Below are 72089 nucleotides of genomic sequence, written 5' to 3'. Positions count from 1 at the left end.
TAATTTTGTGAACTTTGTACCCGTTTATGTGAAACTGGACTTTATTTTGTGAAGTTTCGACCTGATTGAGTTTACATGTTCCTCTATTCTTTGAATATGAGGAAGGTGAGGTTAGTCGATATAATTGAATGAGGTTTTCTGAACTTCAATGGATATAGCTCTTCTCAATCCATCACTTGCCTAGAATATTTTTTCTTAAAAAGCAACATAGAAACATAGACAAATTAAAGTCCTCTAAGCCAAAGAGCAAAAGCATGGATCTCTCACAGTCTCCAAGGAAGCTCCTGTGGAAAAATGTTGCTAAAAACTTCAATTTCAGATTCATCTGCTACCTCTCCATCAACAACCGAGTCCTCAGCTCCTCGAACACGGTCCCTGGACTCGCCACATGCTCTAGGCATGATTAGTTTTCGAATTGATGGTTAAGATGGTGAGATAGACTGGATTTTACAGAGCTTAGGGCTTTCTGGACCTGAAGATTTAGAGATTCCAAAAGCAGACTATGAGCTTCTCAAGAATAGATCATCTCTTGGTATCATGCAAAGACCTAAGAAAGGTCATCTTGATCTCAATGTGCCTAAGGTTCACAAAGAAAAGGCTAAGAAGAGTAATAAGTTCATTGAACATGTACCGCACAGATTTGGAAATAGTGTTCGGACAATTATTGTCGTGGACCCTAATTCTAGTGTTCGTGACTGGAAGCAACATCGAACACCGCCTTTCCATATAAGCTCTTCAGTAACGGATGGTGCAGGTGCAGTTATCAGAGGTGATCGTCTGCCTTTTTTAACTGTCCCACCGCCTATGACTCTTCCTACACTTGATGATCATAATTATTCTACTTGGGACCTGTTAGAACGACTGACACCTGACAGTGATACGTCTCCTTCTCAGTGCCGTGCACATGTATCTGATGATGCAGAAACTGATAGTGAGAATTCTATTAGAGAGTTAGATAATGGTGTCAGGCTTGGAGGGACCGTTATAATGTCAGGGTCTTGTTCTTTCACAACTAGCAACGATGACGACACATCCAGTATAACAACATCTATTATCTCACCAAATGGCGGGGGCAAAATCAACATAACTCAGTGGGAAAAGGGTAAGCTCTTGGGGCAGGGATCATTTGGAACCGTATATGAAGGGATTTCTAGGTATGCAATGTTTCTCAAACTAATAATATTCCATCATAAACTGGTAGCTGATTTTAATTAAATGCTGCATACTGTTCCTTCCTCCCATTTGTACCCATAAAGCGATCTCTATTATTGATGTTCAACTAGGTATCCGTTAGCAATGGTAACATTTACACACTTATTGCAGACATCCAATCTCTAGTTGCTTCACTACTTTATGCACCATGTTATAAATCAATATGCGCTGCAGTTTCCAGGTTTTTCACTAGTCGTTATTATAGGAAATTTTATTGAATTTCTGGTTCTTTTTTAGTGAGAGATTCTTTTTTGCTATGAAAGAAGTTTCTCTGCTTGGACAAGGAAGTCAGGGAAAGTAGAGTATGTATCAACTAGAGCAGGTAAATTACGTTACGATTTTGGTCAAATAAGATTGTTTTCATTAGTAATAGCTATTGTTGGCTGTGAGGCTATTTGCTAGCCACTTTCTGGTGGTTGTTGCTATGTTACTACTGCTATCTAATTTATTTCTATATTCGTTCGCCTGTTTTCTCTTTCTTTTCAGAAGATTGAACTTCTGAGTTAGTTTGAACATGAAAATATAGTTCGATATCATGGTACCGAAAAGATGTCCTCCTTAACTTGTTTTTTACTCAATAATTTTCTATTTTGGAGAGTATACATAGTTATACCGTTCACGAGGAGTATGTGACTACATGCTGTAAACACAAATGATTTATTATTTCTTTAATTTTTACTTCTGCTTTGTACGGGCTGATTCAAAACTCTACATCTTTTTGGAGCTTGTGACGCAAGGTACCCTTGCGAGCCTTTACCAAAAGTATCATCTTCGTGATTCTCATGTTTCTGCTTACACAAGACAGATTCTTTTGGGACTGAAGTATCTTCATGATCGAAATATGGTCCACAGGTATGCAGTGAATCTGCTTTAGCTACATATTGTCTGTTTCTGTCACGACTGTAATACTACGATTTTATGAGTCTTTGGGTACTCTATCGAGTAGGGCTTACTCTGTCGAGTAAGTAGTTTTTGACACAAATCAGTAGTCTGCCTGTAGGGTACTCGATCGAGTAAGTTGGGTAATCGATCGAGTAGGGGGCACTCGATCGAGTAAGTGTGTTTTACGGGTTTGTTTTGACGGGTTTTGCTGAGAACGTGAGATTAATATAAAAGGCTTCCGTCATTTTCTTTAATCACTTTCCACCTTTCTAAACCTTTCAAAAGAAAAAGAAGTTACGTAGTTCTCTCTCGTCGCGTTGTTGGCAAATCCTAAGGGCTAGAGTCATCGGATCGTTGTGTTCTTTATGCCGTTGAGACCGTCGTATTGTGGGTAAGGTCCTAGTACAATTTTTATGTTGTTTCATTGATTTTAGTTGAAACCCTAATTGGGTAATTTGGGGGATTTGGGAGTATTGTGTTTATTAGATGTTGATTGTATGATTGTATGTTTGATAGGAGGTGATTGTGTTGAAGAACGATTTTGATTAGCTGCTAGACCGTCTGTGGTGGTTGCTTTTCAGATAGGGTTTCCCTACTCAGCATTAGTTACATGATGTGTGTGGTGATTGTCTTTGTAGTTAGTGATTGTTGATTGATTGACGGTTGTGATTTCATATTGTTGATTGATTCAGACGGTTGTTGATGTTGTATTGTGGTTCTTTGTTTATTTGTCTCGTGTTCTTTGGGGTGTGTCCTGGTCGAGTGGAGTCACTTGCATGGGAGTGGCTTCACGCCCTTGATTCGCCTTCTGTGGAACCCGCCACAGAAGGGATGTGCACATTAATGAACATGGGTTTATCGCTCGATGGAGATGAGCGGGGCTTAAGTGGGAACGACTGTGGTCCCCCACTGGCGGCGAGGAGTATCTGTTGCGATGGGTACTCTGGTAGGGCTACACACTTTAGTGTGTAGTCAGTTATGAGGTGACTGGAGATGGAGACTGGGATTGTGTGGGAGCTGTTTGTATGATTGTTTCAGTGTGGCTTTGATTGTGTAATTAGTACTGACCCCGTTTAAATGTTTTAGAAACTGTGATGATCCATTCGGGGATAGCTGGGTGAGTCATCACGTGGCATTTAGAAGTCTTCCACTATTTCAGACGATGTTTTATAGCTTTGATAGTTTTATCAGTAGACCGTCTGAGAACCTTGTATTTCAGTTTAACAGTTTTGGTGTTGAACATGTAATCACTTTGAACTATATTGTTATTTAAATTATGTTTCTTCATTGTCATTTGATTATCATTGCCTTGGGTAGCCGAGATGGTGACGTTCCCATACCTTAAGTGGTCCTGGTAAGGCACTTGGAGTATGGGGGTGTCACAAAGTGGTATCAGAGCGACGATCATGAAACCTGTAACTAATGAACCTAATGAATATAGGGAGTCAAATTAAAATAAACCCGTGGTAGAAGTTGTGGGAGCTAATGTAAAGGTTTGGGAGACGTCCTAAAGTCGCGAACTCGCCCTACAATTTTTGAACCGATCACCATGGGATATGAGTCGGGATCGCTATGTGTTTATCTTGTGAATTGTGTACCTATATAGTAATGTGTGGCTTGAATCAGTGGATGTATGTATGTGGAGAATGGGCAATGTGTAGAGAAAGATGATAATGAGGTGATGTTATACATTATTGATTGAAAGCATGATAGTTGTGTAGAAATTGTTTTACGATATGGCAATATAGAAATACGGAAAGAAAATTGTTTGGTTTGAATTATACATAGAGTTATATGTGTGTGTGTGTGTGTGTGTGTGTGTGTGTGTGTGTGTGTGTGTGTGTGTGTGTGTGTGTGTGTGTGTGTGTGTGTGTGTGTGTGTGTGTGTGTGTGTGTGTGTGTGTGTGTGTGTGTGTGTGTGTGTGTGTGTGTGTGTGTGTGTGTGTGTGTGTGTGTGTGTGTGTGTGTGTATATATATATATATATATGTTGTTGGTAGTGTTGTACGAGTTTATATAGCTGAAAGTTTGAGTAAGAGCATGAATAATTGGTGGAAAAAGATGAATAATTGTTGCATGATAATATGATTTCTGATAAAGCATGTTGTATGATGGAAGAGATTTTTATAATGTTGTTATGCTTGTAACTTGTGAATAGGAGACTCGATGTTATAAATTTGTGATTTTGTTTACGTAAAGTTATAGAATAAAAACATGTAGGTAATACATGCTTGGTAAGTTGAATGATTTATGTGCATAATGGATGTTGTTGCTTGGCTTTTGAAGATAGTAACATGTGGTTAGGGATGCTGGTTTTATGAGTATTGAGTTGTTTTGTTTACCTTGTTGTCGTTTAAGTTGTTTGGAAGTAAAAATCAAGTAGTTATGTTTTTCAATTATAGAGAGGTTGTCTTTAAACTGTTATAACTTAAGAAGTATAAACGATTTTAATGTGATTCCAGTTGGAGGTGATAGCTTGTTCTTTTACGATTCTAACGATAGGTCACACGCCCAAAACGACCAAGAAACGAGTGAGTTATGACAATTTTACAAAAACTGGACAGTGCTGAGAAATGCGTAGAGTACTCGATCGAGTGGCCCTCACTCGATCGAGTGCACCTCCTGTTACTCGATCGAGTAGCCTTTAATCGATCGAGTAGCCCTGGTAATTTGTTTTACGTGTCTCTGACCTTCACCTACTCGATCGAGTAAGTCTTTTACTCGATCGAGTGGCATGTACTCGATCTAGTAACCCCTGTTTTGGGTCATATGCTTATCTTTTGATTTCGTTGCATATTATGTTTAATTCAAAGGTATTATTTTGCTTCTTTATGCATTGTTTTACATGTATGTTGATCCTGATGCGTAAGTTACCCAATCTTATGGTGTAGTGAGTGGCACCTATGGCGAGTATGAGTTCGGTGGAGAGGACATGAGTTATATGTGGTTGTGATAGATAGAGGAAAAAGAAAAGGAAGATCGGTATGGCTTATTAAGGCATAGAGTATGTTTTGTGAGACGAGATGAGTGATATGATTGTGTGTTGAGTAATGTAAAATTAAGCGAAGGTGGGCAAGGGGTGATGTAAGTTTATGGAACGTGAGAATGAAAAGGTTGAAATGAGAGATGCAAATTGTACGTGGTAACTTTGGATGTTTCAGGATTATGAAGGGAGGTAGTTATGACTCCGTTGGTTAAGAATATATATAACGGAAAGGTCGTTATAGGTAAATAGAAAGATATGGTGTATAAAGAGCTTAGATTGAGTTATGCAGCGATGTGGGTTTGCAGATAACGAGTGAGTTTGGGAATTTGTATTATCAAGAGGTAAAACTAATGTATGATTTCCTTGGACAAGTAACGGTATGAAATGGTGATGGGTGATCAGTGTGAGTGATAACATGAGATGGTCTGGACTGATTGATGATAACTGTGAATGATAGCATGATAAGAGAGGATCCAGGGTCAGAAGGAGTGAGAAGATATCGATAAGAAATAATGGGATTTGAGTTTGGAGCAATGAGAAGGTAACCGGAGTACTAAAGAGTTAGGAAGAAGTAATAAGGAGTTGAATGGATAATTGATTTTGTCGAGTGTAAAAGAAAAGAATGAGGGGACTAAAACTAGGAAAATGTCCACCGAGGTTATGTGATATAAAAGTAAGGAATCGTCGAGATGTGTGATACTATCACGAGGATGCTAGTTAATGATTATATAGGAGTTTCAGGACAACATGATAATCATGCGTTTCGAGGAATTAAGGAAAGTAAAGGTTGGGTAAATTATTTGCATGATACGAGGTTTTGGTGAAGAGTTAGATGACGATACAATTACGAATAGTATTGGAAATGATGTTGAGGTAATTTTGTTGAGGGGTTTGATGTCGTGATTTAGGATGTTAGCCAAAGATAGGAAAGAAATCATAATGTTTAGAGATAGGTGTAGGAGGTTTGATGTTCGAACGGTGGTAGTGTTGAGGTGTTGTTGCTAGTGATTAAGAGTGATGATAGATAAGAAAGATGACAACTCTAAAGAGGTTGATTTTGTAGAGGCCGGATTAATATGTACGTTTGGGAGGGAGTATAAGATGTGGTTATATGAGGCGGGTGCTTGTAGATGAATATTAAGGGTATGGTTATAATTGGCATGAGGTGATGGTTATGCGAAAGAGGGAATATGTTATGAGGGGCATATAAGTTGAGCTCGGGCGACAGGTAACCTTTATCGAGTGGTAACTTACGTGATCAGGATTGACTTAGTTGGATGTCATTATGGGTCTAAGATGTATATAAATGTTGGTGTGAGGTTCTGACCTCACGAGAAGCGGTATTGTGTGATTGTTATAAAGTTGTTATCTGAATGCTCTGTAATATATGTTGGATACGGTAACTTAATGGAATGATGTTCAAAAGTGATAGTTTGGGTGATTTGGCATGACTGGTTATACTTGTATGTGTATTCATGATATATGTTTATTCCGTAAAAAGGTAGGGATGGTATTCATGAGATTCTTGTCTGTTTATTCCGTACAATATAGTGTGTTGTGATCTAGTAAAGCAGTCTTGAGTAAGTTTTATTGTTCGGAAAGTCATTCTGAGTCAGTGTTTATGGGAATTGTATGTAGTTGTGATGTCTATCGATGTGGTTGTTGTGCCTCGGGTGGTGATCCGGGCACGGTACTTAGTGTTGTGATGCGGGTATTTTCGCACTGCGGTGTGGCTGTTGGTGGTGGTGTTGCGATGCCGTCACCGGTTGTGGTGGAGTATGCGAGATGATTATGACACGAGTTCTCAAAAGTACATATCAGTTATACATAGATTGTTGTTTTGTTTGATGTTGCTTCCTGTGAGTTTCAGTTTGTATAGATAGACAGTTGTTTTGTTTATTGATGTTTCTTACCAGTTTCAGTTTGAGAATGAGGGTAGAGTATGATATAAAAGAGAGTTGTGTATGTTTTCGTTGTTGTCATGGTATCATAATATTCTGTTGATGGGACACAGTGGTGAGAGGTTGTTACAGTAATTTTGATCTTGTTTTAAGATGAGGCATCGGTAGACATAGTCGTGGTAAGCGATTTGTGGAACATGTGTTGTACTGATCTGAAAGCTGCAGGTGATTCATAATCTTTTGTTGAGATAATGAGTGTAGGGTGTTGGGATTTAGTTTCATGTAAAGCTTTGTATGAGTTTTGCGGTAATGAAAGAAAAGAACTTGAGGATCTAGTGTGAGTGTACGTAACAAGTCTGGATCGTGAGTTATGCTTTTGGCGATAGGAGTTTTATATAGTTTATATAGAGAGGTATGTCGTGTTGCGGTAATGTGGAAGAGTTGGAGTGTTGGTTATGATAAGGATTTTGTGGTACTGGTTAGATGAAGTGCAGAATGAATTGAGGTGTGAGAACTGTTTAAGTAAGAGAGCCTTAGAAATAGGAATGGTAATAGGTGTTGAGGTCTTAGGCGGTTATCCTTAGCTTGACGTGTGGTGGTGATGAAGATAATGTGAAGATATAGTTAAGGATCTAGTATTAGTGAGTTACGAGGATGTAACATTTATCTTAAGAGGAGTAGGATGCGACAAAGAGAGTTTAATGGTTGTATAGGTTGTAGTGGATTTGGAAGTTTGAGTCTTGATGTAGAATAAAAGATTGATTTGTATTGTGGTTGATTTTGTTAAAGGTCATGATCGTGCTTGTAGTGGTGTGATGTCTAGGAGTGCGAGAAAATTTTGATAGTGTTGACAGTTTGATGATGATGATTATGAGTTCGATAGTTTTGGCAGTTGGATGATGCTGTTTAGGAGTGTGAGTAAACTTCGAGGACGAAGTTCCATTTAAGGGTGGTAGAATGTAACATTCCGTTTGATGTCTATGAGTGTCTTAATATTGGATTTGCTAGTGGATGATATATTACGGAGCTAGCAGCGTTTGTGGACGGTAGTTGGTAGTGTATGGAGTTAGTGTCGAGAGAGATATAATGTAGTTGATACGATATCGTGAGACATGTTGTGGAGGTAGGTATAGTTGGTGGAGTTGGTGTTAAGAGTTCATGTGTTATAAGGTGAGGTTTTGTTTTGAGTTTTTAGTTGCGTTGTTCTGTGTTAATCGAGTAGGTAGGTTTGTTTTTATGTATGGGTTGAACTTCGGGGACGGAGTTCTTTTTAAGGAGGGAAGACTGTAATACTACGATTTTATGAGTCTTTGGGTACTCTATCGAGTAGGGCTTACTCTGTCGAGTAAGTAGTTTTTGACGCAAATCAGTAGCCTGCCTATAGGGTACTCGATCGAGTAGGGGGCACTCGATCGAGTAAGTCACTTACTCGATCGAGTAAGTGTGTTTTACGGGTTTGTTTTTACGGGTTTGGTTGAGAACGCGAGATTAATATAAAAGGATTCCGTCATTTTCTTTAATCACTTTCCACCTTTCTAAACCTTTCAAAAGAAAAAGAAGTTACGTAGTTCTCTCTCGTCGCGTTGTTGGCAAATCCTAAGGGTTAGAGTCATCGGATCGTTGTGTTCTTTATGCCGTTGAGACCGTCGTATTGTGGGTAAGGTCCTAGTACAATTTTTATGTTGTTTCATTGATTTTAGTTGAAACCCTAATTGGGTAATTTGGGGGTTTTGGGAGTATTGTGTTTATTAGATGTTGATTGTATGATTGTATGTTTGATAGGAGGTGATTGTGTTGAAGAACGATTTTGATTAGCTGCTAGACCGTCTGTGGTGGTTGCTTTCCAGGTAGGGTTTCCCTACTCGGTATTAGTTACATGATGTGTGTGGTGATTGTGATGTAGTTAGTGATTGTTGATTGATTCAGACGGTTATGATTTCATATTGTTGATTGATTCAGACGGTTGTTGATGTTGTATTGTGGTTGTTGTTTATCTGTTTGTGTTCTTCGGGGTGCGTCCCTGGCTGAGTGGAGTCACTTACAGGAGTGGCTTCACGCCCTTGATTCGCCTTCTGTGGAACCCGCCACAGAAGGGATGTGCACATTAATGAACATGGGTTTATCGTTCGATGGAGATGAGCGGGGCTTAGGTGGGAACGGTTGCGGTCCCCCACTGGCGGCGAGGAATATCTGTTGTGATGGGTACTCTGGCAGGGCTACACACTTTAGTGTGTAGTCAGTTATGAGGTGACTGGAGATGGAGACTGGGATTGTGTGTGAGTTGTTTGTATGATTGTTTCAGTATGGCTTTGATTGTGTAATTAGTACTGACCCCGTTTAAATGTTTTAAAAACTGTGGTGATCCATTCGGGGATGGTGAGCAGTTATTGAGCAGGTATGATCTGACGCGTATGGGATAGCTGGGATGAGTCATCACGTGGCATTTAGATGTCTTCCGCTGCGTCAGACGATATTTTATAGCTTTGATAGTTTTATCAGTACACCGTCTGAGAACCTTGTATTTCAGTTTAACAGTTTTGGTGTTGAACTTGTAATCACTTTAAACTATATTGTTATTTAAATTATGTTTCTTCATTGTCATTTGATTATCATTGCCTCGGGTAGCCGAGATGGTGAGGTTCTCATACTTTGAGTGGTCGTGGTAAGGCACTTGGTGTATGGGGGTGTCACAACGACTGCTAGCCATTTTTTTCTTATGCGCTGGGTTTGCTTTTCAGATTGTATAGACCAGTCGTCCTATTGTTCTCTGAATCTTTTTACCTCTTATAACTCATAATTTTCAGATCAACCAAAGGACAAATTATGTACAAAGAAGCCAAAAGAAGATGAACATCGAAGTGTACTTGAGAACCCTTTTTCAGATCATGTCCCTAATGATTCGTGGTTTACATGTCTCCACAGCTTTTAGAAGACCAATTTAGTTGGGATGAATACAACTCAGTAAAGGTGTTGGTCCATATTTGTGATTTTAGAAGACCAATTTAGTTGATAGGCGTGTCCAATGATACTTTATGTGGTGCAAGCAACTGATCCTTCTGATATGGATCTTGAGGTGTTCAATAGGAGAGTCCGTTGATTGAGCAGGCTAGTTGGGGATATATTTTTTATATCTCGTGCCATCTTTATAATGGGAAAAGGAGTGACATCTATAGCTTGTCTATTGCGGATACCATATGTAATGTTCCTTAAGTTGTATGAGTTTGACCTTCAAATCTTGTGCCCATATCTAGATTAATATTCACAGTCCTATTGTTGTCGATGTATTCAGTTTTCGAAATGACTTGCTTATTAATTCTTGTTGGTTTCCTTGAACTTCATCTTTAGTGTCTCCACTATGGTAGATATGGTAATCTAAATGGGTAGGTCTTGTATTTTGTGAAACATGTTTATGGAAATGTATTGTTCTGAAGTTTGTCGAATATAGTGTTTCTTGCTAAAGTTTGAATGTGGAGTAAAACTCAAATCTCTTTCAAGTTTCAATTGTTCTTTCCTTGTTCACTTGTATTTTTGATAATCTTGTGTTTTTGATATTCTTGTTGTCAGCCTTTGTTCAGTTGTCCCCACTACTACAGATACAGGCTATAACAATGGTTAAAAATCGTTGTTATATAAAAAAGCGGACGTTGTTAAAGCGTCCGTTGTAGTAGGTTTTAACAACGGTTGGTTTTTCTAAGAAACCCGTTGTGAAAACTATTAACAACGGTTTAAAGTAGAAAAAACCGTTGTGGAAAGGGTGACTAAATTTTGGTGGGAAAGTTATAACAACGGTTACAGTATAAAAAACCATTGTTATAACTAAAGACAACGGGTTTTTTTAAATAACCGTTGTTGTTTATTTAAAAAAAAATTAAATTAAATATTACTAGATGCATGCATAATTACGGCCCGTTATAATTCCGATGCATGCATTATTACTGACAATCCCTGCATATGAATGGACAATATATGGAATGAGAAGGGTTATAAGATTTGAAGTAGAGATATGATGGCACAACTTCCTAAACATATATTAATTAAAAAACAACTCAAAAGACACATTACTTAGTATAAATACATGCATTATCTCAACCACCATTCCATTATCTCACTATATATCTCCAAACCCTAACTGCTAAAACAAACTCCAAACCCTAAATCTTTCAAACAAACTCCAAACTTCATCAACAATGAATGATACCATCCGTAAGACTGTTACTATGACCGAGCACAACAGGAGTTTCATCCGCCGGTTGCTGGACATCGAGGAGAGGTTCAGGAGCTACTTAGATGAAACTCGATCCGCACTCAAGAACGCCAAAAAAAATGGCTTGACAGAGCAGCAGTTGTTGCAGCTATATGATGATATAGCAACTGCTGAACGAAACCTCCAAATAGCTAAGGAGAAGAGGATGGATATCATAGAAGAGAATGAGACTCTCTATGCATATCTAAGAATTGCATTTTTATCAATGTAATTCGTTTTTTAATTTATGTATTTATATATATATATATATATATATATATATATATATATATATATATATATATATATATATATATATATATATATTAAGTTTATCATGCATTCCTCTCTTGCTTCTTTTTTGTTTTATTTTATTTAATTTGTTTTACAAGCTAATAAACGCAGAAAAACAACAGTGACAAAACTAATTAAGCGAATAATACTTAGGGAAAGAACATAATGATCGATAAAAACACATGCAAATGAAATAATTATAGAAAGAAAATAATGACCGAGATGACAAAACCTAAATTAAATCATGTATATTTACCTGATAATTAGAGAAAGTAAGAGGTGATGAAACCAACAGTGATGGCGAGATGATAAAGCGACGATGAGAAAGAGAGAAAGAGACGATGAGAAAGTGTGCGTGTGTTTGTGTTTGTGTTTGTGTATGTTTATGTTTGTGTTAGGTTTGTGTTTTGTGGTTGTAGCTGATCTGTGTTTGTGTGGTTTATAGTATGGAAAGTATTGACAACGGTTGTTAAAAAAAAACCGTTGTCATTACAGAATATATTAACAATGGGGCCATAGTAAACCGTTGTTAAAAAGTATTAACAACGGGTTTATAAATAACCGTTGTAATTACTTTTCACTAACTTTGCGCCAATTTTGCGCCAAATTATTAACAACGGTTGTGCATGTTTGACCCTTTGTTAAAACCTATAACAACGGTTATGGAACCATAACCGTTGTAATTAATTTTAGTAAAATTCGCGCTATCCGTTCTACAACGTCTTATGGTGATTTTCGTGGATAAGCGTTGTTAAAGGGGCGTTGTAGTTGCCTGGATTTGTAGTAGTGTCCGAACTTCCATAGTTCCGTGTGAAGTTATCAAAATTGATTCAGTTGATCTACACATCTGCGGCTGGATTTGTCTTTACATTAATTGAATTTCCTCGCTGCTTAAGGCCACTAGGTGTAGATGAGTGAGTATCGGGAATGGGTTATTATTGCCGTTGTATGGTTGAATTTTATTCTTTAATTTGTACCTATTTGTTGTAACAATATCACTATTAGAGCATTGTTCTTCGCTTTGACTCCCTTGAGACTTCTCCCATTGTCAAAGGCTATGGCCATTGATATGTCTGTCATCCTTTAGCGGCTTTGCACTAACAGTTAAAATGATGGCCGCCTCTATTACGGTAGAAAATTGATTTATCTTATATTGGGCAGTATGGTTTCAGAGCAAATCTGCCTATTTCCAAAACTAATACTATAGGGGTTTTGTACGAGATGGAGCTCATCGGTATTATAAACCCAATGGCGCATAATAAAAAATGATGAGTACTATGAATTACTCCGTATATTGTTTGAGGTGATCATATATGTAAGACGGTTTGTCAATTTAAAATTGTTTTATGGGCACTGCAAAGTACTCCGTATATTGGTTGTGTTTCACAAATTAGGTGTAAGATTCACAAATTAGAAAAAGAAATTTCATATGAACGATTTCACACATTTAGCTCCAAGTTTCACAAAATCACCTTTTAGTTTCACAAATTAAAGTGTAGGATTCACAAAATAAGAAAAATAAATTTCATAAGTAAACGATTCTTGTTTCACAAAATAATCTTCTAGTCTCACAAATTAAGGTGTATGATTCACAAAATAAGAAATAAATAAGTAAACGATTTTTAGAGGTCCAAGTTTCACAAAATCACCTTCAAGTTTCACAAAATAAGGTATATGATTAACAAAATAAGAAAAAGAAATTTCATAAGAACGATTTCACACATTTAACTCCAGTTTCACAAAATCACCTTCTAGTTTCACAAAACAAGGTCTATGATTCACAAAATAAGAAAAAAAAAATTCATAAGAACGATTTCACACATTTAGCTCCAAGTTTCACAAAATCACCTTCTAGTTTCAAAAACTTGGAATTAAACGACTCCACATATTTTAAGTCCAAGTTTCACTAAATCAGGTCCAAGGTTCACAAATTAAGGGGTAGGATTCACGAATGAATTAAGAATTAAAAACATTGAACTAAATGATTCAACATTTTAAATCCAACTTTCACGAAATCACCATCCACTTTCACAAATTAAGCTGTATGATTCACAAATGAAGGTTTAGGATTCACAAACTTCGTAACTAAACAATTGGACAAATTTAAGTTCAACTAAATGCATCTCGATTTCATTCTATATTCACAACATTGAAAACAAATAAACGTCGTAAGTAAATGAGATTTCACACGCATTGAGGTCCAAATGGTGAAGTTCAAAGCCAAAATAAAACCAACATTTAACCAAATGCTTAAGTTTAAAACCTTAAATCAAACTAAACATAGATAAAACTTGTTCTTCTTCCATCTTCATCATGCTCACATCTACATCATTCTCTATACTCTTCTTCTTCGTCTTCTCCTGATGTATCTCCCTGTTAAGAGTTAAAACCTTAAATTAGATACTTTTTTTTTTCAAAAAGTTATAGTTTCTATTGATGACCAAGTTTCACAAAACAAGCTCTAAGATTCACTGAACAAGGTCTGAGATTCACAAAATAAGGTATGAGATTCACCAAATAAGAAAAAGGGCAAAAAAGTAACAGCAAAAAATTATACTATAATGTTCCTGAAATAAAAACTAAGCTGTAAAAAATCAAATATAGAATGCCCACATTCGCTAGCACATACAGAGTATTACCAAGGCTTTCGTAGTGAAATTATCAGCATCATCACAATATCATCTTCAAGAGTCAATCAACCAACTCTTATATTCACACAATTAGGTCTGAGATTCACAAATGAAGGAAGAGAGCAAAATAGGTGATTCACAAATCAAGTCTCAGAATATTATCTTTGAGTTACACAAATTAAGCCTTAAGATTCACAAAACAAGGTCTGAGAATCACAAATAAAGAAAAAAGAGCAAAATAGGTGATTGCTAACACTTATGATGACCAAGTTTTAGAAAATGATCTTACAGGTTCACAAAACAAGCTTTAGGATTCACAACACAAAGACTGAGATTCACAAAATAAGGCAAAGAACAAAATAGGTGATCGATTCCTAACACCTATAATGACCAACTTTTAGAAAATTATCTTACAGGTTCACAAAACAAGCTCTAGGATTCACAACACAAGGACTGTGATTCACAAAATCAGGAGATGAGCAAAACAAGTTATCTCTTATCACTTATAACCAAATTTCAGAATATTAGCTTCTAAGTTCACAAATCAAGCTGTAAGATTAACAGAATAGGGTCTGACATTCACAGAATAAGCTCTAATTACATGATTCACAAAAATGCCTTCAAGATTCACAACATCGAAACAAATAATCCGCAAAATTTCATAAATTAAAACTAAAACAGAAAACAATAATTAGAGCTTCAAAAAAAGAAATACTTGTTTCAATACATGTTTCATTATCTACTATCTCCATAGCTAGCTGCAAAATCGTCAAAAAAGTAGTATGAAATCGTTAGGCAAAGGAAAATCGCGCAATCTTGATCAAATTCGAACGTTTTATTTACAAAATCGCTTAATTTGATCAAATTCGAACCAAAATCTTCTAAAATTATCGCACAATATGAGTGAATTAACAAAATTCGAACATTATATCAAATCACTTTATGAGTGAATTAACAAAATTATATGAATATATATTCAAATTGTTGCAAACTAAAACAGAAAACAATCACTAATATCAAGCTCTTCGAGGGACTGCAATTGTTCCAAACCCCCATTGGCTGAGAACAGATATTCCCATGTTGTGTCTGATATAGAAAGGAAGAGAAGACTTTTGAATGGATGTAAACATACGACCTTCATGTACCATGTCGATTCGAGTTTCAGACGCCTCAACTGACCACAAAATTCTAACATAGCTGTGGAGCCATCATCCTCAACTATTTGTTCCACAGAGTTAGGACAATCCTGAACGATTAGTTCTTCCAGTTTGGCAGCTGAGAATATGTCCACAAACATCCTTCATTCTTCGATGATGATAATACGAATTTGGCATTAGCCATGGGTTTTACTTGGAGGCAAGACAAACTATGAAAGACGATCGATGGCAACTTAATTAATCAAATTTCATCAAAATTATGAGTGAATTAACAAAATTATATGAATATATATTCAAATTTCATCAAAATTATGAAATTACCTGCAAATTAATCGAATAAAGTCTTCTGAAATTGATCAAATCACATCCTTGTATGTTATTTTGATGAAATCTACGAACAAATTTGATCTTGCTGATTCGATTTTGGAAATCGCTGCAATCGTCTTCAATTTGATGGTGTTTTACGCGAGTTGTAGACAGAGTAAGAGAGAGAGAATAATTTGTTAACTTTGTATGTTTAGCTTAGATAGAGAAAATATTTGGGTAAAGTGAAAAGTTAGGAATGACCTCAAAATTTCAGCCCAAATTGAATAAGTCCGCCCCAACTTTGGAAATCTACAATCACTCAATCCGCCCCAAGTTTAATGGAGGTATTTGGTGAGGCCGGCCGCCTCGTCATAATTAAAGGCCTCACCGGATCCGGACCGTTACTACCTAACATAAAAAAAATACCTAAACCTAATAACTAACTATTAAACACCTTTTTCTAACCACTAACGCCTTGAATCACTTTCAACTACATTTTTTCCAGATTCCGATAAAAAACACCGAAACTTAGATTTGTTCATCCCAAAATACCTTTTTTTTTTTATTAGTGATCCCTACCTCATTCGGACCAAATTAACGACAATCCATCCCCCATTGTTGTATTCCATCATCTTCTTCTTCTTCTCTTTTTTCTTACTCCACTTCTTTTTACTATATTCTTGCTCGCATACTCTTCCCTCACCACTTTTCATTTACCCTGCTAATTTAGTTACTGCGTCTCCTTAATCCGTTCTATTTCTTCGTCGTAACTTTTATTCACTATAAAAAAAATGAAGCTAGAAGGGGATGTAAATTTTCCAGAATTTAGGAATGGAGAAGATTGCATGAAGAAAATGAAGAAAACATGAAGGACAGAGAGAAAGAGAAGAGATAAGAAAAACACATCAATATGTGACCAATGAAAGTCCTATTATTAATGCTCAACCAATACAGAATTCATCTTATCATACTAACGTAGTCTTCCTCACTTAGCCTAAAAATAAGCATGAATTGATCAGGCCAAAACAAAAACAAAAAAAAAAAAAAAAAAAAAAATCCTATACAAAAACAGTACGCATTCTTCAGTCTCCTGAACCATCTTTTATCCCTCCCCTGCAATGGCTTATGGATCTTGGCTGCAATTCTGACTCCAACTTCTTGAATGATCTTGCTTGCAATATACTCTGGTCTGAAGAAGATAATCTGAGAACTCCTCCCTTGATTATTTTGACACCAAATATGGTACACTGTTGAACTAATCAATGCAAACATAGCTCATCCGATAAACTTAGGAAGTTCTCAAATTCTTCATCCATCTGAAAGTATCAGTTCAAGGTACCTTCAACTACAGCAGCCTCTGCTGCTGGAATATTTCCAGAATTTTTCTGTTATATTCACAGTTGAAAAACAGATGCTCATTCTATTCCTCACTACTTTCACAAATACAGCAGGTAGAAGTATCACTAAGATCTATTATGTAAAGTTGTCAACAACCCAATATCTAATTGTGAGAGTCATCACTCGAAGCATAAAAAAAAATATAAATTATTGTTCCGGACTCCACATGTAAGAACTTGTACAGGTATACACATAAAATCAAGTTTAGCTATTATATATAACAAAGATATCAAAGAAAAGGATAAATAATTTGAAAAGGTATACATTTTCAGCTAAAAAACCAAGTCAGAATATTTGTTATGAAGGATAAATAACCGACTTTTAGCATATTTTTTTTCCTTAAAATAAGAAGTGGCTTTTACCCGAATCAAAATACTCGATCAATGAAATAGGAGAGTGATAGCACGATTCTTCCCTATATATTCAATATAATTTTATTTAATTCATTTCCTCGCCGTGGCTTTGTAGCTTTTATCAGCCTTAATTCTCCTATTCTCCTATGGCAAAAAGGTTATATTTGAGAGGTATTATAACAAATGAGTGATAACATATCATGTAAGAAGCATAGTTGACATAGTTTGGCGAAAACCACAATCACTTCTCTTTTTTTTTTTTTTTTTTTTTTGAAGGGATCACTTACTTCTCTTGATCAATAGATTGTTTACATTTGAGTAAAATACTCCTTACAAAAGAAAGAATTTAAGTGTAAACAATCTCTTGAGTGAGAGGGAGTTAATTTACCGGGATAAAAAAGTTGTACCTTTGTACCCCTAGCTCCTAACTGAAAGATGCTCTTCCAAGTATGACTTTGTTCACAAATACCTGTCATACGAAAAATAGAACTTAATGAGCCACCCGAGTAATCACACGTTTGTTCAAATATTAGTTTAACCTGAAAGACTGAACTTTAGATGAAGGATTTCAAAGAAGGAGAAATCAGAAGGTTCCGAAAACCCCAGTTCATTAGGCTCATCTCCTACCAGACAGAAATTGAATGATAAAATCAAACGTCAACTTATTTCACAATTCCGTTTCTACACTACTGGCAATGGAGAAAGACGTTGTAGGAAAAAAGGTAATCGTATGCGAACCAAACTAATGTGGGTTCATCCTTAACTGACTATCTTATTACTCCCTTTTTAAGGATGTGCGTAGTTTGATCATCACTTACTTAGCTGACATAGTCTTAAACATAGAAATTTTATTTCAGTTTTTTAGCTTATGACAATAGGAAGAGTGCAAAGAAAAAACAGGTTAATAGTATTTTTTGTACTAAAATCGAAATTAAAATTGATATGACAGAGAACAATACTATTTCTCAAATAATTGGGATGGAATGGAAAGAAATAGATAGGCTAATGGTATCGCCTCTAGCCTCCAGTATGACGACATAATTGAGTACAGGGAGGGTGAGGCAGACTACTGACTCTATGATGGCAATTTAAAAACTAATGGAACCGTTTGGGGAGTCTACCTGTTGTCGGTGCACTTGTGTAGTTCCATATTTCTTATGTTAGTAGTTGTACAATAAACATAGGGCGACCATCCCAACTTGATACTCTATGGTTGATACAGAGTACTTAACAACCTTGTTTTCAAGCAAGCAATTAAAACATTTCATACCTGTTGATCATCATATTTCATCCGACATAATGACTCCCTTGTGTGTCTGACTTTTTGACCAATTTTATGACATGTTTGACGCAAGTTGGTGAAAAATTCATAGTCTATGAAAAAACAAACTCCTTAGCTGACGTCTTCAATCAATAATTAAAACAACTATTTAAGACAAAGAAGAGGGAAGGGCAAAAATAACCTTGAAAAATGATTACTTCGTATTATTTATTACTATTATGGGAGGAAAAAAATAAGTACTGCAAATGTTAAAATTTTGACTGAGCAGGATAGCGATGACTCCAAATAAAATGCACAAATATGAAAAGTGGAAGAAAAGATATAACTAATCAGGTACACAATAATGGTTTAGCAAGCTAATGTGAGAGATGAAAAGACATGTAAATAAGTATTGAGACTATCAATGTGAGATACACTAAAACTGCCTAGAGACTATAATACATTGATCAAGGTTTTCCATGTTTGTTAAGGAGTCACATAATTGAGAGTAGCAACAACTATACAAACAATAAATAAAGTAACATATACAGAGTAACTAACTTACTTCTGTTTCATCCATCGGAGAACGTTATTCACGGCCAGCTAACTTTTCGAAAATACTTGCTCGTCTATTAGATAGCTATTTCTGTAAGGTGAAACAAAATGTAAGAAAATGACTATTATAGGATTGTGAAAATATCATTATCTATGAATGAGAAGTGGAGTATAGAAGAGGAATATGAAGGGAGCAAAGAATGACTAAGATAACAAAAAAATTAATTAGAATAATGTTATACTGCCTGTGCCCCAATCATTTATTTGCCTTTTTTATTCTTTATGAGGGGTATTTTAATGAAAGACAAACAAATGATTGAGACGGAGGAAGTATAATGTTTACTGCACGGGTCTGCTTCTCACTATCAAACTCACCACACTCCCACTCAAAACTCACTGCTCTTCGATCACTACCATCATTAATCTGGGTTCAAACAGACTATAATTTGAGGATTAAAAATCAATCAAAGATCCCCTAACTTTTCCGGCCAATAATTTCATAACAGTTAAAACTAAGGGTCTTTAAATTTCACCTTAAATCACAATCATACAAAACCTTATAGTACCAAAATCTAAACTATAGAAAACAACACTAAATAATGTTGCCATCGTGTCCTAGAGTTTGAAAGATCATCATGCTAGGGTTTCAAAATCAGGAGGAAAAATATTAGACTAAAATTAATCCCCAAATTAAATCACATCTTAAAAAAAAACTACGCATCACCTAAAAGGAATTAAGAAGAAATAAGGGAATTACCGGATAATTAACGGACGGTAACGAATTCGCCTTTAATGATAACAAAACAGAGGTAATCGAGAGAGTTGAAATCATCGACGACGTTAAAAACTCATGTTTCACCGGTGCCGTTACATAATCTGGCCGGAGATGAGTACCGCTGGTAAGTGAGAGCTATGATGCTCGGACTCTTCACTTGACCCTGAGGATCCGATGCACAGGATCCAGACACGGATCCGGACATGGATCCTTGACGGATCCTTCTATGAGAAATCAGTGTGAGAGTGTTTGTTTTTAACCTCTGTTTTGTACAGCAGCCCTATATCAAGAATGATCTTGACATGAATTTAATGCTCTAAAAAAGTCTTCGTTCATGTTAAACATGAAAACGCTACTTTTCCTTTCTTTTCTTTGACTTTTTTAACTAATAATCAATTTATTTTCATAAAAATAAAACATTAACCGAGTCCAAATTCAAATTAGGATCCTCGTATCCGAGTCCTTGTTTTTGAGATTTCAAGGATCGGACCCTCGGATCCATGTCCGTGTCAGATCTTCGTATCCGAGTCCGAGCATCACAGAATGAGAGGTTAAATGTTGGAGGTTGAGGAAGAGGAGTGCGAACAGGATAAAGTCAAGGACTCAAGGAAGAGAAATGAGGTATATTGCGGTAGTGGGTGGTTTTTTTTTGGATAAATTACAAATAACCACCTTATATTTGCGTATTTTTACAAATAACCACCATGTATTTCTGTTTTTATAAATAACCCCAGGCTTTTTATGTAAACTCCCCAATTACCACCGTATATTTGAACCGATACTCGTTTTTCATATTTTCCGACTCGTTAATGAAAAATTTACGTAAAATACCCATATTACCCCCCACTTACATACATTAACTAACTTTACCCAAATATAACATACCCCATATTCAATCAAGTGTTTCCCCAATTTCCCCAAATCAATTAATACTTTCAAACCCTAAATCCCCAAATTCCCCCAAATCAATTGACCCAATTTAATTGACCATGATTACCCCAACAGTTTTATTATTGCAACATGCAAATAAGAAGAAGTAAGAGGATTGCCATAAGATTAGGTCCCAAGAAATTGAATGTTAATAGTGCAAGGAAACATGAAAATAAAAGAGCTACTATTTGTTTATCTTCATCATCCAATATTGCTTCGAAGTCCAGTTCTGTAAATGGCGGACAAGAGATGCACATTGAAAAAAGCTCTCCAAAGCTAACTATGTTAATGATTGTGAAAATGGAGATAATGGTAAGAGTATAAGAGTTGAGGTCGTTCTTCCTTAACCCTCTCAATCCAATATGTTGAGGTAGTTAGGCCTTCGAGCAAAACTTCGAACAAATATATTAGCCCAAGAATGTAAACTGAATGAATTGGGGTAATTAACTAATTATGGTCGATTGAATTGGGGTATTTTGGAGATTTAGGGTTTAAAAGTATTAATTGATTTGGGGGAATATATTGGGGAAACACTTGATTGAATATGGGGTATGTTATATTTGGGGTAAAGTTAGTCAATGTAAGTAAGTGGGGGTAATATGGGTATTCCGTGTAAATTTTTCATTAATGAGTCGAAAAATATGAAAAACGAGTATCGGTTCAAATATAATGTAACACCCCGTAAATTTGGACCGTTATTATATTTTAAAAGTAATATTTTAAATCAACTTTAATTTAATATTAATTTATTTGAAATAATAATAATTCGATAAAATATAATTTTATTTTATTTTGAAGTAATATAATTATTTTTGATAGTTTGGAAATGTTTAAAAGTAATTTAAACTATATTTGAACCTTTTCTTTAATAAAAGATTATTTCGATGAAAAGTCGTAAACATGGGATTTTCTATTTCTTACGGTCGTTTGGTAAATGAGTTAGGATATAGGGCATAGGGGTACTTAATTTTCTAGTAAACTCGTGTTTAAAAACTTTAGCGTTTTCGAAAATCGCGTTTGACGAATAATTTGAATTTCCGTCAAAACGAATCAAAACCGAGTAAAAAAAAAAAATAGACCCTAACCCCCCATGAGCCATCCGGCCCTCCTCATTCTTCCTAGGGTTTCATTTTTTTTTTTTTTTTTGTTCCTCTTGATCTTTGTTCTTCCGAAAATCCACAAAAAAAAAAAATCAAATAAACTTACAATCGTAATTTCATCATAACTTCTTCGTTTCTAGTCCGATTTTCGCAAAATTTATATTTTCGGAATCCTCTCTTCAAGATCTACATCCTAGTATGTTTTAATTTTAGTTTTCATTATGTCGATTTAAGATGATTTTGGGCATAATTTCGGTTTTAGTAATTATTATTGTGTTTTTGTTGTTTTTAATAGGTGAAGATTATGAGGATGATATAGGGGACTCCTATATAGTAGAGGATGATGGGTAGCTACTGTTTTTAGGGTTTTCTCAAGGGTTATTTGCCTTTTTCTAGCTTAAGGTAACTATTCCGAGTTACTCTGAGCTGGGCCAATATGACCGAATTATGTGAATTGAGTCAAAATGAACCAAGACTCTGAGCTGGGCCAATATGACCGAATGAGTTTGGTCAAATTAGGTTTAAACCGGTCAGCCCTGATTTGACCAATGATCCGTCGCGGGACTTGGGTCGGGGATTTTTCTTTGCGGTAAGTTTAGATAACAGTGGATGACTTTGGTTGTAATTGGATGCTATATATTAATACCTTGATATTTACAATTCATATTTTGGAAACTTGGTACCTTGGCCATATTGGATTGTATTGTTAGAATGTCATTGGATTATATTCTTGTGTAGCCTTCCATATGCTAGCTTGTGATCATTTATATTTACAAGTTTGGACTTTTTGCCCTTTTTATTGTTAAGTTGGCTAAAGTATTCACTTGGGACGAGGTCTTAAGTGAGTATTTTCAGTTATTGTCATAGATAGGTCATTATAGTCTTTGACGAGTGTATGTTCACGGCTTAATAGCCTTTGTGTTCCTGGCTTGGTGGGTTTATATCCAAGCTGGGGCATGACCTTTCTGCCTATTTTGTGAGTAGATGGTCGGCTTAAGTACTAGCCAACCCTTTGGTGGACTCCTTAGGGTACTCATGTGGTTTTATCACGAGTCTTGGGTGCGGTGGTTTTATCCGCATTTCTCAGTCCTTGTGAGTCAGGATTAGGGTTAGGGTTGAGTCGTATCTTCGCCATGTTTTAAATGTAACCTCCGAGCTAAAATACTAGCTTCCCTACCTCGTGGTATAGACTCGAGTTACAAAGTGACTATCGATCGTACTAGGAACTTATGCCTGTCTCTAGATATATTGCCCTTTCTTGTTTGATGATTCTATGAATCATAGAAGGTGAGATGCAAGCCGGCTATGGTTGATAGAGTTTGGATTCCCGTGCGTTATTTGACTCACATGATAGTGTAGCTTGAGTTGGTCTAGTATTCACATGCTAGGACTATATGTTGTTTATATTGAATGTTTTTCATGAAAAGCTTGATTGTTTAGCCTTTATATGGGCTATGTATTATATTTGCTCATATTTATATGCTTTCATGTTATATTAACTTGACATTTCGTGGCTGGGAGGACTCGGAGTTACTCCCCACCGACCGTGGCTTTCGTGTTTGTATAAAATACGATTGATGTAGGTGATGCTTATATGGGGTACACGGACGAGCTAGCGAGCAAAGAAACCTTGGAACCTAGATTGGTTCCCATTTTGTAGTGACACGTATGTCACACTTTTTAGGGACACATGTCTCCCTCTGTACATTTGGTTTGTATCATTTTGTATTCCGCTATTTTTTTTAGCGGTGGTTATGTAAATAAGTTTGTTTAAACCTTGCATGTTTTGACACCTTCCAATTGGATATCTTTATAACAGGTTCAGGTTTTAAAAATTACAGGTTTTTACTATAATGAACCTATTACAAACATATCCATGCAGTTTTTATTTAGAAATTACGTGTTTAATTTTTCCGCGATTTTTGAGGGTGTCACAGTTGGTATCAAAACCTATTTGCTCCCGACGCACGTTTGTGCACCCTACTATAAATAACTTGACCTTAAAATAATAAACTTGAGAGACGGGTAGGATGGGTAGATTTAGGATCTTATGTTGTAGTCTCTTTGTGATTGCTATTTGTTAAGTAAGCCTTTATTAAATAAGCCAATGTCTTCTTTTGCAAGATGGCTCCTCCAAGAAAAGCTGTAGATAATGCAATCCTACAAGCTCTCACTCGATTCTTGAGAATCAACAAAATCACTGTTCTCGCTCCTCTTCCTTCCCCGCCTCCGTAAGGTGCCCCCGGCACTTATACTGGGTGGCAAATCAATTAACTCGAAACAATTCTAAGACGTATGGTGGTGAAGTAGATCCAGTGGCACTCACTGAATGGTTCCGTGAATTGGAGAAGAGTTTTGCCTTGTATGAAGTTCGTGAAGGAGACAAGGTGAAATTGGCTTCTCATTTTCTTGTGAAAGAAGCGGATAGATGGTGGTCTATGACTGGTCCTACTTCTATTCTTGAGCCTAGCTTTGGTTGGGATCGCTTTAAGGATCTAGTTGAAACTAGATTCTATCCAAAAGAGTCGAAACAACAAAGACTTAAAGAGTTCATGGAATGAAGCGAGTGGAAATCTTTCTGTTCAAGCCTTTACCGACAAATTCAATGAACTTTCTCACTATGCCACAAGACTTGTCAAAAATGAAGACGAAAAAGCTTTCTTTTATCTTGAAAAGCTTACTCCAAAGCTTAAGAGTATGATTCGTAGAGATTCTACATCCTTTGTCTCGATCTATGATGATGCCTTATGGGCTGAGAGTACTTTACGGGCTATCGATGAAGAGGCTCGTACTACTAGTACTTCTCTTGGCAAGAGGCCATTCTATCCTACTTCTAGGCCTTACGTTGTTCCTTCTAGGCCTTATGTTTCTCCTTCTACCCCTTCTTATCCTAACAAGAGAAGGTTTGTTCCGAGTGGTCAAGCAAATCAAGGTGCTCGTAATCTATCTCCTAGCAACAACAAAGGTCTTAAGGATCGTGTATGCTACCAATGTAGGAAGCCAAAGACATCCCGAGTCGGTTGCTTTGATAGGGATAGGCCTATTATATGTTTCTTCCGCAACAAGCCCGGACATAAGGCAAATGTACGTCCCGCGAAGAAGACTAATGTTGCTACTACACACCGCTATTCCCGAGAGACCGAGAGGTCGTATTTTCTTGATGAGCCGTCCGAGGCCGAGGCACACCGAGATATAGTCACCGGTACGTTCTTAATATTTGAAGTTCCTTATTTAGTTTTATTCGATACCGGTGCTTCTTTGTCATTTATATCGATGAAACTCTCCGACAAATTACCTCTTGAATCTTCACTGGTGAAAGCACGATATATCTTTACCTTTAGGTGACATCTTTTCTTGTTCTAATATCTATTCCAATGTTCCTATATCAATATCGGGATCTATTTTTCCGGCTAATCTCTTTCGATTCCCACTTGAAGAATTTGATGTTATTCTGGGCATGGATTGGTTATTTACTTATCATGCTCGATTCGAATGCCGAGATCAAAAGATTATTCTTAAAAGTCCTTTGGGTACTCGCGTATCTTATCAAGGAGTTAGAAAGCAAGCTAGTGTGAAATTAATCTCAGCCATGAAAATGGTGAATGCTTTGAAGAAGGGTCATCAAGCTTTTCTATGCGTAGTGACTACTTCTGATTCTTCTCTTCCTCCTTTGAAGGATGTTCCTATTGTTTGTGAATATCCAGATGTTTTTCCCGATGAATTAACGGAATTCCTCCGAAAGAGATGTTGAATTTTCCATTGATCTAGTTCCGGAATCGACCAATTGCTAAAGCTCCTTATCGTATGGCTCCTTCCGAATTGAAAGAGTTGAGAATCCAACTTGATGACTTGATTGAGAAAGGCTTTATTAGGCCTAGTGCTTCTCCTTGGGGTTCTCCCGTTCTCTTTGTAAAGAAAAAGGATGGATCTGCGACGCGATCAGACGATTATCGTGAACTTAATCGTGTGACGATCAAGAACAAATATCCTCTTCCACGAATTGATGATCTCTTTGACCAATTACGTGGTGCTTCTACTTTTTCCAAGATTGATCTTAGATCGGGTTATCATCAAATTCGATTCGTGAATCCGATATTCCTAAAACCGCCTTTAGCACGAGATATGGACATTTTGAATTTAAAGTAATGCCTTTCGGATTGACTAATGCTCCTGCTATCTTCATGGATCAAATGAATCGTACCTTTGGTGAGTACCTCGATAAATGTGTTGTGGTATTCATTGATGATATTTTAATTTTCTCAAAGAATGATAAAGATCATGCCAAAGACCTTCGTATCATCTTAGACATTCTACGTCGTCAAAAGTGGTTTGCTAAGTTCTCTAAATGTGAATTTTGGTTACATCAAGTAGCTTTTCTTGGACATGTCATATCCAAAGATGGTATTATGGTAGATCCTGCCAAAATTGAAGTCGTTGTTGATTGGAAGAGTCCGAAAAATGTGTCCGAGATTCAAGTTTCCTTGGTTTCGGGTTATTACCGTCGATTTGTGAAAGATTTTTCTAAGATAGCTAGACCGATGACTCAATTGTTGAAGAAAGAGTCTAAGTTTGTGTGGACCGATGAATGTGAGAATGCTTTCTTGGAATTGAAGACTAGGTTGACTCATCGCTCCGGTGTTGACCTTACCCGAGGATGGTGTGGACTATGATGTTTATTGTGATGCTTCAAAATATGGTTTAGGTTGTGTCTTAATGCAAAATCGAAAGGTTATTGCTTATGCCTCTCTCGACACCGAGAGTTCACGAGGTGAATTATCCGACTCATGATCTTGAGTTAGTCATGCGGTGGTGCATGCCTTGAAGACATGGAGACATTACCTTATTGGAGTTCATCACGAATTTATACCGACCATAAAAGTTTGAAGTGTATCTTTACCCAGAAAGAGTTGAATATGAGGCAAAGAAGATGGCTAGAGTTAGTGAATGATTATGATGCTGAGTTGATTTATCATGAAGGAAAAGCAAATGTGGTGGCCGATGCTTTGAGTAGGAAGACTTGTCACTCTTTGAACACTATCCATGAATTACCTCATGAATTTATCGTAGAATTTCAAAAGTTAGGGATAAGCCTTGTTGAGAAGGGTTTTGATCATCTTAGTGCTTTGAGTGCAGAACCTGATTTTTACCGTGAGATCCGTACTTGCCTACCTGAAGATGCTACTTTCAAGTCCATTCAAGCAAAAATCCAACTTGGGCAAGCTAAGGATTGTGTGGTGGATAATGATGGATACCTTCGTTACCATGGTAGGATGTATGTTCCGAATAATTGAGTTAAGAAAGAGGATCCTTGATGAGGCTCATCTTTCTCCTTATTCTATTCATCCTGGTGGTGACAAGATGTATAAAGACTTGAGATTACAGTTTTGGTAGCCTAGAATGAAGATTGATGTCCTAGATTATGTTAGCAAATGTCTTACCCGCGTAAAGTGAAAATTGAGCATCGAAGCTTGGGAGGTTTGCTACAACCTTTGGATGTTCCTCTTTGAAATGGGAGTCCATTGCCATGGACTTTGTGATGGCTTTACCTAGACCGCCTTGGTGGAAAGGATCTTTGTATGGGTGGTTGTAGATCGACCGATCAAATGTGCTAGATTTATACCTATCAAGGAGACATGGAATTTAAATGTTTTAGTTGGTGCCTACGTGAAAGAGATAGTACGCTACCATGGAGTTCCTAAAGATATAGTTTCGCATCGAGATCCTAGATTCTCGTTCTCGTTTCGGACCGCTTTACAAGAAGCCATGGGTAGTAAGCTACTAATGAGTACCGCTTTTCATGCCGCTAGACTGAAAGAACTATCCAGACATTAGAGGATCTTCTCCGAGCTTGTGCCTTAGATTTCCATACTTCTTGGGAGAAATGTTTACCTCTTGTTGAATTCTCCTACAACAATAGCTATCGTGCCTCTATTAAAATGTCACCTTATGAAGCTTTGTATGGTAGGAAATGTCGTACTCCCGTTTGTTGGGATCAAGTCCAAAATGCTCATGTGTTAGGACCGATTTGGTGACCGAGACCGTCAATCGAGTTCGGATCATTAGAGAGCGCATGAAAGCGCTCAAGATCGATGTAAATCTTATCGATGTCCGTCGTCGACCACTTTCCTTTGAGGTTGATGATCGAGTGTTCCTTAAAGTATCGCCTATGAAAGGGGTGAAGCGGTTTGGTGTAAAAGGGAAGCTAAGTCCCTTGGACCTTTCCGTGTGATTGAAAAGATTGGTCCCGTTGCTTACCGTTTGGAGTTGCCTCCGAATTTGAGCAAGGTTCATAATGTCTTCCATGTATCTCAGTTGAGGAAGTACATTAGTGATCCGAGCCATGTCATTCAAGAGGAAATTCCAGATTTAGAGCCTAGCTTGACTTTGGAAGAAAGGCCAATCCGGATCCTTGAAAGAGCAAACAAGCAACTCAGGAGCAAAATTGTGCCCCTAGTTCGTGTTCTTTGGCGTTGTGGAAATGTCGAAGAAGAAACTTGGGAACCCAAGCTTCTATGTTAGCTAAATATCCCGAACTTTTCTCGTGAGGTTATTCCTTTTTCTTACATATTCTCCGCGTTAATAGTCTTTGCTTAGTGTTTAGAAACCGTAATTAGGGTTTAGCTATAGCTAATGGAGTTATTACCCTTATTATAAAAAAAATTTGAACTAAAGGTTTTGAAAATATTTTAATGTTTTTCACTGGTTTTAACGTCAATTAGTGTTAAAGCTTGTTATGGAGACGTCGATAATTAGTTTTATCATTTGTTGGTGTAAAAATGTATTTTTATGTCTTTGAATTGGAATATTGATGTTCTTGAGTGATCGCCAAGAGTATCTCCGTTCCATTGAAAGGACACTTATATTTCCATACGTTCATATCTTGAAAATTTTGTTTAATTGTTTTAAAAAGATGGACTTATATATATACAATGATTCTTTCTTTTAAGTTTCGGGGACGAAACTTTTTAAAAGGAGGGATGATTGTAACACCCCGTAAATTTGGACCGTTATTATATTTTAAAAGTAATATTTTAAATCAACTTTAATTTAATATTAATTTATTTGAAATAATAATAATTCGATAAAATATAATTTTATTTTATTTTGAAGTAATATAATTATTTTTGATAGTTTGGAAATGTTTAAAAGTAATTTAAACTATATTTGAACCTTTTCTTTAATAAAAGGTTATTTCGATGAAAAGTCGTAAACATGGGATTTTCTATTTCTTACGGTCGTTGGGTAAATGAGTTAGGATATAGGGCATAGGGGTACTTAATTTTCTAGTAAACTCGTGTTTAAAAACTTTAGCGTTTTCGAAAATCGCGTTTGACGAATAATTTGAATTTCCGTCAAAACGAATCAAAACCGAGTCGAAAAAAAAATAGACCTTAACCCCCCATGAGGCATCCGGCCCTCCCCATTCTTCCTAGGGTTTCATTTTTTTTATTATTTTGTTCCTCTTGATCTTTGTTCTTCTGAAAATCCACAAAAAAAAAAAATCAAATAAACTTACAATCGTAATTTCATCATAACTTCTTCGTTTCTAGTCCGATTTTCGCAAAATTTATATTTTCGGAATCCTCTCTTCAAGATCTACATCCTAGTATGTTTTAATTTTAGTTTTCATTATGTCGATTTAAGATGATTTTGGGCATTATTTCGGTTTTAGTAATTATTATTGTGTTTTTGTTGTTTTTAATAGGTGAAGATTATGAGGATGATATAGGGGACTCCTATATAGTAGAGGATGATGGGTAGCTACTGTTTTTAGGGTTTTCTCAAGGGTTATTTGCCTTTTTCTAGCTTAAGGTAACTATTCCGAGTTACTCGGCGATATATGTCACATTTTTTTGTGTGTTGGATGTTTATGTGGTTGTTAATATGTTAAATTTATTTTATATGAATATATTTGTTAAAGTATGATTATTATGAGGTATAATTCATATGTTGGTAGTGTTGAATTGAATTGTTAATGGTTGTGTGTTGTTGGAATGGTTTTGTAACATTGTTGAGACGGGTTTTGGAGGGAGAAGGAAGGAGACCGTAGGGCTGCCCAAAACAGCCCCAAATCAGGCCGTGAGCAGGCCCCACAGGCCGTGTGTGTGCCGTGTGTGGTGTGTGTATGTGGTGTGGGTGTGGCCGTGTGTGTGTAGCCGTGTGTGTGGCCGGGTTTGGCCGTTGTTCGGATTGTATGTTTGAGCTTTTGTTTGATGTTTTGTAGTTGTCATTTGTACATTTGAACAATGCTTACATTTTGGCGTATTAGTAATTTTTATTAGTAGGAGAAATTGTTGGAAATGGGTTAGTTTATAAGTTAGAATAATTTTCCCTTATGTTGATAATTTTCACATGATTTGTATTATGTTGAATTATGTGAATTGAGTCAAAATGAACCAAGACTCTGAGCTGGGCCAATATGACCGAATGAGTTTGGTCAAATTAGGTTTAAACCGGTCAGCCCTGATTTGACCAATGATCCGTCGCGGGACTTGGGTCGGGGATTTTTCTTTGCGGTAAGTTTAGATAACAGTGGATGACTTTGGTTGTAATTGGATGCTATATATTAATACCTTGATATTTACAATTCATATTTTGGAAACTTGGTACCTTGGCCATATTGGATTGTATTGTTAGAATGTCATTGGATTATATTCTTGTGTAGCCTTCCATATGCTAGCTTGTGATCATTTATATTTACAAGTTTGGACTTTTTGCCCTTTTTATTGTTAAGTTGGCTAATGTATTCACTTGGGACGAGGTCTTAAGTGAGTATTTTCAGTTATTGTCATAGATAGGTCATTATAGTCTTTGACGAGTGTATGTTCACGGCTTAATAGCCTTTGTGTTCCTGGCTTGGTGGGTTTATATCCAAGCTGGGGCATGACCTTTCTGCCTATTTTGTGAGTAGATGGTCAGCTTAAGTACTAGCCAACCCTTTGGTGGACTCCTTAGGGTACTCATGTGGTTTTATCATGTGGTTTTATCCGCATTTCTCTAGGTCTGTGCAGTCTAGGATTAGGGTTGAGTCGTATCTTGGCCATGTTTTAAATGTAACCTCTGAGCTAAAATACTAGCTTCCCTACCTCGTGGTATAGACTCGAGTTACAAAGTGACTATTGACTGTACTAGGAACTTATGCCTGTCTCTAGATATATTGCCCTTTCTTGTTTGATGATTCTATGAATCATAGAAGGTGAGATGCAAGCCAGCTATGGTTGATAGAGTTTGGATTCCCGTGCGTTATTTGACTCACATGATAGTGTAGCTTGAGTTGGTCTAGTATTCACATGCTAGGACTATATGTTGTTTATATTGAATGTTTTTCATGAAAAGCTTGATTGTTTAGCCTTTATATGGGCTATGTATTATATTTGCTCATATTTATATGCTTTCATGTTATATTAACTTGACATTTCGTGGCTGGGAGGACTCGGAGTTACTCCCCACTGACCGTGGCTTTCGTGTTTGTATAAAATGCGATTGTGGTAGGTGATGCTTATATGGGGTACACGGACGAGCTAGCGAGCAAAGAAACCTTGGAACCTAGATTGGTTCCCATTTTGTAGTGACACGTATGTCACACTTTTTAGGGACACATGTCTCCCTCTGTACATTTGGTTTGTATCATTTTGTATTCCGCTATTTTTTTTAGCGGTGGTTATGTAAATAAGTTTGTTTAAACCTTGCATGTTTTGACACCTTCCAATTGGATATCTTTATAACAGGTTCAGGTTTATTACAGGTTTTTACTATAATGAACCTATTACAAACATATCCATGCAGTTTTTATTTAGAAATTACGTGTTTAATTTTTCCGCGATTTTTGAGGGTGTCACATATAAGGTGGTGATTGGGGAGTATACGTAAAAGTCCGGGGGTTATTTGTAAAAATAGAAATACATGGTGGTTATTTGTAAAAATATCAATATTCGGTGTATAAATCCGTCTCAGCATAAATTACCACAACCAACAATCAAATAATAAAATTAAGCATAGATTGAGTAGGTAATCCCTACTTATTAACAAATCCGCGCACACAAGTCAATTAGAAATAATCTTCTACTAAGTCGGATCCTACATTTATAACATATGTTAATTACTAACTAAGTTAACTATCTTACTAGTTAATACAAATTAGCTTAATTAATAACCTGAACTAACAGTAAGTAATAAATTGTGACACTACCTAGCACATAGTATCACCCATGTACAAGTCTAGACCTGTACTCGGCCCGGCCGGGCCTGGCTCTTCTGGTCAGATCCGAACTAGGACAGGGGAGGGGTGGGCTTGGCCGGTTCGAGCCGGGCTGGGACATGCTTGACCCGAGCCTGGGCTAGAGGCAAGCTGGGCTGACGCGTCTGGCTGGTCAGGTGACGGGCTGAGCGGGCCGTGTGGGATGGCGGACTGGAGGTGGGTCGGGCCTTGGTCGGGCTGACTTGTGCTGTTGGCCAGCTTTATGTACAACTAGGGATGGCAGTGGGTTGGGGACCCGACCCAGACCCTGAGGGTCGGACCCTAATGGGTTGGGTATGGGTCTCATTTTTTCAGACCCAATGGGTATGGGTCTTAAGAAAATATTTCGGGTCCGAGTCCGGGTCTAAGTTATGAGACCCATACCCGACCCTTAGACCCTTTATTAAAGAAAAAAAAAATCAAATTTACAACTTTTCTGAATTCATACTGGCAGAATGTAAAAACCGAACTAAGGTATCTTTCTCTTCCCTCATCCCATAAAGTGATAAAACCCAACCACTGACAATACCACCACACCACCACTGACACAAGAAAACCAGCACCACAACACTGATACGCGAATGGCAACCACCTCTCTAATAGCCGGCGACCGACAACCACCATTAACGGCAAATTAATAAACTCATAATGTTAAAGTAGTATGAATTATTTTTTTAATATTATAGACCCATAGCTGTTAATCTTGTTACTAAAGTGACTGAAACTCGGACCCGCGGGTAGACCCAGACCCTACCCTTACCCATAGGGTCCGGGTATGGGTCCTCAAATTTTAGACCCGCACCCTTGCGGGTCTGGGTCGGGTACGGGTCCAAAGGGAAAATCTCGGGTAGGGCCCGGGTCTAGGCGGACCCTACCCAGACCCTACCCATTGCCATCCCTATGTACAACCCATTAAATATAAAGCTAGTGTTGCCTAAAACGTAATCCATGTAAAACCCATTACACAAACCCATTACACTAGTGCTGCAACCTCCCCTGACATTCATACACACCTACGCTCATGACACACCCGACCACCATAGTTCACCACCACGCACAACCCACAAAAACTGCACACGATCAGCAACGCTCAACTTCAGCCCCCCTCTACATACGACAACTCCATCATCCCCCTCGTCTAGCACCATTTGAGCACCACGATGAACACATCCTAAAATAGAACTGCCTGAAACAGTTTCAGGCCGATAATGATAAAACCACCACCAACAACCACAACTCATTGTTACAAAAGGGTATGGTAAGAAATTAGGGGTTCAACTCAGGGACGAAGCTCGGACCAAATTTAACCCAGGGCCGAAATTTTTTGTTACGTCTACTATAAAATTGAGTTCATAAATATTACTTCATTATGATATGATTATAAGCATAAATATTTTTAATATTCATAAATAATAGTAAAATGTACCAAGAATAATAAAAAAAAAAGTACATTAAACTAAAATTATTAGGACTAAAAAAATAAATTAAAACTAAATTTTATTTAATAAAAGTAGAATTAAAGACACTAAAAAATAAAAACAACTACCCCAAGAGACTTACTTCTATGTTCTAGTTACTTCTAAACACCCTCCTTAGTCCTTCCTGTACTCCATTTCTTTCTCGCATAACACAAGTACAATACGATGTCCAAATTTCAATCATCTAAAAAGCTAATTTCAACACTGCTTCTCCATTTTTTTGTTATCTCATTCTCTTAATATTCCTAAATTAATCAATTTACTAGAATTTTTGCCGACCTGAAGCGATGTGATACGTTTAACAGCGGTCAGCACAGAGCATCACTAAGATAAGTGATCCACTAGAAACTACTTATTTTCTCATCAATAGGGAGCTTCAATCAATTATAATTCAAAATTAACACAACAATAATGCTTTTCAAATGAAAAAAAAAATGAATTAAATAAGAATAAACAAATTACTTGTAATTGTTCTCCGACCTCCGAGGTCTCGACTTTCCATCAGCAGGAAATAAGCAATGGAGACTCTTTCACTCATTTGTTCTTTTAAATTGTTTTCTAGTGATAATTACAGTAAATAGAAAGTTGGAATTTTTTTAAATATGATAGTTATTTTCTAATTAATTTCTTTACAAAATTAACTTTGTTTTCCTTTGATATGTAGGCCTATGATTACGGAGAAGAATCAGCAGATGAAGAGCATATATTTTTTAATTCATTTTTAATGTATTACAAAAAATTTCCAAAAATCAGCCTGGGCCATGGCCCGGTCGGCCCGGCTTGTGCTCCGTCCCTGGTTCAACTCGACCAATAGATGACGTTTAACGATGGCGAACGCACAAATCATATTAAGTGTGCTGTTCTCTGCGGCTCCTAACCCGACCTCAAGCCACTCCTAAAGCATCCCGTAAAACCTGTTGAAAGCACCTTAAAATACTACGAAACCTGAACCCCATCGACCTACCATTGATATTCTACAAAGCTTTATTTATTTAACAATTTACGGAGAGAATTATATGTTACAACTTAAGGAAAAACGATACCTTCACTAAGTGAGGGGATGGTGACGGCATGAGGATGACGATTGTAAGACTGGGAAAACGTTGATCGGTGGCAGCGTGCTACACAAGGGCTAGATCATGTTTCTCGCTGCTCTCTCTTATCTTTTTTTTTTTTTTTTTTTTCCTTTTTCGTTTTGTGCCGCCTTAAGACATAATGACGGAAGTTAACAGGATTAGGAGGCCGATAACGAACGCCCCGGGGGCATTCGATAACTCTCATTCCGGACAAAGAATATGTATTACATTCATTTAGCAGTTAGCAATAGATTGACAGTCTTTGTTTCCTTCTCCCCTCCCAATCAAACTTATATTCTGCCACCAAACTCCAACCACCCCCCTCCCCGTCCCAACCATCACCCACTACCTCGAAAACCTCACTGGCTCACTGCCTTTGTCGCCGCTTTCCGACGACCACCCTATCCCCTTCATCTGCACCATGATTCGTCCCCGACCACAAAAATAGATCCCGAGATCGCTGTCGAACCTCAAAGCACCGATCAAATTTACAACCACCACAAGAACAACCTGTTAAATCAAATCCCCTTCTTTTATACTCAGTAATTTTTCCAAAAAAGGGTTTAGGGTTCGATTTCTCGGCACCGCGACCGTCGGCTTCGCCGCCGGAATTCCGAACCAATAGACACCCTAGGAGGGGAATAGGGTTAAAAGAGGGTTGGGGAGTGAGGTTGTCGGAGGGAATGGGTTACCGGCAACCAGAGGAGGTGGTGACGGTTGGGCGTGCATCTATTCAATCTAGTATTGACTTGGTCTTTGTGCATTTAAGTTTATAAATTATGTTGCCGCATATCTAGGGGACTGATATTGCAATGAGAGTCATCATTTTTTTATGTTGTATTTTCCCCTATTCTTTAGCTTAACCAATGCCCCCGGGCTATCTTATCTTTATAAATACAGAAACATTTAAAGCATCCATATTCACCCACGTCATCAAATACAATTTTTTTTCTTTTTTTATAAATAGCTAATGTGGGACCCACAGCAAAGAATCTGGAATTAATTTCTCGAAAACCACCGTGTTTTGTACGTAAATGTTTATGTTTATGTTTATACGTAAATATAAATTATTACGTAGTAACAAATAATGCATAATCTCCTAAGTCATCTTATGATCTTAATTTATCGGAATTATATAAAACTATAGATTATATAATCACATACAAACTATGTAGAATCATAGGCAACACAATTATACTTCCTAAAATGCTACCAATATAATCAGAACAGAGTATAAAAAAAAAATTGTTATCGAAAATCGTTTTGTTTTTGGTTGATAAAATCGGTAGAAAACATAAAATTAAAATAAAATAGCATTCCTTGGCAAAAAAAAAAACGTAAAAAAAAAATAAAAAAAATTAAGACCACGAATTTGAAAATTGTAGAAAACAACAAAATTAGACCACAAAATTTAAATCGTCTTTAACTTGAATGGTAGATTTGCAAACAATAAAGTAAATGGTAGATATGCAAACTCTTGCATAAAAAAATAATTATAAGGATATTAAAATATTAATAATCGAAATATATGCAAAAAAAACATTAAATAAAAAGTGAAAAATTATTAAAATCGAAAAAGGTAAAAAAAACTCATTTCTTGGGAAAAAATATCAGAAAATACATTTCAAGACGCAAAGAAAAAAAAAAGTGAAAAAGTAATTCAAAAACAACAATCATTATATGTAAAAATAAAATTTTTAATAAGACTGAAAGACATCATAATTATTGAAGATTAGTGTAAAAGTAACTAAAAAAATATATAGGAAAACCAAAATATCATATAAAATACTACATGCAAAAAAAAAAGAAATAAGGATTAAAAAATCAATACTTGGAAATACTAAAGCTCGGTTTTCGTTGAGATAATATACAATACTAAAATCTTGATCACAATTTCATATTGTTCTTCAATATTTATTTATCATGTAATTGCATGGCCATCCAAAACAGGTGATAAGATTAAAATTTGATAAAAATAATTTTATGAAAAATTGATCAAAATATTGAGAGGGAGTATAGTTATATCTATTAAATTGAATGATAAGATTAGAATTTTGCAGATCTCTAAATAAAACGGGTGATGGTAATCAACGAGATGAGGGAGGACTAAAAATGATGAGGGAGCAAATAAATGAAAATATGAGATGAAATTGATTATTGAGAGGGGGAGCGATGGAAAGACTAAGAGAGTGATCGAAAGTGTTAAATTTAGGGCAATTAGTGAATGAGGGAGTGTATATATATTGTGCAAAAATTTAGGGTATATAATATGGACCTATATGAGATGAATGAGTCGACTTAAATATTATCATATAATATATGGACCGTAAATGTACGAGTTGACCCAAATATATGTGCGCTCTTTTAGTGAGTGAAAGATTTACACAAATTTCTCAGTTAATACGGTTAATATCCGTTTTTATCTTAAGACGAGTCAAGTATAGTTAGAATAAAACAAAAGTAGAGACTAGAGTGCATAGGGAATAACATAAGATTTGTCTTATATACACAAGTGAGATGGTATTTTACCAGTTTTAATAATTAAAAAGATGTATCCATTTTAGAGGAGACTTACTCAAAGGAGTATGTCTTTTTATTTAGTTCGGATAAATTTTATACTCATTAACTCGATTTGTGATGATTTTGTTTTATTTGATTGGTATTTAGCGGATACGGTGTTGACATTTGGGCTGATTTAGTTACGAGGCTAGATCATTAACTCAGTTTACAAATTGAGACTTCAGTTTCGTTAATTTAATCTTTTATAAAAATAATTATAAAAAATTTAATCTTACAACAATGACGTGACATTAAAATTATATACTCCCTCCATTTCAAAATTTGCATTTGCTTAAAATACCCCTCACAAAGAATAAAAGAAACAAACAAACGATGAGGACAAATAGAGAAATAGACTACGCATATTATAATTCAAGTTTATTATCGAAATAAGTAACAAGGAAATCTTTTTTACAAATAAATATGTGAATATTTGTAATATATTTAAACAGTTGATATTCACTATAACAAAACTCTTGAATACCTATTTATTTAGATGAACAATTGGACAATTAAACATGTTCAATTAGATTTGCACAACTTTGAAACTATAAGACGATATATCATTTTAATTCAGTGTTATTCAAATTTTAAAAAAAAAAATTACGGCTAACTATTAAAGGATCGACTACCATATACTCAAAAACATATTTAAAAAGATAACCCGTGCATTTCGTGCACGGGATTAAAACTAGTTTCTATTATTTGCCTTACAAATATTTTATCTTAAAAAAAATAAAAGATTTAATACTTTTTTCCCCGATCCTGGCGTAGCGTGACTAGGCGGGCACATTTATGTGGCAATATGAGGACGAAGGTCATTTATAAAGACAAGAAATTAGTGTTTATTTGTCACAGAGACAAAAACTCAGGTGAAAATGGCTTTCTTGAAACATATTTCGGACAAGAAATACACGGATTAAAGAATGATATTGTAGATACATACTTGTATCCGTCACGGTACTTGTACCTATAATACTCCCGACAAATACCAGATGTTGATAGGACGTCAATGTATGAGCAGAATAAGGGATTGTTTAGTTGCCTCAGAAAAACACAGGAATTCCAAAATCCCATGAATTGGGATTTAAGGCTCTTGTTTGATTACCCATTTTTTTCCAAAATGGAGGAATCTAGAGTTCCATCGGAACTCTAATTCCCACATCATGTAGGAAGTGGCTGACCAACACCCCCTTGGTCATTCCCAATTCCTGTGTTTTTTAAAGTAATACTTCGTATTTTACTATTTAACTCCTATTAAAAACACAGCCATTTAATTTTCTACCTCTTCTATCAGCCGTCATCTTCTTCTTCACACAAATTTTTTTTCCTCCTGTGCAATTTCCATCATCACTTCAGCAGGTACTCTATCTCTTTCTCTCTCTCCCGTACTCCCTTTTTTACCTCAATCTTCCATGTTTGTTTTACTGTTGTGCTCTTCTGCTATCATTAGTTTATGAAGTTATGCTAGAATATGGTTTTTACTTTATTTCATCTGCACGAATACATTAATGTTTAATGAAGGGTAGTTGACCAATTTTCACTCCTGGTAAAATCTCATTGACATATAGATTCAAGGAAATGTCGTTGAGCTGTGGTGAATAAAAGAATGTGGGAACTTGGGTAATTTTTGCTCATTCCCAAATTAAGCAGTCTTGTTTAATTCACAAAATTTCTTTTGTGACGGCGATATCCGTCACAAACTTGTGACAAATACCATTTCCTCTCACAAAATACCCATGAAAGGTGAGTGGGGAAGCACATGAGGGTGACCCACCTTGTCCCCTCTCCTTTTTTAAGAGAGGTCACAAGCTTGTGACGGGATTAGCCCGTCACAAGCAAAACGCTTTGTATTTAATTAACAAACGATTTTTATTCGCCATGGTTAATATCTATGCTTGAAATAATATGTTACTCCTTATACAGTTTGTTTTCCTTAAGACGGTTATGTTCATCTCAAGTGTTAAACGAGCCAGATACTACCTTATATAGGATTAGATTGAGAAGTACATGATTGATTTTCTTACATCTGATTCAGGGCAATTATATACTCTTTTTGTCATTGCTGCCTATATAGGATTCTTGAATTAGTAGCAATAATATGATAATTGAACACTTGAATTCCAAAGATGACATGAGGCACATGATTATTTTGTTAGACCCGTATGCAGATGTCCCTCATTTATGATGACAAAATAACATTGGAGTCTGCAAAAACACCCTGCAGAAGATTTTTCTTCTATATCAATAATATAATTTAGACATTTAGCTAATGTTCCATGCTCCTTAATTTGTACTGTCCTAACATTTTCTTTTAGTGTTCCCTGTTTGTGTCATTGTTATGTTAAATTTTTCTTATGCTTACAAGAGGTTGATTTACTCTTTTTTTGTTATCTTATGCAAGTTATAAGACAATGGCGCGCTTACCTTTGAATAACCGGAAGAAGATTGTTGTTTTGTGTATTGCTATATACAGACATATGCTTTTGATGGTTATTGAGACTATTGTCGAGCTCTTATGCCATCTTTCTAGTTTAAACATTACAATTCCTAAGCCGATAACATATACGTTTGACAACTCCATTGACGAAAGAGTCCAGACTAGGCATTTAATATTAGACCAATGATTCAAGGGAGTGATATAGCATGCCTAGACAACCTTAGGATGGATAGAGCATGTTTTGGTAAGTTGTGTGAGATGCTAAGAGATGTCGGTAAGCTAGAAGGAAATAGAAATACAAGTTTGGAAGAAATGGTTGCATTATTTCTTTTTATATTGTCTCATGATACAAAAAATAGAAGAACTCAATTATATTTTAGAAGAAGTGGTGAGACAGTATCTAGACACTTCAATTTAGTCCTTCGCGCGATCCTTAGATGTCATCATCTTCTGCTCAAGAAACCCACTAGTGACCGAAAATTGTCAAGACGAAAGGTGGAAATGGTTTAAGGTAAGATAGAAATAATGATTACATAGTGATTTAATATGACAAACTGTTTTAGTTTTATTAACATTAGATTATTTTTTGTAGAATTGTTTATGTGCTTTGGATGGAACTCATATTAAGGTCCGTGTTGGAGATAAAGATAAATTTAGGTTTAGAACTAGGAAAGGAGACCTTACAACAAATGTTTTAGGGGCTTGCACTCGAGATTTGCAATTTGTTTATATTTTACCTGGTTGGGAGGGTTCAGCTCATGATAATAGAGTTCTCCGCGATGCACTTTCTAGAAAACATCCTTTGAGAGTACCCCCAGGTAAAAAAAAAACAACTTAACCTTTTGAATTTGTTTACGGGAGAATATCTCCTTTTTAAGTTATAGAATGTTAAAACTTTATTTTGTTAATTTTAGGGCAATACTATCTTTGTGACGCTGGATATATGAATTGTGAGGGATTTTTGACACCATTCAGAGGCCAACGTTATCATTTGAGTATTTGGAAGAATGGTGTTGAACCAACATGTGTAGAGGAGTACTTTAATATGAAACATTCTCAAGCAAGAAATGTCATAGAAAGAGCTTTTGGATTGTTGAAAATGAGATGGGGTATTCTAAGAAATGCTACTTGGTACTCTAGAAAGACATTTAGCAAAATCGTTTTTGGGTATGCATTAGTGCATAATTTTATTCGAACGTATATGAACATAAATCCATTCGAATCTCTTATCCAAGATGGGGAAGAAGAAGATGATGACAATTGTATTGATATTATGGAGACTAGTGCTGCTTGGACTTAGTTTAGAAAGAACTTAGCAGATCAAATGTACAACCACTGGCTACAAACTAGAGGCTGAAACATTATGTTGTTTTATTTTGCTAAGTAGGAAAAACCAATAAGTTGTTGTGTTTGATTGTTTCATAACTTAATATACATTATTTTATGGATTATTTTTTCAAGAAAATTTAAGTGTTATATGTTTAGTATACTGTATTTCATATGCATGTAGTGATGGCTCAGTCCAATAAAAAAAGTAAGGATGCTGCAAGTTCGGTAAGAGTTTGCTCAAGATGGTCGCTTGAAGAACATCGTGCACTTGTTAGTGCAATGTAAGATCTTCTTGATCTTGGAAGTTGGAAAGCAGACAATGGTCAGTTTAAAAATGGAACTTATGCTAAAATCGAATCTCTTATGGAGCAAAAATTGCCCGGGTGTGGAAAGAAAGCTAAGCCTCACATTGAATCAAGAGTCAAGACTCTCCGAAAACATTATGATGCAATTACTGACATGTTGAGCCCACAAGCTAGTGGATTCGGTTGGAATGACGAAGGAAAGTTTGTGACCTGTGAACAATCTGTTTGGGATAATTGGCTGAAAGTAAGTTCAATTTGTTCACTTCATATTCTTTTATTTCAATGTAAAAACAATTTTTTTGTTGATCATTATTTTATTTTATATATGGCAGAGCCATAAAAATGCTGCAGGTCTGAGAAATAGGCCATTTCCCCTGATTGAAGAGATAGGAAGAATTTTGGGAAAAGATAGAGCTACAGGATCAGAGGGTGATAGTATACAAGATGCATTAGAGGAGATGGAGGATCGAGAGAGAGATGACCAAGAGGAAGAGCAAGTGCCTTTATCTAACACTCAAGAGGTACCAAACCATACAGAGGTTGAGCATTCACCTTTAAGTGAGCCTTCAAATAGAAAAACCAAAAGGGCTAGAACTGAAACTATTGAAGCTTTGAGACAATTCTCTTCTACACTTGATAAAATGAGTAATGTAATGGAAGCTGCTGGTGAACATATGGGAAGACTTGCTAACTGCTTTAAACAGGAGTCTGAGTCAGCCGATCGAAGAATGCAAGTAACTTCAGAGATAATGAAGATTGAAGGGTTAACTCCCGCTCAAGTTATATCAGCATCAAAACAAATCGCTACAAATGCCCTTGAAGTTGATTTTTTTGTTTTCAGCCTTCCAGATGATTTCAAATTTGCTTATGTACAAGGCTTATTGATTCCTGATCATGCGAATAAGTGATAACTCACTTCTCCTCGAGACATTGGATTACAAACTTGCGGATTATTATGTTTTTGAGTTGGTTTAATAGAACTCTTTTAAAGGTTATGTTGTTCTTTTGAAGATCGTGTTATAATTAAGTCCTAATTTGGAACATAGTTTTTTATAATTTATGCTACTTTAATTATTTTTATTAGATTTTCTGATAATAAATGGGAACATCCGGACATAGTCATTTTTTTCATGTTGTTAAATCTTGTAAGCTAAGATCAAATTTTGTATGTCATATATATGAATTAAGGGTAAAGTAATAAATTTTAGCAAAAGGGTAAAATAGTATTAACAACAAAAATTCATAGGAATTGAGTTATCCAACCAAACAACATACATGAATTTATTTCATGGGAAGTGTCAATTCCTTGATGGCAACCAAACAAGTTTTGGGTATTTCCCATGAATTACATGTAAGAACTTAATTTATGTGAATTTCTACTTCCCACATGAAATTAATTCCCCCATGAACCAAACAACCCCTAAAAGCCGTCTGACGAAATTAGTGGAATTCGGTTGACGATATAAATGGAATAAAAGTGTCTTTGTTTTGATTAATTTTTTATAGGTTTTTAATGTTTTATTTACTTAAAATTGATTTAAAAGTTTATTAGAATAATAACTTTTTAGCAAATTGATTTTAAATAAAATGCATTTTTAACTAGTTAATTTTTAATTGAGTTCTTTCAAATTTTCAAGTTTAAGTTCGATTATTTTCGTTCATTTAAAATGAATTTTAAAGCGAGATAAAAGGCGATTTTTTAATCCGATGTAAGCCCGATTTTCACTCACTCACCTAGGCTCGATTTTCCACGCATTAATCCAACTTTAGCCACCATCCAACCCATTTTCGAACCCCTTGACAGCAACCCAATCAATGTCCCTCCTCTCCTTACTCGTGCTTAACAGAGAGCCCAACCTCGCATCCCCTTCGACCCATATTCACCTATCCATACCCGACATCCACAACCCATTTTCATTACTTAACCTCCAAGCAAAGCCCTTTCCGAACCCTAACAAACTCGTGACAGCAGCCACAAGCAACATCGAGCCCGACTGCTACACCTCCTCTGAAACCCTATGTAAACCCTATATTTCTTCTCTATAAATATCCCACTCCATACACTCTTCACTCACACCTCTACACCTCCAATTCTCATCGGAAAAACTAGCTTATAACCCTAGAAAACTGAGCCAAAGCCTCCCGCAAAAACACCATGAAACTGCCCCTGTTTTCGCAAAAGCAGAGCTTCTGACAAACAGCTGTTCTCGTCCATTTTAGCAGCACTTAGGACCATATACGAGCCCAACTTTTCCCATACATACAAAATTTGCAGTCTTACTATTCCGGAACATCCAAGAACTCAGATTTTCGTTGTCGTTTTGACCCTCCAACGACCTCAGTAAAGACCATCGCAAACACGCATTTCTATTTTCTAAAAACCGACTTAAAAAGTCGTACCTTCTGTCAACTTGAGCACATTTCGAGATCGACTCCGAGTCAGGCGTCCCGTCTCATACATTTAAGTTGACGGTGCAACAACTTCTTTTATTAATTTTGTCTCTATTTTATTTTCGTTTTATAGCATGTTTTAGAATCATTCATTCGTTTCACTATTTTCCACTTTTCCCATGTTATACTTTTTGTTTATCATCATTAGCATCGTAATTCACATGTTGATCACTACCCGAATCTAATACTAATAATCTAACCATAACGTTAGTTTAAGATCGTGTTATAATTTCATAATGTAAATTGGCTAGTATAATCTAGTTTCAACTAGTTCGCTAACGACATAATCTAGCATATAAAAAATGGTTAATAAATTCGACAAAGCTTTAATTCGTTTGATATTGAATTTGACGTAGATCGTAAATAGCGTGACTAAAGATTGGTTCTCTCTCTTTCCAAATACTGGAATCAAGCATTACCCGATTCAAATTTCGGATCATGCCCCTATTAAGGTTGACCTCAATCTCATAAAGAACAACTCCAAGAAGCCATACCGCTTAGATGCATGGGCGTTGGATTACCCGGCTTGCTTACGAGTTATAAAAACGGCATGGGACTTTCCAGTTAATGGATCTTCGACTTACAAGGTTATGAAAAATCTTCTCGAGTAAGGCAAGGTGTGAACAAATGGGCTATGGATAAACGTACGGAGTGGACGGGAAAATGGGATGATTTTGATGACAGACTGGAACAGAGTATGGATCTGGTTTTAATGGTGGCACAGAGGAGCAGTATACATAGATTAATGAGGAAGTTCGTGAATTCGCAACCGCTGCTGCTATCTACTGGAAGCAGCGTGCTAAGCTCAAATGGTTGGTAGATGGTGACACGTGCACAAAGTACTTCTTCAACTGGGTAAAGGGTAGAGCAGGATGAAATTTCATCCTAGGAGTTAAACGCTCTGATTGAGTATGGTGCTACGACTCGGATAAGGTCTGCAATGCTTTTAAGACCTATTTCATTGATATTTATACACCTCCACAATCCTCTCAAAGAAGTGATTCTCAAGCTCCTCACTATGACATCTTAAAGCACCTGAGGAGGCGACTCCAGTACGATGAGGCAGATCAGTTGAACTTGCCTTTCACGGCTAAGGAGGTAAGGAAAGCTGTCTTCCAAATGGGTGCTTTGAAATCACCGGGTCCAGATGGTATACCTGCCGTATTTTACCAAAAATGCTGGCACCTCGTGAAAAGGGACTTTACAAAAGCAGTACTGTCAACACTAAATTCGGGAGTGATTCTTTGGGGGGCTAATAGAACCTACATCACCCTGATTCCGAAGTGTGATAACCCGGAGGAAGTTCAAGACTACAGACCCATAAGTTTGTGTAATGTTTTCATGAGGGTGGTCACGAAGTGCATCACAAACCGCCTCTTAAAGCTCATGGGCCTACTGGTGGGCCCTTATCAAAATGCATTTATTTCTGAAGAAACATCTCAGATAATATCCTCTTAGCACATGAAGCGACCCACAAGATTAACTCACATAAAAAAGGTAAACATGGGTAGTTTGCCTTCAAAGCGGATATGAGTAAGGCCTATGATAGAATTAAATGGGATTTTCTCGAAGCTGTCCTCAAAAAATTCGGTTTCCCAGATGGTCTTATTCGCCTTATTATGTGGTGTGTTACTACCGACACGTACGAGGTGCTCATAAATGGCGCACCTCTTCAGCAATTCCAATAGAAGTGTGGGTTACGTCAGGGTGACCTCCTATCCCCATACCTCTTTATTCTGTGCATGGAGGTTCTTTCCAGTAACATGGAATATGCACAAATGGAGGGACAGGTTAAAGGAATTCAAATTTTTCGGGGTGTCGCCCCCTTGACTCATCTTTTCTTTGCGGATGATTCTGTTTTCTTTCTTCAAGATAAAAACAGGTCGTTCGGACATCTGAAACGCATCTTAAGAGATTATTGTACGGCTTCGGGGAAACTTCTTAATGAAAAGAAATATGGAATTATCTTCAGCCCAAACACAATGTTACAACAAATTCGGAATGGCCTAAAGGTCTTGAGAATTCGTAAAAACGAAGGTATAGGGAAGTACATGGGCATGCCGACTGAGTTCCAGACATCTAAGAAGAATTTTTTCAAAGGCCTTATAGACAATGTTATGAAACGCATTTCATCATGGAATGGGATTTTTCTTTCACCGGCTGGGAGGCTTACACTCATCTCATCTGTTCTATCAAATATCTCTATTTACTTTCTATCGGTTTTCAAATTACCGGTAAGTGTGACAAATAAGATTAATTCTATTTTGTCGCATTTTTAGTGGACTGGATGTAGATCAGCGAAGGCACTCCATTGGTGTAGTAAAACCTTCACTAGTTTACCGAAGAGCAAGGGGGGTCTGGGTATTCGAAATATTAAATGTCTGAATCAAGCTCTTCTTGCGAAACATGCTTGGCGGCTGGTAAGTAATGATGGCTCCCTCTTTAGCATTATTTTTAGGGAAAAGATCTTCAGGAATAGTTGCATCAAAGCTGGAATGAAGCCTTCAAATGTGGTTTCTGGATCTTGGGGGCTAAGAAGTATCAGACATGGCATGAAATTTATTATGATAATATTGCATGGAAACCAGGGGGACTCGGATCTTAATGTGTGGACAAGTAGATGGGTTCAAGGCGATATGCCTATCCCCAAAGATGAATGGTTAAACATGGATTTCGGCTTCCTAAAGGATTTGCGGGTTAAGGATTTCTGTTACAATAATGGGGGATGGAATGAAGCGTTGATAAAACTAATCTGCTAGGAGTAAAGTGCTGAAAGGATTTTAGCTATCCCGCTAAGAGTTCAATCTAAGGATGAAGTTCTCTGGCCCTTTGATGTATCACTTTTATATATACTTTTATAGCTCCTTTCATACCATTTTATATACCATTTTCGTGCCTTTGTATCATTTATATGCCTTATTTCAATGAATTGTCGATACTGCCGCTATTTTGTGTTTCAATGCAGAAATGACGCATTATGAAGATAATCAAGCTAAGATGAGCATAGCGGAGATGGCATAGTAGAATACACGAAGCATGGCACGAGGAACGAGGAAGCATGAAGGCTAGAAGTGAAGGAAACGAAGAAACAGTCTGTGAAGCTGGTTCCTCGATCGAGTCAGGGAGGGCTCGATCGAGTCACCTCAGGCTCGATCGAGGAACCTCTCTGGCAAATTATTTTCCGAATTTTCCTAAAACAGATATTTTGTACTATATATTAGAAACTCGTCGATTATTATTAGGTTATGCTTTATTTTACATTGAGACGGCTGTATACTCTTGCTAGCATTAATCTTTCCCTACTACGGTACTAATCTTTCCTTAGTAATTAATCATTCAAGTTTATGTTCTTCAATTGTTATTCTTGTTGCAAATTCTTAATCATGTCTTTAATTAATATTATTGTTGTTATTGCTTTAGTTATGAGTAGCTAATTTACTCATCTAGGATGAAGGGGATCTAAGTTAATTAGAAAGGGGAAATTAATTAATTGCTAGTGAAATCGCATATGTTGTCGTTTGATTATTGTTCTTTTTCTAGTTAATTAACTTAGGCCTGAGTTGTTAATTAGTGTAGCGAATTAATCCTTTCACCGACCGGGTTAGAATTAATATAGGCTACGATTATCAAATAGACTGTATCTAATTATAGTGCCCGCATGTTAGAATCGATCTAAAGGGCATAATAGAGTCGACTGATCTTATGACCTTAGACAGCTTGGTAGATCTAACAATTGATTATTAGACCCCATATAATTGACCTAGTGAACCGGAAATCCTAGAATTTTAATATCATTGTTTAAATCTCTTTTTATTGCTCTCATTTAGTTGGTTAGATAACAAAACAAAACAAACCCCCAGAAAACGGTTACCTTGGACAATTTAAATATTTACCGACTTAACTTTTACCGCCTCTCCGTGGATTGGATACCTGTCTTACTGCTAGCTATTCTTGTTAGTCTTGAGATAGTTTTACTTTGATTTGGTGATACGACTTTAGCTTTATCAAATTTGGCGCCGTTGCCAGGGAGGCAACAATTGTTTAGTTTGTTTGTGTTTATTTTGTCTCTTTGTCTCAGGGAACCCAGTTCCTTGAGACCTTTCTCACACTTTTCTTGTTAGTTCCGTGTAATCCCAGGTCTAATAGGTCCGAGATTATCCCTTTTGATCCTGAACCAGAGAAGACTTTTCGCTACAGACGGAAATTTAATCAAGAAGTGGGTCAAGTAGAAGACTTCAGTATACTTGACGTCGAGACGACGAGCTAATCACAGTCAGCCGATCAGTCCTACGAAGAGGACGACATTCCTATTCCCGAGATCTCAATCGAAATCGCTATTCCCGAGACTACTATCATGCCTACTCTAGCCAGTCACTCCGAGCCAACCTTAGCTTCTATCCCACAAGGATTTAAGCTGCCCACTACCGATAATGGAACTTTTGATATTCGACCATCTTACATCAACTTGGTGGAACGAAATATGTTTGGAGGGGCAGCTGCTGAGGATCCTGCGACACATATGGAGAAATTTGTCACCTACTGCTGTTCTATTCCTTTAACAGCTGGAGTGACACAAGATCAGGTTAAGCAGGTGCTCTTTCCTTTCTCTCTGAAAGATAGAGCTGCTGAGTGGTTGAGAGATCTGGATATGGAGAATGAAGGAATTACAGACTGGAATTCCTTAGCTCTTGCTTTTTACAAGAGGTACTTCCCTCCTCAGAAGACTAATGCACTACGAAGTCAAATTACCAGTTTCAAGCAAAGAGCTACTGAAGATTTGAATGAAACTTGGATTCGCTTCAAACGTTTGGTCCGATCAGTTCCCCATCATGGTTTCCCTAAGTGGTTTCTTTGCAACCAGTTTTATAACGGATTGTATGACGATCATCGTGCCCTTTTGGATTCTTCTGCTAATGGGAGGTTTCAGGACAACACCAATGATGATAACCCGTGGAAGTTAATTGATCAGATTGCTACCCATACCGCCAGGTATGGAAATCCTAGGGGAAGCACGCGAGGTACTGGTGTTGATAGCGCCCTTGCGGCACAGTTAGAGACTATTTCAGCTCAGATTTCCGAGATAAAGACTACCCAATCATTGGGTAGTAAGGAGAAATTTCATGCTATGAGTCAGCAAGTAGAGTAGTCTTGTGCTAGATGCGGTTTAAACGGTCACAGTGCAGCTGATTGCATGATCACATTGGAGCAGGTTAATGCCTTTCAGGCTTACAGACAAGGTGCACAAGGTACACCTTTCTCCAAATTATACAATGAACGAACGAAGGAGCATCCATTCTTTCAATGGTCTAGTCAGAATATGCAAAACCTGCAGCAGCTGCAACCGCAAAAGAATACTTATGTCCCTTCCAACAATCGTGGTAATCAACCACAAGGAGGATATCAAAGGCAAAATCAAGGAAGCCAGCATTTCAACAATCAATATCAACAGCCTCCTCAGCAAACTCCTCAACAAATACCTGAACAAGCTACGAACAATGAGATGACAGAGTTACGTAGTCTTTGGCAACAAACTTTGTCAATGCAGCATAAGCATGTTGGAATATGTGTCCTCCGACAATAATGCGATCACAACTGTTGATCATGATGATCACATGTTTAAGTCTCATTTTAAAGAATACAATTAGGAAGTAATATTTTACTATCAACTGGTCCACACATATCGGTAATGATTGGCTGACTAGAGTTTGACAAAACTGTCTTGCGACGGTGGTGATCAGTTAATCCCCTAGGTCATACCTAAAGGGCAACACTCTTAATTGATCAATTAATTGATCGTATAACGTTACGAGTCAATTAAATTATTTAAAATTGACGGACGATTTTGGAAGTAATATTTACGTGTCTCATTGAAATTGATTAAATGAGATACGGTCTAAGTAATCGAATTGTTTCATTACTCAGATGAAATTATTGTTCAAGGAAACAATTGAAATTGAATGAATTATCATAAATACAAGTTATTGTGATTTATAAATTTGTAAAATATTTTGGTACAGGTAATTATGAATTGCTAAGTCGATTTTTGTATATGACGTATTTTTATTAATACGTTGATTTTTAATATGTTAAAAATACGTAACAATTTTATGTGACATGTGACATGTGACAAATTGACAAATTGACAAAAATAAAATGGATTCCATTTTATCCATATGTACCGAAATTAAAGGAGGATTTAGGATAATATTATGTTTATTATGTGAGTGGTAAGCATAATGATTACCCTAATTGACTAGCCATGCAAACCTAGTGATCATTGTAAAGAACAACTAGTGCATGCATTGGCTCCCTCTTCTCCCCTCTTCCACCCGGTTTTTGAGAAGAAAAACCACTTTGGTTTTTCTTCTTAATTCACCCATTATACACTACAAATGTAATTAGTGTATAATATTATTCATTCATCTAAAAATTTGGTTTTTAGAAAGATAAAAACTCTTCCTTCTCTTCCTTCTCTCTAACCGAAATAATAGAGAGTTCCATAATATTTTTGGGTCAATTTTTCACTAAATTAATATTATTCTAGTATACATAATATTAATTTGATTAAGAGTTTGCTTTGGGTATTATACTTTGGGAGGGATCCTATACTTGGATCCTAGTTCATCCATTGAGGAAAGCACAAGAACAAGAGAGAAGGAGATTTCTCTTGTGCCCAAATAAACCGAAATACCAATGTAAGATAGAGATTTCTTCTTTAAATTGTTTATAGTTTGCATGCATAAGATCACCAATTAATTTTATGATTAAATTAAAATAAAACATATATGAATATGTTGAGTATATAGATCTATTTTTCCTTCAATCGGTATCAAGAGCCATGGTTGTTTGCATGCAAATCGGTTAAAAGTTTTTCCGAGTTATACGATTAACATATAAAACTTGTTTAATTTGTGTTATTATGATATATCACGAAAATCATTTTGCATGTTAAAGTTTATGGTCCTAAAATGTTTTTAGGATATTTTGGTTAATTTATGGATTTTTATTGTTCATATTATATAATAATGGCATTAAAATATGATTTTATGAATAAAATGTCATTTTCGGACTACAATTAGCTAAACTTCGAATTTTCAGGTGATTTTTGGATATGTTTTCACATATATTATTTTGAGATTACCTGTAAATTTTCATAATTTTTGGACTTCAGATGCTCGAAAAATGGATTTTTCATTATTAAAATCGGATTTAGATGAAAAATAGGTTAATATGAGATAAATTTCGAATCTGGTCATAGAAATTTAGTATGTTGTCACATACAATTTTACAAGATGTGTGTAAAATAATAGGCTATATTGAAGTCTTTATGCATGATTTATGATTTTTGAAGAAAAATAGCATAAATAGTGACTTAATTAGTGAAATATTAATAAAACATACTCCATGACTAAGGAAAAACTTCATATGTTGCATTTTATTATCCATTTCAGATCTAAAATTGAAAAGTTGATAAATATAATTATTCTCATGTTTCTATGATTATTTTTGTTAAAACCGATAAACCGCAACATTGTTTTTCCGGATAAATTTCGAAATATTTAACCTAAGTTTTTGAACATTATGAGTGTCATGGTATTTTTCCAGAATGTTCATGAGTTTAAATTTCAAATTTTGAATTTATTTGAAATTTTGTGATTTATTTGAAGTTTATAGCATTTTATTATAATTTGAAGTCCTTTAATGAACAATTTTAGAAATATGAGTTAATTATGGTAAAATAATTAGTGAAGACTAAATTTTGAGTCCTAAAAGGTTAGGGTAATTAAATTATGCATAAATATGAATTTATGTAATTTTTGTGATTATAAAACGTTGAATTACGCAAATCCGTAAAAACCGTGTAATATACGATATTGGCTACTTAAAGGCGATTTAGCATAAAATTGGGCATGTTCATACATATTATAATGCTGCATTTTATTTATGATTGTCATAATTTTATTTTATGTAATTTTTGAATTATGTAATTTTACTTAGTATGGCCTTAGTTTTTAATTGGTATTACCCGAAATGTATGGGAATATCAATTCGGTTGTAATTTATTGTGATCTCGTATCACCGTTTTGTAATTTAATAGATTTATTTTATTTTATTTACAAATGTATAATAGGAAATTATGTAATTTGTTATGTAATTTAATTTATTTCGGAGTTCCCAAAGACGGATTCTTCAAGATGGCGATACATTGAGACGGTGTTACCTCGAGATGCGTGCCACAACCGAAGTTCAAGGGACCAATGGAGTTGGTTTCCGAATATGTAATAGTTAAATAGTTTTTCTAATTTTAGGAAGGCCATACTAGGATTTATTTTTTTTATGCTTTGCATTTTATTTATATGTCGCATGCATCGCTAAATCGCCATAACTAAAACATGCATCATCACTTATCGAGTATATCGACCGTGTCAATTAGAATTATCGTAGTTCACCGCTTTAGTTCACTTAAAACGTGATAGATAATAAATTGACATGACCTCTCGCTAAAATAAACAATTGAGACATAGCCTTACCAAAGAGTAGAAACCATGAAAATCTATTTCGTGAGGGAGTGCACTCGACCATCCCGGGGTACAAACCTTGTTACGTAGGGGAAGTGGGTGATAAATGTCTATCCGCTGAATTCGTGTTGATGAGGGTTTCATCGGCCATCCCGTGCCCAAATTAATGTGAATTTGGATCATGGACACATTTATTCGAAATTTGGTTTGACCTCAACGGAAGTATTCGTGACCGTAGTCGCATGTGTTCCGGGCTATAGATAAACATTAGAGTAAATTTATCGACCAAGAGTTCTAAAAGTAGAATCGATTAAGCGTTAATCCACCGAGTTATATTGATAAGGGTTTCATCGGCTATCCCGTGCCTAAGTTGATATGAATTTGGGTCTTGGAATCATTTATCTAGTTGGGTAGAGGTCACTAGAAAAATGTAATAAAACTTGTTTAAATCTTTTTACGAGTATTATTTTAAAACGACATATGTTTTACTCCTTCTATTTTGTTTTGTAGACCACTTCTTTTTCTCATAACAAATGGCTACACCAAACCCAAACGCCACGCCTCTCGCTAATTCATCATGGCTCCGATCCTTCATGGATCGATGTAAACTTGAAAATAATGGGTCAAATTTCTCCGATTGGGATGCCCAACTCAAATTAGCCGCCCAAGGTGACGACAAGTTTCGTTACCTTACCGAGGCCTCTCCACCCGAACCTACTACTAGGTCGACCGCCGCCACTAGGGAAGCATATGAGGCTTACCATAAGGAGTCCGCTGCAATGAAAAATGTGTTGATATTTGTGATGGAGGCGGATCTCCAAAGGAGAGCCTTTAAGATGGGCACCGCTAATGAGATTTACTCCAAGCTTGTGACAATGTTTTCACAAACTCCGCGGATCGTCCAATATGAGGCGGCCGCGGCATTCTTTGATCTCGACTTCAAAGAGGGCCAATAGGTTAGCCCTCTTGTGCTCAAACTTATGGAGCTAGTCGAGACCTTGAAGATTAAAAAGGTTGAAATCCCCAAAGAACTCATTGTAGATAGGATTCTACACTCCTTATCCAAAGTCAAGGCATATGTTCAATTCCGGGTGAATTTTAACATGCAAGACAAAGATGTGTCTCTTGAAGAATTGCAAAAGTTACTTGTGCAAGCCAAAAGGGACATGGGGTTAAATGTGAACCCACCCAAGGATGTGCTTAACATTAGCACCAAAAGCAAAGGGAAGTTCAAGAAAAATGGGAGGAAGGGTAAGAAACAAGCTCCCATTTTCACCAAAGCTAAGAGTTATAAAGCTAGCACTTCAAAAATCAAGAAGGGTCCTCTTGATAAATGCCATTATTGTAATGGTGTTGGACATTGGAAAAGAAATTGTTCCAAATACCTTGGCGATATTAAGGCTGGAAAGATAACTCCAGTAGGTAAATGACTATCCTTTCTTTTATGTTTCTATTTCAACTATGGTATTGTGATATAAAGTTGTGATAATGTATCTCCCTTTTTATTGTAAATAGGGCCTCCACCAAGCAAAGACAAGGGAAAAGAAAAGAAAGCTTGAGAAACCATCAAGAAGCTAGGAATAGCTTTCATGGAGCTTCGCTTTTTATTGTCTTATATTAACTATGTTTTGGATTTTAGAACCTTTAAGTTTCCATGTTCGACATGGAAAGGTATTTTGGATAATTGGTTGTATTTTGGATAATGGTGGCTTGGTTTGCAACCCAAGTCACCCGTTTTATCATTTTATCCTTGTTCTAAAATTCGTATTTACATGCTTGCTCTTAGAAACATATGATTATTCACTTAAAGTGATCTAATAGACAACTATAATGATGGGATTCATTATACGTCCACATGCTTAAGGCTTGTGTATGATCATTTATAAAGTGATATTGAGTCTATGAACTCTCTTAAAGGAATGTCAATCACCAAGTACACTTCAAAATCTAAAACTATTAGTCAACCTATGAGATAGTTCTCCTTATAGTTCAAAATCCATTATTTGTGTCTCATATGCTATCTTTGAATCTCTAGTGTATTTATTCTAAAGATAGAGTGGGAGAAAAATGAGGACACAACACACACCAAGATAAATATGTGTACTTGTGTATATGAGATCTACGCAAGGAGAATGAATATGAATATGGTCTCAAATAGTTCTATATGACTAAAGAGACCAAGTGAAGTAATCAAAGGAATATTTTCTCAAGGTAACTACAAGAGGAGACCAAAAGAAAGTTTTGGAAGAAAAATGACTAATGTAAAGTCTTAACAAGAGTTTTGACTAGTTTATGATAAATTTTGACCAATAGTTTCAATATTAATATTTACTTAAGAGCCTAAATAAATCAAAGTAACATCCTAGAAAATAAACAAGATTTATGACTAGAGGTGTAACACTCCCATTTATTCGGGAGCCTTTAGCTAGACATTCCCAAGTAAATGAGAGCGTTACCATCTCGGTTACCCGATGTAGTAGATAACAAAGTCCAACTCACCAAAGTACTTTAAATAAAAACTTTAATGATTACATATGTCTTACAATTTTTAATCAACTAGAACTTAATGTAAAAATAAATACAACTCGCAGCGGAAATTAAGTAAGTGATATAACTACATTTGTGATCTAGACTCCTGCAGGTCCGAAAGCTCACACGCCCAAGCTCCCCATATCCAGCTAACTCAAAACCTGTTATTTAAATCTGCTCCCCATTTAACCGGAAATATTAAATGGTTCACCACAGGATGCCATCAATTAAAGCAGACATCAATTTTATTTTGACACAGAAGCAAACACGTCAACCAATGGTTGAGTAGGAAACTAAACAACGAATAAGAATAAAGCAACCCGCAATATCATTGATAAACAAATAGATTCCATAGTTACATTTCGTCCACTTCACCCCACGGCACACCTCCACTTCTAGACACACAGTCATACTCCACTTCTAGACACACGGTCATACTCCAGGACACACAGTCCAATGGACACACAGTCCCGCCTCAGACACACAGTCCGGATATACTGGACACACAGTCCCGCCTCAGACACACGGTCTGGTTCCACACAAAACTCATCTCCAACAACAATCAATAATAATGACAATCTCAGTAATATAACCAAACCGACATGATATAGAATAATGGCATAAGACAGAAAATCCAGCAAGATAATAATATCGTTGTAAACAGTTAAACATATCCTTCACCAATCCACCACCTCATACATTTAATCCATCTTTAGCAATAACAGAAATAAGACAAGATTGAGTTGTTTCCTACCTGATAGCAAATCTTCAAGTCACACAAACAATCAAATCGATCCTTTACAAATCCAAAACCTACATAACATAATTATGTACAATTACAACATAACCAACCAACTAATCATGCACTTATCCTAAATCAATCACATCCTAATCCTTTTGACAACTTCAATGTTAAATATCTAATTCTACCGTTTTACAACACAGTTCAGTCTCGCTATAAAATTCATAATTAATTCACTAAAAATCCAAACGATGCAAGACCAATGGGGTTGGAACCCTAAGACACATATCTACAGTTCTTATGAAATAGACTTTCTTCAAATTCTGGACTTATCAGGGTTTTCTTGAAGGAATCATAAATACTGACGAATTCCGTCGCATAAAAAGTATTAACCTCTAAAATATGTTTAACAAATCCTTTTCAAGTGAAACAAAAGCCTAACATCATCTAGACTCTCCAATTTTAATATATAAAAAAGACCTAACTCAATTTAAATTTATAAATTAGGTTTACAAAATAAACTTTAGACTTATAGTTCATTCGCGGATTCTCATTCGACATGTTCATAAAGAATTTATTCTGGAAAATCTACACGTTCAATTGCTACGAGATTTTACAGGCATCAACTAGGCTTGAAAATAACCTGAGTCTATTCTTTACGTTTTCGAAGACAACGACTTTAAGATGGTCTGATACTTCGTTTAAGACAACTTACAAATTTACAGAATTGTTGTAACTTTATTCTTTAACAAAATTGTCACAAACTTAACTATAGATGGTTATATTTAATCTAGACATGATTAGGTGATGAACTAAAATTTGAAACATGCTTATAAGGATTTAAGATTAAAACTTTGAAAGATTATAAATGAACTTACAAAATAAAAGATGATGAACTTCTCTTCTTTTTTTCCCTTTTAATTCTCTCTCTCTTTTATGTGATATTATGAGTTTTTATGTGGAATAAGGATTTATGGTTAGGTTAGCCTTGCTTATATACTAGTAAGGTAGTATTATTTTAGGAAAGTTTATCTCTTTATTATTATTATACTAGTCTTACCATAAGTAGGATTATCATACATCTCTTTTACTAATTTAATTATTAAGATATTAATATAATTATTATTAATTTCCCATATTATTATTATTTCCATATTATTTATTATTATTACAACTACTATAACTATTATTACTATTACATATTATATTTTAGTCTTTTCATAACTAGGATAACCATATACTCCCTTTACTAATTTATTACTAATATTACTAGGATTATTAATATTATAATTAATATTACCTTTACTTATTTTATTATTCTCCTTATTAGTATTATTATTAAATCCCAAAATAATTCCCGACTATTACTCGTACTAAGCCATTAAAATCTATCCCTACAATTATAGCACACGGCCCAAGGCCCTATTATTAGCTAAGCCCAATTACCGACTTGCTTACTCATTTTATGATTTAATTAACGTCTTATCTGCAACTATTATTAGAAATGCCATTAATTAACTATTTGAATTACATAAAATTATGCATACAAAATATTATCAAAATATGGGGTATTACAGTCTTTCCCCCTTAAAATGAACTTCGTCCCGAAGTTCGCCCACAACTACTACCACAACACTCACCAAAACACTCATACACATTCTCATAACTAAGCATCATCCAACACAGTTATCATATTACGATTATCAATCATGCCAATCTTATCACAAGGTGTCACAACAATAACCCAAAACATTCGTAGTATTACATTCTTTCCCCCTAAAAATAAACTTCGTCCCCAAAATTTGAAATAACAAACAATAGGAACAACCAAATCCTTTATGAAATGCCACAAAATCAAGAACGCACACCGTATCACAAGTCAACTATTATTTCAAACACAACTCCAAGTAATGATTCAATGAATAACAAATTCTTTGATTTTCTTCCAAATAGCAAACCACATCATATAAGATATTCGAACTAAACTTTACTTAAACTTAAACTTAAACTTCTTACTTTAGCTATCGACGAATACATTGCAAGAGTAAATAATAATCTCTAACAAAATACGCATAATTGTTTAGTTAATCTTTTCTTAATAATGACATCTAACTACAACATGGATGTAAATAATGTGAACATGTATATATGCTTTAGAGAACACATTCAGCATATCACTAGACATGTTATTCTATGTTACAAAATTACAACATCAAAATGCCAAGGTGAAAGAAATAAGAAAAATTCTTTAGAAATTTTAGCACAATATATATTTTCAAAGATAAGGAAAACATGTTACAACTTCCAAAAATCATAGATAGATAATAATGTAATTACTTCTTGAGAACTTATACTTTTTAGAAAATACAGAGAGTTAGTAAACCATGAGAAAAAGAATCAAGTCAAAAACTCATAAGGTTAATTTATAATACATTTTACAATTTATTTGGTCAAAACAGAAATTTTACAGCAACTTGTCAGAAACTTAGGTCAAATTTTAAAAATCACTATTAATTGTCAAAAATTTAAATTGCGACGTGGCTTATCAATTTGAAAACTTACATGAGTCTATTAAACAGTGGAGTTGGAATTATAATAAATCATTAAGTATTTTTTAAATGACAATTTTTACAAAAACATGGGACGAAATTATATCTGTACAGGAATATTCCGACCACTGCTCATTAAAATATTTATTTCTCCTACACCGTATATTATTTGAACATGATACCAGTGGCATATGAAAGCTAACTCACGAAGGTATCACACATAAAAATCACGAGAAAGAATTTTAAACAAACAGTAAATGGCAGCCAAAACAATCAAGGGTGTAAAAATCTTGTGAAATCAACCAAAATCGCATTCTTCACAATTTTACACAACAATTAATACCTCACATGCTTAATCATATTCACACCTTCCACATACATGCCAACATACTTCCTCATATCAACATACTTATAACAATGCTTAAAATAAATCATATCACATCCCTTCACCGAAAAAGCAAAGTTACGTCCACGTAATCGCAAGCATTAATGAAACAACATTCAAACAAGGCAACAAAACTTTCAAAACAAAATAAGCAATGTTCCTTTTAAATTACCCCAACTCTCAAGGTTCCCGATTCGAAACTGAGAGGGCCATGGTACGAATTAAGGCGCGCTTCTTAACCGCACTAAGAGGGGCTCCTAACAGTTTCTACCCAGGGTTCATTTTATTTAGACACATCCTAAGTTCATTATTATTCATTGGTTAGGCCTGAGGATCGTATTGCTCTGATACCACTTTGTAGCACCCCCATTTATTCGGGAGCCTTTAGCTAGACATTCCCAAGTAAATGAGAGCGTTACCATCTCGGTTACCCGAGGTAGTAGATAACAAAGTCCAACTCACCAAAGTACTTTAAATAAAAACTTTAATGATTACATATGTCTTACAATTTTTAATCAACTAGAACTTAATGTAAAAATAAATACAACTCGCAGCGGAAATTAAGTAAGTGATATAACTACATTTGTGATCTAGACTCCTGCAGGTCCGAAAGCTCACACGCCCAAGCTCCCCATATCCAGCTAACTCAAAACCTGTTATTTAAATCTGCTCCCCATTTAACCGGAAATATTAAATGGTTCACCACAGGATGCCATCAATTAAAGCAGACATCAATTTTATTTTGACACAGAAGCAAACACGTCAACCAATGGTTGAGTAGGAAACTAAACAATGAATAAGAATAAAGCAACCCGCAATATCATTGATAAACAAATAGATTCCACAGTTACATTTCGTCCACTTCACCCCACGGCACACAGCCACTTCTAGACACACAGTCATACTCCACTTCTAGACACACAGTCATACTCCAGGACACACAGTCCAATGGACACACAATCCCGCCTCAGACACACAGTCTGGATATACTGGACACACAGTCCCGCCTCAGACACACGGTCTGGTTCCACACAAAACTCATCTCCAACAACAATCAATAATAATGACAATCTCAGTAATATAACCAAACCGACATGATATAGAATAATGGCATAAGACAGAAAATCCAGCAAGATAATAATATCGTTGTAAACAGTTAAACATATCCTTCACCAATCCACCACCTCATACATTTAATCCATCTTTAGCAATAACAGAAATAAGACAAGATTGAGTTGTTTCCTACCTGATAGCAAATCTTCAAGTCACACAAACAATCAAATCGATCCTTTACAAATCCATAACCTACATAACATAATTATGTACAATTACAACATAACCAACCAACTAATCATGCATTTATCCTAAATCAATCACATCCTAATCCTTTTGACAACTTCAATGTTAAATATCTAATTCTACCGTTTTACAGCACAGTTCAGTCTCGCTATAAAATTCATAATTAATTCACTAAAAATCCAAACGATGCAAGACCAATGGGGTTGGAACCCTAAGACACATATCTACAGTTCTTATGAAATAGACTTTCTTCAAATTCTGGACTTATCAGGGTTTTTTTGAAGGAATCATAAATACTGACGAATTCCGTCGCATAAAAAGTATTAACCTCTAAAATATGTTTAACAAATCCTTTTCAAGTGAAACAAAAGCCTAACATCATCTAGACTCTCCAATTTTAATATATGAAAAAGAACTAACTCAATTTCAATTTATAAATTAGGTTTACAAAATAAACTTTAGACTTATAGTTCATTCGCGGATTCTCAGTCGACATGTTCATAAAGAATTTATTCTGGAAAATCTACACGTTCAATTGCTACGAGATTTTACAGGCATCAACTAGGCTTGAAAATAACCTAAGTCTATTCTTTACGTTTTCGAAGAAAACGACTTTAAGATGGTCTGATACTTCGTTTAAGACAACTTACAAATTTACAGAATTGTTGTAACTTTATTCTTTAACAAAATTGTCACAAACTTAACTATAGATGGTTATATTTAATCTAGACATGATTAGGTGATGAACTAAAATTTGAAACATGCTTATAAGGATTTAAGATTAAAACTTTGAAAGATTATAAATGAACTTACAAAATAAAAGATGATGAACTTCTCTTCTTTTTTTCCCTTTTAATTCTCTCTCTCTTTTATGTGATATTATGAGTTTTTATGTGGAATAAGGATTTATGGTTAGGTTAGCCTTGCTTATATACTAGTAAGGTAGTATTATTTTAGGAAAGTTTATCTCTTTATTATTATTATACTAGTCTTACCATAAGTAGGATTATCATACATCTCTTTTACTAATTTAATTATTAAGATATTAATATAATTATTATTAATTTCCCATATTATTATTATTTCCATATTATTTATTATTATTACAACTACTATAACTATTATTACTATTACATATTATATTTTAGTCTTTTCATAACTAGGATAACCATATACTCCCTTTACTAATTTATTACTAATATTACTAGGATTATTAATATTATAATTAATATTACCTTTACTTATTTTATTATTCTCCTTATTAGTATTATTATTAAATCCCAAAATAATTCCCGACTATTACTCGTACTAAGCCATTAAAATCTATCCCTACAATTATAGCACACGGCCCAAGGCCCTATTATTAGCTAAGCCCAATTACCGACTTGCTTACTCATTTTATGATTTAATTAACGTCTTATCTGCAACTATTATTAGAAATGCCATTAATTAACTATTTGAATTACATAAATTATGCATACAAAATATTATCAAAATATGGGGTATTACAAGAGGTTGCAAGGATTGATATACCGATATCTTCAATAGCCAAGTTTTAACCACGCAGATGTCATTACTTAACCTCATTATGAAAATGGAATGGTTAAACCTCCTTCCGAAAGGGTATTTCAAAGGACGTGTTCTAGATATTATTTATATTTGAATAATGACATTGCTACACATCATTATGACATGTGTGAGTTAGAGATTAAAATCTCTTTTAATAAGGTTAAGATGAGACCACTTCAAAATAGGTATTTTGAATGGATATGATGAGAACATATATGGTTTTATCTTAATAACTTGGCAATGCAATTTATATTTCAATTCTTGAAATGTTTCATTAAGAAGTAAATATCGAAACATGTGGAATTGAGTGGGAGTTTGAAATTATCATGTGAAGACATGGAATTTAGTGGGAGCAATCATCTTGTAAAAGTTTATAACTCATCACTCATTGAAGAATGACGAGCTAATACCTTCCTTCACAGAGGAAGATTTGAGTTTTCAATTCTGGATGAAAATGGACCATGATGAATCCAACTACATCATGAGATGTTGGATAAGTATTGTAAGATACACTTCGAATCAACGAGATACGTAGGTTATTCATTTAAATGAAAATGGAATTGCCATTAGCAGTCATGGTCGTTCCTTGAACCTAAATATAGTTGATAACATGATTAAAAGTTACTAATGTTTCCACCATTAGAATAATCATGCACATGTCCAATTATGAATCATATGCATAAGAGCATGATGAATTATTGGTAGGCCATAGTAGAAACGTCATGAATTCTCGAAAAGAATTCGATGAGCGATTTCGGTGTTTGACAGAATACTCTGTTATGTGTCAAGAGGTTGCACATATTATAGAAAATCCGAACACACGTAAAGATTTATGAAAATCCTAAACTTTTCAAGCCAAAAGGAGAAATAGGAAGTTTGGAAAGATACTTAGTTGAATAAGAAGTTGCTCAAAACTAATCTTTCCTAATATGCTAGGACTTGTGAGAAGTACTAGGCTAATCATCTTGACAAATTGTTGTAAGACTCTACAAAACATATACCTAGTGCATTGTGTGTGGATGGAGTACTTGATCAGTACAAGTTATATCATTCACCACAAATTTGTTCGTTATGTGATAATCGATAAGGAAGTTCTTTTAAGATAAATAACCGAAACCAAGGCCGGGAACCTTGATGTGTACTTGGTAAGGTTCATGCTATGAGTGATAACATGAATGTAAAGGATAATACGATTAAGAAGTTTGAACACATGGACACGTAACATGTTAAACTTCTATTGCAATCAACAAGTGTTTACACACTTACGATATGCATCACAAGGTTGTAATATGGTATTGACTACCCAAGTGTGATGTCGACATTTGTCGTTTGAGTTTTTATTAACTCACCTTATACTTTGTTACATCCAACGGGTTGTAGAGACAATTGAACCCTGTTTAAGTGAACACGGATTAGAATTGTATTTGCCCATAGTTACTTACATGAGGTGACGTCTCGAAGTGACTAGTGTGTGATGCGATTGATGGCAAGTTCAAGTGCCATAAAGTCATATGAGAATGACTAGTCGATCACATAGGCGGGAACATTTTGTCGGGCCATATGACCGCTTATAGAGTTCTGGCAAATTTATATAGCCTGGTCGTGGCGAGAGCTGCTATAGTATTCAAATGAGTAGATTCTTTTGACTAAAGACTATTCGCCTAAGATGGCCCAGTTTCAGATTAACTTTGATTTGTGTTACTACGACCTTCGTAAATGGGGTCAAATGGGCATACTTTGGGTTATGATGGCTGTGGCTAGTTGAAGGGAATGAGTGCGATAGGAATTGTCCACCCCTAGTCAGGGTTATAACAATATCTCAGGGCCACTCGAGGAGTAATGAACTGGAAATGCGTGGCCACACTCGGAATGTATCCATGGTGGATAAATCCGGTCAATCAGTTATTCTCCAAATCGAGGAAACCACTCTCGATATGATCACTTGCAAGTACGACCTGAAAGACACCTTGCATTGAGTGGGAGATATTAATAGGACAAGAGAATTGGTGACGCACACTTGTCGAGGACAAGTGGGAGATTGTTGGAATATGTGTCCTTCGACAATAATGCGATCACAACTGTTGATCATGATGATCACATGTTTAAGTCTCATTTTAAAGAATACAATTGGGAAGTAATATTTTACTGTCAACTGGTCCACACATATCGGTAATGATTGGCTGACTAGAGTTTGACATTACTGTCGTGCGACAGTTGATCCCCTAGGTCATACCTAAAGGGCAACACTCTTAATTGATCAATTAATGGATCATATAACGTTACGAGTCAATTAAATTATTTAAAATTGACGGACGATTTTGGACGTAATATTTACGTGTCTCATTGAAATTGATTAAATGAGATACGGTCTAAGTAATAGAATTGTTTCATTACTCAGATGAAATTATTGTTCAAGGAAACAATTGAAATTGAATGAATTATCATAAATACAAGTTATTGTGATTTATAAATTGGTAAAATATTTTGGTACAGGTAAGTATGAAGTGTTAAGTCGATTTTTGTATATGACGTATTTTTATTAATACGTTGATTTTTAATATGTTAAAAATACATAACAATTTTATGTGACATGTGACATGTGACAAATTGACAAAAATAAAATGGATTCCATTTTATCCATATGTACCGAAATTAAGGGAGGATTTAGGATAATATTATGTTTATTATGTGAGTGGTAAGCATAATGATTACCCTAATTGACTAGCCATGCAAACCTAGTGATCATTGTGAAGAACAACTAGTGCATGCATTGGCTCCCTCTTCTCCCCTCTTCCACCCGGTTTTTGAGAAGAAAAACCACTTTGGTTTTTCTTCTTAATTCATCCATTATACACTACAAATGTAATTAGTGTATAATATTATTCATTCATCTAAAAATTTGGTTTTTAGAAAGATAAAAACTCTTCCTTCTCTTCCTTCTCTCTAACCGAAATAATAGAGAGTTCCATAATATTTTTGGGTCAATTTTTCACTAAATTAATATTATTCTAGTATACATAATATTAATTTGATTAAGAGTTTGCTTTGGGTATTATACTTTGGGAGGGATCCTATACTTGGATCCTAGTTTATCCATTGAGGAAAGCACAAGAAAAAGAGAGAAGGAGATCTCTCTTGTGCCCAAATAAACCGAAATACCAATGTAAGATAGAGATTTCTTCTTTAAATTGTTTATAGTTTGCATGCATAAGATCACCAATTAATTTTATGATTAAATTAAAATAAAACATATATGAATATGTTGAGTATATAGATCTACTTTTCCTTCAAAGCAGACGGCTCAAATTTCTGAGGTGATTGTCCACACTAAGATGCTAGATAATCAGGTGGCTCAGATGGCACTTCAAAACCCATCAAAACAGGCCGTGGGTCTTCCTCCTCAAGGTAAACAAGCGCACGAGCAAGCAAATGTTATTCAGCTGAGGAGCAGTACTACATATGAAAATCCCGACCTACAAAGCCTTAATAATGATGTGCCCACTGCTGATGACGTGGCACCTTTCATGCATCCCAAGGGGTTGGGTAATTTGGAGCTTAGTGATGATGAAAAAGAACCTGACGAAGTTGAAACACAAGCTGACGATAAAAGCGAAAAGAATGAGAAAGCTGAACCTGCTGAGGTTCCTCAATCGAGTCAGCCCAGGCTCGATCGAGGAACCAATGTGCTCGATCGAGTCACCTCCAGGCTCGATCGAGGCACCTCCTCGACAGACAACGGTGTTATGAAACTTGATTCTAAGGTCAAGCAAGCCGAGCCCATTACTATTGCACTACCTTTTCCTCATCGGCAGCAAAAATCCAAGCTAGACAAGCAGTTTGGTAAGTTTATGGAGGTCATGAAGAACCTACAGGTAAGTGTTCCCTTCACTGAATTAATTACTCAAGTGCCGGCTTATGCAAAATTCATGAAGGATATTTTGACAAGGAAGAGATCTTTTGATGCGGTGGAACTATTGCTTATACTCAGAAGTGCAGTGCCATGTTGCCGATCAATTCACCGCCAAAATTAAAGGACCCAGGAAGCTTTTCTATCCCTTTTCATATTGGTCATCTTGCTATTAGTAAAGCTCTTTGTGATTTAGGAGCTAGCGTCAGCGTTATGCCTTATTCTATTTGTATGAAATTAGATATGGGTCCGTTGACAGTTACTAATATGACACTGTAGATGGCCGATAGATCTGTTAAACACCCATTGGGGGTGTTGGAGGATGTTCCCGTTCGTATTGGGAAGTTTTTCATTCCCGTTGATTTTGTTGTCATGGATATAGCTGAAGACAACCAAATCCCTATCATTTTGGGCAGACCGTTCCTACACACTGCGGAGGTGGTTATAGATGTTAGGCAAGGGAGATTGACTTTAGCTGTGGGGGATGATACAATTGTCTTTAACATGGAAAAAGCATTAAAACATCCCATGATAGAAGAGACCTGTCATAGTATAGATGTTGTTGATTTTACTATTGATGAGTGTCTTCCTATGTGTTTGGACAGGGATCCTCTGGAGATTGCCCTAGTCACGGATTCAGCTGATTAGACGGGTTCATGGAGTCCAGAAGTTCATCGGATTGAGAAGCTTCTAACTGGATAGGAATGCCCCCATTAAAGGGTATATAGTTTGGGTACTGCACCTAAGGTAACTGAGGTAAAGAAACTTTAAACTAAAACCCCTTCCCTCTCATCTTAAGTATGAATTTCTTGATGACTGTGGAATGAACCCGATGATTGTCGTCAATGCTAGCCTACTTGAAGGTCAACTATCTGCTTTGTTGACTGTTTTGAGAACTCATAAAAAGGCCATTGGGTATAGCATTGATGATCTGAAAGGTATTAGTCCTGATTTTTGTATGCACCGTATTCATTTGGAAGAAATCCATAAGCCTAGTGCGCAGGGTCAGAGACGACTAAATCCTCCAATGTAGGAGGTGGTGAGAAAAGAGGTACAGAAATTACTTGATGCTGGTATTATCTACTCTATATCTGATTCTAAATGGGTCAGTCCTGTCCAAGTTGTACCTAAGAAGGGAGGTACTACAGTAGTAAAGAATGATAAGAATGAATTGATTGCTAGTAGACTTATTACTGGGTGGAGGATGTGCATTGACTATAGGAAGTTGAACACGGCTAATAAGAAATACCATTTCCCACTTCCTTACATTGACCAAATGTTAGAGAGATTAGCATGTCATAGTTACTTCTGTTACCTAGATGGCTACTCTGGTTTCTTTCAGATACCCATTCATCCTGACGATCAGGAAAATACCACTTTCACATGTTCGTATGGTGTATATGCCTATAGGAGGATGCCTTTTGGTTTATGTAACGCTCCTGCTAGTTTTCAGCGTTGTATGATGGCCATATTTTCTGATTACATAGAGTCTATAATGGAAGTATTTATGGATGATTTCAGTGTGTATGTTACTGATTTTGATGTTTGCTTGAGAAACTTGACTAAAGTTTTGCAGCGCTGTGAGGAGAGCAACCTTGTTCTTAACTGGGAGAAGTGCCACTTCATGGTTACTAAAGGGGTGGTACTCGTTCACTTGGTGTCAGATAAGGGTATTCAGGTGGACAAAGCTAAGGTTGAGGTAATTGAGAAACTCCCGTACCCGGTTAATGTTAAAAGTGTTCGTTCGCTCCTTGTACACTCGAGCTCTTATCTCAGCTCCCATAATCTGATCACCGGATTGGAGCCTTCCTTTTGAGATTATGTGTGACGCCAGTGACTATGCCGTTGGAGCTGTTTTGGGGCAACGTAAAGATAAGGTGTTACATGCCATTTACTACGCAAGTAAGACTCTTGATGATGCACAGATCAACTATGCTACTACGGAGAAGGAGCTTCTTGCAGTTGTCTATTCTTTAGACAAATTTAGAGCTTATCTTGTTGGTTCTAAAGTTATTGTTCATACTGACCATACAGCTTTAAAATATCTTTTAACCAAACAGGAGGCTAAACCTAGACTTATTAGATAGAATTTGTTGTTACAAGAATTTGATTTAGAAATCTGTGATAAGTCTAGTGCTGAGAATGTTGTTGCAGATCATTTGTCCAAATTGAGATTTTCAGGAAGCAAGATTTTGCCCATCGATGACTCTTTTCCAGACGATCACCTTCTAGCTGTAGCTGCAAATACCCCATGGTTTGCAGATTATGCCAATTATTTGGTAAGAGGTACGCTTCCTCTTGATTTATCTTATCAGCAGAAGAAGAGATTTATGCATGATGTGAAGTGATATTTCTAGGACGATCCATATCTATTCCGGGAGTGCGCAGACGGTATTTACAGACGATTTATTCCAGAGGGTGAGGTATGTGCCATCCTTTCTCACTGTCACTCTTCTTCTTATGGCGGTCATCATGGTCCTTCTAGGACATTTGCTAAGGTAATGCAATCGGGTTTTTATTGGCCTATTATCTTAAAGGATGCTACTAATTTTGTCCGTTTGTGTGAAGCATGTCAAAGAATGGGTAATATCTCGCAAAGGCATGAGATGCCTCAAACTGGAATCTTAGAAGTTTAGATTTTTGATGTTTGGGGCATTGATTACCAAGAGCCGTTCCCTACTTCTCATGGGAATTAGTATATATTAGTAGCTGTAGATTATGTTTCTAAATGGGTGGAGGCAATTGCCACCCCCACTTGTGATGCTAAATCTGTTGTTAAGATGTTTCATAAAATTATCTTTACATGGTTTGGAATGCCTCGTGTGGTGATTAGTGATGGAGGAAAGCATTTCAATGAACGTCATCTTAATTCTCTCTTGAAGAAATATGGCGTTACACACCGCAGAGGACTGGCTTATCATCCTCAAACCAGTGGACAAGTAGAGGTTTCTAACAGAGAGCTGAAACAAATCTTGGAAAAGGTAGTAAGAAAGAACAGAAAGGATTGGAGTCGGAAGCTATATGACACTTTGTGGGCTTACCGTACTGCATTCAAGACGCCGATTGGAGCATCACCTTACCGTCTAGTCTATGACAAATCTTACCATTTACCTGTGGAGCTTGAGTACAAGGCTATGTGGGCCATAAAGGAGCTGAATATGGATCCCTCACTGGCGGGTGAGAAACGACTGATGCAGTTGAATGAGCTCGATGAATTTCGACTGCATGCTTATGATAGTGCTCGAGTGTACAAGGAGCGAACGAACAAGTGGCATGACAAGCAAATTTTGCAAAGGGAATTTCATGTTGGCGAGAAAGTTCTCTTATTTAACTCTCGTTTGAGTTTGTTTCCAGGTAAGCTGAGGAGTAGATGGTCTAGACCGTTCACTGTTGCTGATCTGAACAAATTTGGGTCAGTTACACTGCAAACTGACAAAGGAGAGACCTTCAAAGTGAATGGGCAACGATTGAAAGTCTACTATGAAGGAGCTCATGTTGGGGTAATAGAGGCTCTTGACCTCTTTACCATTGATTCTTCTTGCTGATGAAGAATTACGGTCGTGCGGGACCGCAAAAACCAGCGCTACCGAGAGGCAGCTCGGATATTGTAATTTATTAATTTGTAATTAAGATTAAATTTAATTATTGCATGTACATTAATGTTTTCCTTGAATTTTGAGAGATGAGAGGAGGGATTTTCTTATGATTTCTAAGTATTTTGTGCAGAACTTGACGGAATTTGAAATTAGGAACAACAAAGAACGAAAAAGGACGCCATCAGTTAGTTCCTCGATCGAGTTAGGCTGGGCTCGATCGAGGAACCAGGGTGCTCGATCGAGTGCAAATGGGGCTCGATCGAGGCACCTAGAGTGGAATTAAAATCACTTAAAACGAGAGTTGGCCTTCCCAGATTTTGGTTCCTCGATCGAGTCACCTCAGGCTCGATCGAGGCACCTAAGTGAACCGGGTTCCGCGATTTTTCCAAACCGGTTTTGTGCATTATTTGTTCTTAATTTTTCCAATTCCTTTCTTCATTCCGTCACTCTTCTTGTTTATTTCGACTGCCATATTACCCTTTCTCTCTTCATTCTTCATTATTCATCATTACATCTCTCGTAAAACTAGTGCTTACATCAATCTATTGTGCTTATTTTTGCAATTTCATTGCTCTATTTGCTAAGGTAAGTCCCGATTTGCTCTCTTTTGTCCCGGAAAAATCTGAAATTTCTTGCTTAACACTTGAGTTTATTGCTTTGAATCTTACATTGCTCATATACAATTGCTATTTCCTTGCTTTTTAGCCCTTTATTTGTTGAATTTCATGCCTAATTTGCCAATTTGGGAATTAGGGTTCTTCAAAATCCGGGTTGAAATTATGCAATAAATTGGTTAGAAATTGTGTTCTTATGCTTGGAATATTCATTATTTGATATATAATCATGTTCCCCTAGATTTTTGGATGGTTTACTTGTGATTTTCGGTCTTAAAAGATGATTTTTCGACCCATATTTGCCAAAAAACGCGACTGTTTTTGCCTTTTGATTGGGGTATGATTGTATGCTTGTCTATTTTGCAGATAATGTCGTCTACTAGGCAAGGAAACAAGTGGACACGGGAGAGAAGCGCTCCCATTCGTCAAGCTGAGGTAATACCCGAGGTAGTGGAGTCTTCCGAGGAGGAGGACTTAACTCCTTTTGATGATTATCCTTTTGTTGAGTTCCGTGACAAGGAACAAAGGGACAGGTTCGAATTTTTGATGACAAAATCCATGAGTGCTACTAGATTTGTGGATAGGAAAATTTTACGAACCTTGAAGATTGATGATACTATGTTAGGCACGTTCGTTGAGATTGGTTTACATGGTCTTTTTCTGCTTCATGAGTTGTCTTACCCTACTCTAACCCTTGAGTTTTTGAGCTCATATGCCTACTTCCCCAGTGACCACCTTATTCGGTTTAGGTTGCTCAACGTGGAACGGTCTTTAACTTTTGACCGTCTTTCAGAAATCCTGGGGATTGATAAACACACTGATGGTGATTTATATAATGCTAGTGGGATGTCTGCAATCCGATACTTTCCCTTGTTTACTGGCTATGCGGATGCAGATGTTAGTAGTATATCTTTGTTGGATGTCCAACATGTCTGTCTTCGATTGTTTCTACGGTATTTGAGCTACCTACTTTACGGGAGGCACGACAAGAGCAAGGCCTCTACCATTGAGGTCTTGATTCTTGCTAGTTACCTGAACCCATTTCGGGAGAGGACATTCCATTTTTCTGCCCCTGCTCTTGTGTGCTCTGCCTTTGACCGTATGATCGGGAGATATGGGGACTTAGATTGTGGTGCCCTCATCACTAGGATTGCTCAGGTTGTATGTGATTTTCAGGGAGATGACCCTTACGAGCCTATGGACGACCATGAGCCCTTAGCTGATGACGACCACTTGCGTTATGATATATCTTACATAGACATTAGGAATGGGAAGGACCATTACTGGAAGGTCCAGGGTCAGTTTTATATGCTTTTGCCGTGTGAATGTTTGCCGGCTGTGGACCCTCTTGAGGAGAGTACAGCTAGGGAGAGACCCCCACCTGTCACTTATCTGATCCCACAGGACCTCTTGGTCACTTTTTCCCGTTCCAGCATTACTACTACTACTACTACTGGTGGGCGTCGGAGACGTCGCCAGCCTGTCACCCACTTGCCTGGCTCTTTTCAGCCCGCTCCTCTTCCCCCACCTCCTACAGCCTATCCTACCCAGAGTTATCACTTTGAGCCAGTCATTGAGAGAGAGGTGAGGATTCATTAGGGCATTAACGCCGCATTGACTAGAGGTTATGACTCTTGCTGCAGGTGGAAAGTACACGGACACTTCTCCTGGCCACTACACCACACCTGGTGATGATAGCCGTGTCTTACACCTTTTTGGAGTGACTCCTGCTGAGTTTAGACAGTTTAGTACTGATTATGGTGCCTTAGGTCGTCCTTTCTACACTCTAGTCCGTCCCCATAAGCCTTCTTCTGTTTTTCCCGAGGATGTGGGTCTCCCTTTATCACAGCATGCGCAGTTTGCTCAGTTTGGAGCTTCTACTTCTGCTGCAGCAGCTTTCCCAGGGGGTGGCGGTTCTCGTGGCAGTTCTAGAGGCCGTGGTAGACATGGTGGCCGTTTTAGAGGCTGTGGTATCCCTGCTCTTGACTCTGAGCTGTTGTCTTTGTATGCTGAGATTGATGATTTTGATGAAGCTAACCTTGATGATGATGGAGCTCAGTAGTGACAGCTGGTCACTACGTCTCTCTCTTTCCAGCTGGTTTGGGGGAGGCTACTGCATTACAGCTGGTATTATCTTTCCTGTTTTTGTTTTATTGCATTTCTTATTTTCCCCTCTTTCCTTTCTTAGTTGTGTCCCATAGGTTGCTGGATTTCTTTGTGATTGTTATGCTGTAGGCGTCACAATGAGGACACTGTGACATTTAGGTTTGGGGGAGAGTGTTTATTTCTGTTGTGTGTTTTATTTATTGTTGTGTGTGAAAAAAAAATCTAAAAAATTGAAATTTTTTATAAAATACAAAAACATGTTTTATTTATTTTGAGTCGAGTCGTGGTGAATTGTTTAGCAATGATGATAATTTGCTTTGCCTTTGCATTTGAGTCCCATTTAGTTGTCCATGTACATTATTTTGACCTGTTAGCTAGGATGAACAAAGCTCTTTACTCAAGTCTTGACCGTCAAAA

At 36.2% G+C, this 72089-nt stretch overlaps 1 long non-coding RNA gene and 2 pseudogenes across 2 annotated transcripts; 2 read left to right on the top strand and 1 right to left on the bottom strand.

Annotated features, from left to right (window-relative positions):
* LOC141632635 (uncharacterized) overlaps positions 1 to 2086 on the top strand; it is a 12039-nt pseudogene extending 9953 nt beyond the window's left edge.
* A 14437-nt stretch (positions 2087 to 16523) lies between these two features.
* On the bottom strand, positions 16524 to 35641 carry LOC141626832 (uncharacterized). Of its 2 annotated transcripts, none has more exons than XR_012536421.1 (4): positions 34741 to 35641; positions 19188 to 19268; positions 17769 to 17830; positions 16524 to 16995 (listed from the first exon to the last, which is right to left on the bottom strand). It is a non-coding gene; the product is annotated as an uncharacterized LOC141626832 (long non-coding RNA). The 2 variants fall into 2 exon arrangements; XR_012536420.1 differs by lacking the exon at positions 34741 to 35641 and adding an exon at positions 19935 to 20270.
* A 4105-nt stretch (positions 35642 to 39746) lies between these two features.
* On the top strand, positions 39747 to 42405 carry LOC141632634 (uncharacterized; annotated as a pseudogene).
* Positions 42406 to 72089: the final 29684 nt, after the last annotated feature.

Source organism: Silene latifolia, chromosome Y, assembly GCF_048544455.1.
Source record: "Silene latifolia isolate original U9 population chromosome Y, ASM4854445v1, whole genome shotgun sequence".
Lineage (NCBI taxonomy): Eukaryota > Viridiplantae > Streptophyta > Magnoliopsida > Caryophyllales > Caryophyllaceae > Silene > Silene latifolia.
The sequence above is the reverse complement of the archived record's forward strand: the minus strand, read 5'-3'. Positions and strand labels throughout refer to the sequence as shown.